This window comes from Plutella xylostella, chromosome 17 (genome assembly GCF_932276165.1).
Source record: "Plutella xylostella chromosome 17, ilPluXylo3.1, whole genome shotgun sequence".
NCBI lineage: Eukaryota > Metazoa > Arthropoda > Insecta > Lepidoptera > Plutellidae > Plutella > Plutella xylostella.
Window position 1 is genome coordinate 11,174,488 of NC_063997.1, and position 72,089 is coordinate 11,246,576.

Consider the following 72,089-nt stretch of genomic DNA (forward strand, 5'->3'; position numbering starts at 1 on the left):
TCTGTTTCACAAATTCTGTCAATATTAATGGGTGTCAGTTTTTTTTTACTTTTTAAATTGTCTCTGACACATTACTTTTTTTTAAAGTGTGTTGAACTCGCTCTACGGTTTAACTTTTTGCGATACGATTTTAAAAAAGAAATGTTTACTTTAGGATTTTTATATTAAATTTATTGTCATAAAACATATTATGTTATTTATATTTCTGCGACAAAAATATCGCGCTACAAAAATTCATACGCGTAGGGCGTAAAGGCCGAACGAAACAGGTGTCATTTGCTATTCCAGGAAATTATCACATTTTAATTACAATTCGTCCCAAAAAGAACCATTAAAAGTTTCAATTTTTTGTGAAGGCTGAGTGGGCCAGATGTCGCTGAACATATTAAAAAGTTAAAAATGAATGCTCTAAGTTTGGGTCCAACTGCTGAAAGACTGGCTCGAGCCGAAGTTCAATATTCATCGCAGTTGTAAACAAGGACCCTTAAATTCTTTTGCTTGAATTATAACCTGCTAAATATTCATTTTCTTTTACGAGATTTTTCCTTAATGTTTTTCGCGTCTCTTGAGCTTTTTAGGATTTATGTTTAAGTAGGAAGTTTGGAACCTCATTAGGTATCATTATAAGGAAGTTACTCTTATCACCTACTTAAAAAAAAAAAAAAAATTAAAATTTGAACTGTTTATTTCATAAAAAAGGTTAATTGGATAAATTAGTAATTCCCGGGTTTAATCTTTACATATTTGAGATTTTTATCCCTGGGAAGGTTGCCCTCATTTACATAACTATGTGGTTATAATTAAGTGCCTTATCAATACAAACATAGTACAATTATCATTCTGGATGTGAATTATCTGCACGTACATCCCCTTCTTTCTTATATCTGTCATATATATATAGTAACGTTTAAGTAAACTTCGAACTTGCTTTGGATTTGCATCTCTTACATTATTTATTAAAGTTTTTGGTAGTGAGTTTAATATATGGGGTAGGCTGTACGTCCAAATTCTTCTTCCGTATTCGTTATTACAATTAGGTATATTGAATCTTCTAACCATACGAGGATAATTTCTTTGATCTGTATCATAAAACCTATTTTATTTAGGTCACATGGGCTTACATTGAATTTGTTTCGGTATTTGGTAAAAAAAACACCCCAAAAAAGGTCTACCTAAAAAATTCACCTAAACTATTGTGTAGCAATAACAAAATCTACTAACTATAAGGATATTATACACTCACGGGCAATGAAAAGGTTCCACTGAGAAAAGCACCAAATTACTCCTAAACGGAAATTCTGAACTACATGAACATTGAACATTGAAACATTTAACAGAGCATCAAGATATAGGTACCAACTAAAAAAAGGTAACATTTTGTTCAAAGTTTAAATAAAATGTTTGAAAAAATTGGGGGTGTTTAGTGAGTGTAGACTGTCGTTTATTTTTGAAAGTAGCTTCCGTTCATCGCATAGAGGTCCGTTAAACTATTGGGTAACAGGGGTCACTCCAGCATATACGAATAAGTGTTGGTGCGCTACAGAGGTCAGCTAACCTTTCCGCACTGGTGGAGTTGCAGCAACTAGTCTACTTACATTTGGAACCTTATTATTATTCATGATTTATTAATAAACTTAGTACCTATTATAATTATGTCTTATTATTAAGACGACCGAATGGCGTAGTGGTTAGTGACCCTGACTACTGAGCCGATGGTCCCGGGTTCGATTCCCGGCTGGGGCAGATGTTTGTTTAAACACAGATATTTGTTCTCGGGTCTTGGATGTGCCCGTAAAATGGCAATAGGCCCGCCCCCTATTACATTGGGACTAACATAACACTCTGGCGAAAAGTGGGTGCAGCAATGCACCTCTGCCTACCCCGCAAGGGAGTACATTAGTACAAGGCGTGAGTGCGTGTTATTTTTTTTTTCTTATTATTTAAATGTATAATTTTATAGAATGTACTTGCATATGTTTATATCTATTTATATACATACTTAGCTTATTTAAACATATATACACTCGCGTTCGTGACTGAGGTCATCATATTAAGGGCCAGCTGAAAACCAGCGCTGTGACTGTGGCCAATGCCACAGCACATGCTGATCTGGTGCCGTTTTGACGCTCTGGACAGCAACCTTGTTTGTTTGTTTGTACTGTATTGTATTATTTTCTGTACTTACTTATTTTGTTGTTTTATTTTTTTTCTTTTTGTTGTTCCGTCTCAGTGTGTCAAATAAATGTTTCTTTCTTTACATTATTATTATTTCCAGGTTGCAATCATGGCTGATATATTTACTCTAATCATGGGTGTTGGTGACCACTATGTATATGTATGGGAGAGCCGTGTCCCAGAAGTAGGGACGCAATGGGTTGTGACGACTAGAAGTTGGACCATCTATCAAAATAATTAAATTAAGATGATTACACAGTTACGGTAGTCAAATGAGCTAGCAATAGCAGTAACTAACAACATCAGCTAGATCGATATGACGTCAGTTAAAATTAACGACTTTCTATAAACGATAAGTCGTTCTAAAGGTTAACATCATAATTATTGCTAGTAAAACGGATCTGTGCCAAAAAGGCTACGGCTAGTATAGAAAAAAACCATTAACATTGTAAAATGTAATTAAATGCTACATTATTTAAAGATTATACTGGCACTAAGTATTCAGCATTACTTATCCGCTATGTTTTTACCTACTTAAAATAAGGCAGATGGATTTAAAAAATGAAATAATTTTGAACCTTCAGAAGTTACACGAAAAACCACTTTACGTGCCGCTGTCGATGTCGGCTTAGATAATTTCGCTGTTGGATTTAAAATCTTTATTACTTATCACACTCATCACCTCAAGTAAAGTACACTCGAGATATAAAGTAAATGGCAGCCATTAAAGCGTGTTCAAGTGTACAGTGGGGTAAAAGTAAAATGTTAATGCCATTAGTAATTTTACTCACATCGTCTCGTAGCCGACAGCCTCCGGAGCGGCGCCAACCGCAATTTGCGTTAAAAAAATAACGGCTGTTTTTTTACGGGAAACCCAACACTTCAGTTTTATATCATTTAAATGACAAATACTTTTACTGTCTTGTTCTTGCAGAGCTATTGAGTCGAGGCTAATTGACGGCGACTTGTTGGGATTGATTTGATTTGAGTTGGAATTTTACATAAATTAATTAAGAAACCCGAAGCATTTCCGTTTCAAAGTTATTTTAATTAAGCAACAAAGTATTTAGTATTTTACGAACTTTTATTGTATATTTTCATTCAATGTAAGCAACACTGAAAAAAGTCATGAATAACTTACACGTAAAAGCAATTTAAACAAAACGTAACAAAAGTTCAAACTTTAACGGACACTTTACCAGTCACTGCACTTTGAAAAATCCATCCAATCAAAACGTAAAAAACCGTGTTTCAACTGCGAATTAGAAAACAAACAAAAAGCAATCGGCGTGAAAATCAAAAACCGAACGGTGTCAATTAGCCAACATACGACGTCGGAAAATTCAAAAAAGGAAGAGTTCGAAGTTCGAAAGTTGTTCGACCGTTGGGCGGCGACGCGCGCTCGGGAGCGATCCTCGCTTGTGACTAACCTCCGCGGCGTCTCTATGCCGCCGCTACGAACATCGGTCCTGCCAGTCGGGGACCTCAGGAATGAAACCTCGTCTCCACTTGCCAATATTTACCAAACCTTCTAATGAGAACTTGTTTGCGATCCGACAAAAATAGTTCTGTGATTTGTTTAACGTGTTGATTCTGTTTGCTGTGGGTACATGCAGACATGGGCGTGACGCGCGCTGATTGGCTAATGATGACAGACGGTTATGGCGCCAGTTTACGTTTACCGCCGCACTTTCCACGTTTTATTTACGTAGCTGATTTCAAAGTTGCTGTGTAAGAAAAGTTACGGGAAAAAAACTTTTCTTTTCTTTTCCTGCGTATGTTCAAAGCTCCAGGACTAAAGAGAGTTGTATTAACTTGTTGATTCAAATGAATGTAAGATGCCACGTATCGAGTGCCAAGCGTAGGTAGGAATCGTTTCAGCCGGGGAACGAAATTCACAAATTGCACTGGAATTGATAAGACTAATTTGTTATAATTTGGTTAAATTACCGATCTATTGTCCATACTATGGAATTTTTTATTGAATGATGAGCTTTCATCGACCTCTCTTTTATTCTAAACGTTTCTCAACATGTATTTTAATAAATAATAAGTGGTCTAACAAGACAAAATTTTATAACTTAATGACAACTTTGTTTGTTCAATATAGATACATATACCTAGGTACACTTTATTCTAATTACTGTATCTTCATCCAACTTGCTATGTCGTGAATCCAAAGGTACCAGGGTCCAAAAAGCGTAGTCATTTTTTGGTAAGCAAATTAAGGTGGGTTCTACATAGAAAACTCATAATATACTTTTTTTGCCTTTGAGTCTTAAAAAATCACGTGTTGCTAATTTATAAAAGTGCAGTAAGAAAGACGCCGTCACCATCACTTCAGCCGTTCACTTTAATACGTGTTATATGAGTCACTGTGATGGATCACCGGCGATATTGCTTCTCGGCCTTAGATTAACAATATACCAACAAGATGGAGTGTTAAATACAAAAAAATACAAAAAAAACTGTTTACATTTTGTTTACTGACAAACCATTTTTATTTCAACCTGATGATAACCATTGTATTTATTTATTTATTTATTGGCACGTCAACAGCACACACTACAAACATTGAATTAAAAGTAAGTTTATAATAATGTAGGTCCGAAGTGTGCACACATAACAGACATGCACAGCATTTACAAATAACGTATTAAATTAAATTACAATTAAATTACAAAATATAGGCAAAAAACATGCAATATTAATTAAGATATAAAATTTATACAATAAAATGAAATAAAACTTTATATACAAATAAAAAATAATAATTAATTAGTGTACCAATAAATATAGTCACAAACTACTACTGCTAATTCAAAATAGGAGCTCAGTGATAGAACAGTGGTGTTAAGTGTAAAGTCTTTTCATTTGCACTGACGTTTCATCTTGTTCATATATTGTTAATCTAATGTCTCAGCCTTCCAATATGCACCTTCACGTTACAAGGGCCATTCTACTCGGTGGCCTCTAAGTCTGGGTGTTAAGGGCGAGATTAATTGTGCTCAGATTTATTGATTCGGAATGATTGACACATTGTTAATTGCGTAAACGTGACTAAGAAAACTCTAGGTACAAGAGTGATTACATGTTTCTCTTATTTCTGTTTAAGTACTGCTTAACTTGAAATTCGCTAAGCTTAAAGCTCATTCTATATTTACATTATAATTTCATATGTTAAAAAATTGAGCTTTTTTTAAGATAATCCAAACTATATTACCAGAGAACACCAGAGTATCCATACCTATCCTCTTAAAATAAATATTGCGTCTTTGCTGTAAAAATCTTTATAGTTATTATCAATTTAAGAGCGGACCTGATGACAAGTGGCCTACGTGCCTGGGATGGAAGATATAATAGATATCACGGTTATTTACCGGCTAAAGGTAAGCGTCTACCTATCGGTATAATACGTATCGGATCAAACGGATCTTCATATATCTATGGAGAGACGGCGGCGGCGGCGTCGGTAATGCCGGTGAAGTGGACGCACTTGTGTGAATTTCTATACAAAGAATATTGAATGCGATGCGTCCGTTGCGTGCGATGCTGAAAGGTGTACGCTTAGCTTCACGTCGCCCGATCGCTTCATCGGCCATTACGTAACCGGTTATTAAGTTAGATAAAAACTTTACGATATTCGTAAAGTTTCCTCAAAAGGAAATTACGTTTGAGAAGAATCTCCCATGTACCTACGAGAATATAAAGAACTCCACGAACATTGTTTTCTTTTGTGTTTTTAACACAAAGTGAACCGGAATATTGGTCTTATTACGTAGGTATACTTATTGTAGATACCTACCTCATCTCTCACAGTATAAGTAACATAAAAATGTCCTTACCTAAATGCGATTGCACGAGCTTCGAAGTTATGGAAGTAGTTATAGAATTTAGGCTTATACTAAATGTATGTACGGTGGCCTGCGCCTAAAAGTATACAGGCGGAGTTTTTAAAATAGCGATCCCTGCTTGAGCAGCATGTGAGCTTGAGATCGCTATATTATAAAAACTCCGCCTGTATACTTTTAGGCGCAGGCCACCGTACACTTTCTAAAATTAAAGATGTATAGTCAGGTGGATTTAGTGCGAAAAGCATTTCCTACATGCTGACCTGACTACAATATGTACTTAGACGAAATTATGTAATAATATTAATATATTTTTTGGATATGTTTTGTTTGTTTTTATTTAAGCCGATGACGGCGTTTGCGTCCTACTCATCATCACTTTAATTCTAAAAGCTTTACCCCCGAATCATAGATTTTTTCCACTTTAAAATAGGTTTACAATTACGTTATAATATACGAATTTTTATATATATATTTGTAAATACTTTTTGCTGTACTATCATAACACAAACTAGCAGACCATTACTGCATTTGCATAGCTTTAAGCTTAAAAAAACAAACTCAAACAAAAAAACCTATTAAAATATACAATAATGAAGAAATTTTTAAAGAATTAGACAGTTACGATTGGAATCAACTATTACATGAGACTTGTCCTTTAATAATGTACACAAAAATAAATAAAATTTTTAACGACGCATATTCAAACAACAGTAAATATATCGCACCTGAGATGCAATCGGGTAGATTAGCCTGCCCTTGGGCTACAGCTGAACTTAAAAACATGATAGCACATAAGGATAACTTATTTAGACGATGGAAAAGTAATCAGAGTAACGCGGTTCATAGAGTAGAATATAATCGATATAGAAATAAAACAAATAAAGCTATTTGTCAAGCTAAAAATGCATACAATAAAAAACTGATTATTGAAGCGGGAAGAGATACAAAAAAAATATGGGGTTATATAAACAACTGGCTAGGCAGAGAAAAAAAATCTATTGATGATACTATACTTAAGTATTTGGGAAAACAATTTGATGTTCCTACTATTTGCGAAAAATTTTCAGAAACTTTTTGCAACGAAATCGAAAAGATTAAACATAAATGTAATATTTGTTTTCTAGAAAGAAACTCTTATGCGCAAGAACAAAATAAATCGATGCGGTTTCAAAAGGTAACTAGCAGTTCAGTTGAATTAGTAATTAACAGACTTAATGAAAAAAAATCGGCGGGTATTGATAATATTAGAATGAGAGATATAAAACTAATTAAAGATAAATTTAGTCCAATTTTAGCACACTTTATCAATCTATCAGTTTATTCACAAGCGTATCCAGATCCGCTCAAACTGTCCATTATTCGACCTTTGTTCAAAGGAGGCAGTCACTATAATACTGGTGACTACAGGCCAATTGCAGTATTGCCATCTTTAAACAAAATTGTAGAAAGAACTATCGTAAATCAAGTTTCAAAATTCTTGAATAGTCACAATGTCATTACACCAGCGCAGTTTGGTTTTCAACAAGGTAAAAATACAGAGAAACTACTGTCAAAATTTGCTAACAATATAAATAATTATCTCAATGAACAAAAAGTAGTTGCAGTGTTGTTTATTGATTTTAGAAAAGCATTCGATACTTTAGACCATAGCACACTGTTAAATGCCCTTAACGAAAGCGGTATCCGTGGCCCTTTACTAGGTTGGTTTGCTGATTACCTTAACAATAGGTCCTTAACCGTTAAAGTTGGAGAATTTAAGAGCACTAATAGACATTGTAAATACGGAGTAGCTCAGGGATCGGTAACTGGTCCGGTCTGCTACATATTACATGTAAACAGCATGATATCAGTCATAAAAGAATGCAAAAAATACATGTTCGCAGATGATACATGCCTTATGTATGCTGGTAAAGATGCTATTAGTATTGAAAAACACTTGCAAGACGATTTCGATAATGTGACTAAATGGGCTCATGACAACGGAATTATATTGAACACAGAAAAAACAAAGCTATTACTTATAAAATCTAGTTACCGGAAACAAGATGTAACTGAGATAAAAATAAAAGGTCATTCCTATGAATGTCTACATTCGAATATGTTATCCTGTTCTTGTTTGGAAATAGAAAATGTGGTGAAATTCAGATACTTAGGACTGATTGTGGATAATAGGTTCTGTTGGAAATATCATATTATTAGTATTTGTGATAAACTAAAAGTACTACTTAGCAAATTTAAAAGTTTAAGTTATTGTACACCTACATCTACAATGTATATGTTGTACAACAGTCTTGTGGAGTCAATATTATCTTACGGGCTAGAATGCTACGGGCTTACTTTTAAAACAAACATAAATAAAATAAAAGAATTGCAAATTAGATTTATAAAGGTAATTGTAAACAAAAAAATAAAAAAACAATTAGATAAAGATTATAGCAAAATACTTGAAAAGAGTAGTCTATTACCAATAGATAAAAAATGTTTAATGTTACTAGCAGTAAATGAGCATTGCAACGATGAGTATAAAATAAAAGCCATAAACAAATACAATACCAGGAAAAATGCTTTAGGTCACTTTGTTATTCCCAAGGTATCAAACTTTTATGGGAAAAGAACAAAAGAGTGGATTATTCCGAAGATTTTTAATTGTATCCCAAAAGATATAACACATTTCCACGGTCCAAAGATAGCATTAAGAAATATGATTAAAGACTATTTGTTAAGCAACGAAATTATTATTTAAGTTCGTATTTGTAAATTAGATACTATATAATACTAGTTACTACTACTATGTAAATACCTACTAATTGTTAAATAATAGTAAACTCATGATGGTCCTGCCGACCAAACGTACATCAAGTTGTGTGCGCGAGTGCGACCGGTCTCGGGCCGTATTCGCCGCGCTAGCGAACTAGTTTTTATTATGTACCCACCATTTTGTTAAAATTTTCATTATGTTAGTTTAATGTTTGTACCTATATTTAAGTATGAGAGCATGGTCTGCCACTAAACTGTTATAACAGTTTGGCAGAATATTTATATTTCTTGTAATAGAATAAGTTTTAGAGAAATAAATGTTTTACAACAACAACAACAACAACAAAACATTAAACACTGTTTAACAAAATAAATGTTCAAAACTGTTTGTGTTTCATGTGTTTCGAAGTCATTTGTGAACGTTATCTGAAAAATACTGTCTACGAATTTGGGGTTTATTGTATAGCTATGCAATACTAAGGGTAGAAACAAAATAATAATAATAGAAGAGTCAAAGCCAACGATGATGGTTCAACATGGCTGGAGGGCGGCCGCAGACATATCCTGCAAAATGACATTTGATTCCAATCGGAGCCGAGAAAATGATACATTCACGTGTTCCCCTCTATTTATTTTATGACCATTTTCTTTCGTATGTCGGGAAATTGTTTGTGTACACCATTTACTTTTGCTCTGTTCTATACGGCGGCGGGCTGCAAATATGGAATCAAAATAAAATGTATTGTTTTTTGGGGAGACTACAACTGTACAAGTTTCCTTTGTGAGTAACATGGATGAAATACCGCCGGAAATTTCTAAACCTGGGTAGGCACGTACAGAGAGTGGCAAAAGTGTTCCAAATTGTGACTCAGGGGGTCATTCTAAAAATGTTTTATTTGCGAATTTCAAAAATTGTAGAACAAATTGAGTTACCTTCTTTCGGCATACTATAACAATTTGTGACAACCTATATACGTATGTAGGTTTACGTACAGCCTGTAATTTAATAATATCATACTTATAAAATGATGTGGGCGATTTCATGAAGGTACTATTTTTAAAACCGAGTATTTCTGATAAAAATATGATTAGGTTTCGCTAAACCGCCAATCCAGCGGGTCGCACAAACTTCATTAATCCAGTGATTCGGTTACATCACAAGTTTATCATTTAATTAAATCAGAGCATACACGCGAGGTAATATCATGCCTTCAAGTTATTTTGTTTCATTAGGCCCCTTCAGAGCGCGTCAAATATGAAAATTCCTACTGTGATTATGTTTAATACGTAGCTAGATGTTCATTTAGTTGTAGAAATAACGTAAGATTGTCTGCCTGAAATTCATCTTCCCTATTACCTGCTTTCATATTTAAAACTGGGATTTCAACATTTATGCTACTGTAGAATAAAGCAAAAATAAATTGCGAGGTAGTAATAGAGCGGCCCCGCACTAGTTCAAGAAAAAGTTCCAGTGACAAAAGCACCAAATTACTCCTAAACGGAAAAGGCTAGATTATAATGACACCGCCTGCAATATTAAAGAACGTTAGAAAATTAGAATATTACCAACAAAATGTTTAAAAAAAAGTGGTTATTTAGTGTCGACATTTTGTAAGTGGAATTTTTTCATTTCTCTCAAGTACCTACCTATACATATAAACATATAATATAATCCATTGTGAACTAAGACTGGCTATTTATCAATCGAAGTTATTAGTAACTACTTACCGTCCAAAGCTTTCAAATAATCGCTGATTAAGTAAACGATTGACGTCACTAACCCCGAAATAGCCGCCATTACAGCGCCATGTCGGTGGCAGCGGCGGAAAGTGACAGCTGTTATCTAAATGCACATTAGGAGCTCTCAACACGTTGCCCGTGCCCGGATGTCCCGGATTAGTACAGATTGTTCGATGACGGCGACTGAACCGACAGGTGAGTGTCTGGTACAGTCAAGGATATGATATAATTAATAATCTTGATACAATTTTTTTAAATCTTATTCTTGTGGAAGTACTAGAGTATTTGTGACCGTGGCGAAGGGATTAAAGTGCCAGATTAGTGACTGGCCAAGGTGCATGTATTATACGCTAGCAAGCAATGAAAAAGTTTCATTCACAAAATGTGAGCACAAAATGGCCCAATAAAAAAAAATTCACCTTTGCACACCATATTTACGTTTTAAGTTGGTAATTATTCTAATACGCTACTGGTAAACGTACTTCAATATTGCAGGCGGCGTTATAAAAAAAACCGTTTAAGATTAAAGTTGCGCATTGTCACTGTAACCTTTGCAATGGTTGCGAGTGTACCTATAAGGTACAGTGAAGTACAGTTGCAATGAAAATGTCACGTGGAGACTCCTTTCATGGATACCATATTCATTATCATCAAAATCATGAACATGAAATCGTTTAGCCTTCAGAGAATATTGATTATTTTTTTCAGTTTGACTTAATGATTTTTGACTGTAGATTAATATTATTATTAAACACTAGCTGTTCCCGCGCGCTTCGCTTCGCCTTAAAAAGTTTTCCCGTGGGAATTCCGGGATAGAAAGAAGCCTATGTTCTTTCCCAGGGTCTAGACCGTATGTATACCAAATTTCATTCAAATCCGTTCAGTAGTTTTGGCGTGAAAGAGTAACAGACAGACAGACAGACAGACAGACACAGTTACTTTCGCATTTATAATATTAGTTAGGAAGTTAGGATTTAGGATTTATTTCCAGAATATACAACCAGGAGTTTTTTTAAAACTTAATAACTTGATTCCTGCCGTACTTTTTTCACCACAATACTACAATAAAATGTAGAAATAGGCTTTTAAAATACAACGATTGACACATAGGCTGCAGGTGAAAAATATCAAACAGTCTTGGACCTTAAGCACTCCCTTCTAAGATAGACGTTCGCTTATCAAAACAAGTGTAGAAACGTTCTTTCGGAATTTTAACCCAGCTGAAAAGGCGGGCTAATGTTCCCTGAAATATGCAAGGCCTAGCTTCCCGGGTGTTGTTCGAATGAAGCCTACAGTTTGTGTAGCCTGTCAGCTGAAAGACTCAATCCGTCTGCTTTAACTACTCGGCAAACGGAGCCAAACTATCGTTTACAATAGGGTTTATTCCCCTTTTATTCAAACTTTTACAGTTATACCTAGTTTCAGCTAAGGAAATTCCTGTGACAGATAACAATTTTCCGAATTACGCAGAAATAGGTACGGTCAGGTGCAGAGAAACCTGACCCCCCTCTCATAGTAACAATGCTTCTGAGTGGGGTCAGGTTTCTCTGCCCCTTACTGTACTATTGCGAAATCTGTGCCAATCTTGCCATTTCGTTGGATACGACTCACACAATAAGTTGATAGACAAAAACTATAGACTTTAATTATGGGATGTCTATAAAACCGTGAAACTCAAAACTTGCCCATAACGTCACAGGAGTCATGTTAGCTGGAACGTGATATAGGTACTACTTGGTTCAATGAAAATGAAAGCAACATTTCACCTCATAGAGTTTTTTAAAGATAAGTCTAGCAAAAATATAATAAATTGGCTTTTTAATTTGAGAAGAATCGGAACCCTTTTTGTTATTCGTAGCTTGTTAAGGGTCTGCAATAGGGAATCGAGGGTAGGCATTGTCATAGAATTATGTAGTAAATGATGCTCTACAGCCTTGAAAAAAATCACACAGGTAGTTGAAGAGTCTAGCTAGGTGCTGAATCATTCGAATTTAAGTAAATGATTATGGATTACTGTAAATTAATTTCAGAATATCAAGAAAAACCAGTCAATCACACTCCCGTATTGTAACAACTGTGTCGTAATTATAAAGAATTTTCATATGATTTTTATCATATTATAAAGTTAAAGGCTTGGACTAGGCGCTAAATACCTTGTTTTTTAATAAACACACACTTATTTTGTGTAAATTAATCCCAAACTTGAGCAATTTTTTTCCCTCAAATCTTCATACAAATATCTATGGCGGCTTTCTGTGTTATAAAATCATAAACACAAGTGACGTTTGACTCAGTTGGCCGCTGGCCTCCAAAGAAGGGTCACGTCGGTTTAGGCAGCATTGACAGCTCGCGATCTTATCGTGTACAGATACAAAATCACTGCACATTGGTTGTCATTGCACTTTTTCAACTTTTATGACACCAACATAATTTGATTTGAAATTGAGGAAGCATAATTCTTCCAGTATATTCAATACATTAAATTAAATTAGATAGTGTGCAATATTCTCGTGATATTACAGTCTCGTAAAGGTCTGATGAGGAGCAGGAATATAGCGAATGGATCTAAGTGATACGCACGAACATTAGGTTAGGGATCAAAAATACAGTCTCTTGGTGCTGGTTGAGGTATGGTCTCGTGAGGATCTGATGAGGGCAGTAACACGGTGGTGGCTCAATTTTATTTCAAAGATGTTAATAGCTAAAAGCATCGAGTTTGGGCTATTAAGTATGTTTTTCAGAGAGAGAGAAAGAGATTTTGTTTTTCCTCTGGATGTGTTAGGTTTACTGGGTTTACTAAGTTCATTCTGTTAATGGCATCAAGTTGTTATGTGTTCATAAGTAATAATTATTTATTAACAAAATGCTGTTGATTCTCCACAAAAATATAAAAATAAAAATAAAATAAATAAAAATAAATTCGTAACGTAAAATGGTCAATGACGGAATTTCTTCTATAGACAGTAGCCACAAAAAAAACAAACGATAGATGGCGTGATTTGAAGATAAAGATACATTTTTTCGACACATAGACAGCAACAACAAAAAAAATACAGATTTAAAGAAAAGAAACACACAAAACAACAAAGAAAAAAAAAGGATACACATCAAAATAACTGGAAAAAATATAAGCCCCAATTTACTTGTGTGGGACAGGGAGTACCATAATATTTTTTTTGGGGTACTCCCCATCTATGCGAAATATAAGCTTGATATCTTTACCCGTTTCTGAGAAAAAGGGCGGTGACAGACAGTCAGTCAGACAGACGGACAACAAAGAGATCCTATAACGGTTGCTTTTTTTCTTTTGACGTTCGAAACCAAAAAAAAATATTATGCTGCCAAAAAATGTACTTACAGGTATTGAAAAAGCGGTATATAAACAAATTATACCAGCAGAGGGTTCACCATTTAGCCGAATGTTACTTAAAAAACGGCCTTGAGTGGCGGTGAAGTTGGTCCCCGCCTGCGATACTTTCCATTAACATTGGGACTCGTTTTCATGTTTTTAGCGTACAGTCAGGTTTTTAGTTTTTTATAATTGTATTTTTTTATTTGTAACTTTTTAGTTGTTTTTATTTTATGAAATTTTACGTCGGTAGGTAGTTCATGATCATTTTTTATTTCAATAATTTTGGTGTTGTTATTTAAATACCTTCAATATGCATATTTTTGTAATGTGAAAATCAAGTCCTTTCATTTGATACCTTACACGGCAAAGTTGAATTATTATTTTTTCGATCATCACGTTATGTCCTCAAGAGGGCGCTATGTACATTTTAATGGAACGTCACATAGCCTATAGCCATCGCGCCATCAATACGCTTCTAACAATACCTCATACATCAAAATCTATCAAGCCGTTTAGGCTACAGGAGGGAACAAAGAAACAGACAAACATACATATATTCGGCAGTCGGGTAAAAAGGAGTAAGACAGGGGGTCATTCTGGACTTTTGCTCTACAAGTTTTGGAAATTAACAAAAAAAAACCTTTTTCATAGAAACTTTGTTGGACATGTGACTTTTTACCATGGAAAACGAATATTTTTTTTCGCGAATTTGCAAATCTCGTAGAACAAAAGCTGTTCAGAATGACCCCTTGAGTCATCCCCTTTTGGCTTAGTATAGCCCTTTTGCGACACTATGTATTTACTTTGCTTTGTCGTCGGGGTTCAGTTGGCTGGAGGATGCCCGAAACTTATTATCTACACTTTAATACTTTTAGTTACCTTTCTACAAGTAAATACCACATTTGTTTGAGAAAGCTAATCGGGTTCCGAGTATAGAGTAAAGTGGCACCCCTATTAATTTCTACTCTTTCCTGGTGCCTACCAGTGTAAGTAAGAATTATACTTACTTACCCTAAAATCACCCAAAATGTACTTGAACATAATTGTCAATAAAGTTGGCGAGTAAAAGTTTATCGACCCACTGTGCAAACTTACATGTGTGCGTGTCACTGCGTGTGCTGTGTGAAGAGCATTGAAAACCCAAAATTGGCGCGGCACGTCACCCTGTACGGGCCCTTAAATTAATGAAGTGAATCATATTTCAATTCAGTCAGCCGCCATAACCCACGCTGATAAACAAATAATACATTGTGGGCGTATTGACCACCGAACGTTGTAGTTAGTGACTCTGACTGCCATAAGGTCCCGGGTTTGATTCCGGGCCGGGGCAGTATTTTTTCTCGGGTCTTGGGTATTCATATTACGTATGTATAATACTGTATGTATCTATGTAGATATCAGCTGTCCGATACCCATATTACAGGATCTGCCTAGTTTGGGGTCGGATAGCCGTATGCGTGAAGTCCCCACAATGCCCCTGTGCGGTCATGGGACAACACTTAGTGGACTGTATTTAATAGGGTGGCTAGGTGACTTCGGCCAAGGGTATGAGGAAAACAGTGCTACAACCAGAGGTAAAGAGAAGTGTCTCCACTAACCTGAGAACCACGCACAATCACGGATAGCAGGCAGCTCCCAGCACAGCATGCGCCACGTGCACACACCGTATGGTGGTATAAGATGCAGTTGCAGCACATATATTATGCTCACACTTAGTTTTTAAACAGCTAGCTAGCTTCACAGTACACAAATTATGAAGGAAGAAACGTTCTTCAGAAGTTAAGATCAGATATAGGAGTTCCGCGCGCCACGTGCAAAGGTTGACCGCTCGCATTCGAAACTGGTCGCGACATCGCACATGTTATTATTATAATTTAAAAAAATGCAAAAGTTACGAATTATTTTCTTACTATCGTTTGTGTGACTAGACAACTTACCTTTGACAAGTAGCCAGAACCGCTGGACGAGGAAGGCCGAGGACAGAGTGTTGTGGCGCTCCTTCGAAGAGACCTCAGTCCAGCAGTGGACGATTCCGAGCTGATGATGATGATGTTTGTGTTTTCAATTTGTTGAGGTTGTAAAATTTAAGCATATTTACCTTTCAACAGAAATCCTGTGCTACAGTTACTGTTCCGAGAACAGAGATGTTTTGAAAACACACGCGCGCCGCGCCACAACTCATCGACAATCAATTTCTAATTAAAGAACCGAGCGTGAAGCACACTTGAGCACCTCGTAGTACCTAGGCTGGGTACACTTGAATTTAAGTATACAGTTGGCGCATTATTGATCAGGTTATCTGATTTTCTGATTGTTCTGAATCCTTAGTTGGAAACTTGCAGACGAATGTCGGAATTCGCACGCAGATTTTTCTACACTACGTGTGGCAATGGCAATACTTATTACTTAATAACAACTGAATCACTTCCTTTCCGCTTCTCTTTTTCCCCTGAATAGTACGACAAAAACACAGTATCAAAAGTGCATTTGTAAATGAAAGATACATCAGAAAGTTTCAATTGGTGCAGCCGCGCTAAGCAACTTCATGTTAATTAAGTTTGCCAACTGTACCCGCTACTGCTGGGGGTTACTCTATCAAACAACGAACAAACGAGCGCCCGATACCCATAGCGTAGTAAGTTTCCTTCACCGTATCATTACGTACTTAAATTTCTAAAGAATTCATTGGTCCCCATGAAGCCTTATACCGTAAGAGCCGATACCGTATCTTAAGTGAGTTGTACACATTTAAAAACGGCGATATGGCTCATCTACCTGTCACGCGAGTACAAATGTACAGCGAAAAGAGTTTTCGTAAACTAGAGTGACTCCCTGCTGCTCCGGACAAAACCCAACTAAAGCAATTAGCGCAAAAAATGCCTCCACGCTTTTTGAAATTTTTAACTACCTACAGATACAGGGTGGATTTATATCAGTGATTGTGCCGGAGGCAAACTCCACATTACCTGATATGTCGGTACTAATGTACAACTTACGCTACGTCTACACGCTTTCGGGTAAGGAAAGTGCGTTGATGCAACCATTTATTTTGTTTATAACATAATAGGTCGATTTCCGTTACAAAATAATAACGTACTTACCAAATTTTTGGTTATCTGGTCTAGCAGGGAATCAAACCTAGTCTAGCCTTTACACACATATAAAAAAATATTTAGCAAGTTTAATTTCTAAACATCTAAAGTAATATTTAACTTAAGTATTCCTTTCACCTAAGATCCACGCTATTTCATTTTCCACCTAAACTTTATTCCCGCTCCGCACCAGTGTTGTCAGACGAAAACATTCCTTTTATTCAGACCGCGTTCCAAACTTTAAAAGCAAGGCTCAAAGGAAAGAGTATCCAAATCAAATTATCGGATATCTGGGCGGAGACAGAAGCTGGAAAACAGTTGAAAATCAAGCATTCATCAGCCGGCTGACCTCGGCCTCAGGAAATGAAGAAGTGACGCCCCGATTCAGGGATCCGCTGAAACGCACGAACTTTGGTTTATTTATTTATCTAACCAGTTGAATCCCGTGAAATCAGACACGATAAAAGTCTATTGTGTATCGTGCGATATCGCGATTTTAGGATGCAAAATGTTAATATCATATGTTAATATTCCAAGGGTTGTGAATACCTACTTAAAATTACGTAAAGGTAGCAAGGCCGATAATAGAGGTAGGTTCCTTCGTATAGCAAAAATTGGTTAGGTACATAAACCGTATCTTAAGTGAGTTGTACACATTTAAAAACGGCGATATGGCTCATCTACCTGTCACGCGAGTACAAATGTACAGCGAAAAGAGTTTTCGTAAACTAGAGTGACTCCCTGCTGCTCCGGACAAAACCCAACTAAAGCAATTAGCGCAAAAAATGCCTCCACGCTTTTTGAAATTTTTAATATTTGTAAATATTACATTTGCAATTTACATAGATTTCGACATGACAAGGAGTCAGTTGTAACCACGTTGTAACTTTATATGACACAATTAAATTGGGACCAATTCGGGTAGCGTCAAAAGTACATCGGTAATTATGGCAATTTGATGCTGCGATAGCGTGAAAATGCGTGAATAGAACGAATGAATAACTGACCGGAACTGGTTCGTGCGGTTGGTGTTCTGTGTGAAATATTTGGAATTGCAAAAATCACTTTGCAATTAAATTGGTTTGATTTGCTGGACCTAGTATCATCATTATCAGCCCGTTTATTTAAAACTTATAGTGTACTGTATATGTCGCAAGCATCTGGTTGAATCTCCTTTTTGGTTGAATTACTAGCGCGTTCATTGGATATACAATTATACATACCAACTGTAGCCATCATCATCACCACGTACCTACTCATAAATACACAATGTGTCAATGTAATTTAACATTTATAAATACTACTATCTCCGAAACAGTGCTACAAGTAATAGGCATAAACAAGCTGTAAGGTCTACGCCACTCTCATAAACATAACGTGTTTATTGAATCGGGAATCAAATTCGGACTATTTCCCATTAGCCACCTCGCGCCGAGCCTGTAGCAGCGCAGCTTTCACCACCTTTGTGTGAAAACCTACGCTATAATATACCTTATTGCGTCTTTAATAGAGACGAATGGCACCAAAACAGATTGCTGCTATATTTATGTGGTTAGCCACATTTGCAGTTAGCAATAAATCTTTTAGCAGTCGCCATTTCAAATGGCACTATAGCGCGATGTTTTGACATTGTCGTAAATCGAAACATATTGTCTTGGCGTCGGATTGGTAAATGGACTAGGCTACATAAACAAGGAAGCGCGTAATGCTTTCGTGATTGGTTGGATTGTAGAGGAAATATTGATGTACTTACCTACCTACTATACTGTGTTGGCGAAATATCCTTAATTAATAAAGGTGCTGTTGTAATACTTAGTATTAACTATTAACTTTTTTAAACCGTGAAAAGCAGATTATCGCCGGCTACCAATTGCACCCTATACTAAGCGTCCACGTTTCGGCACCGTACGCCCTTACCTTTAGCCTGCTGTGGAATGTGGTCACACTTTTCTAGATTATACGTACATCTATAATAATAAAAAGAGTATCTCCAAACCCGAGCTACATCCAATAGATATTTCAATAATTTATACGACCACGTGCCTGCTATTAGTTTCTGACGGTCCACACCGCGTGTCCATTCGTAACCAAAACAAACAAAACGCATTTACTTAGGTACCACAAACATACGTATGTAACATGTGTGGGATCGTCCCTGAAGCCTTATTTGCAACCATAAAAGTGATAATGGCAGTCATTAGTAGAATCGTCTGCCAATTAGGTACTATACAGAAAGAAAGCGGGAAACTTGTAAACGCCTACTTTTCCATGCTTTGCCGGACCAGCAGGGAAAAAATAGCCATAGTAAGCGCTTATAAGTTTTCATCTGTATTTCTGTATATATGTCGCAGTCATCTGGTTTAATCTCCTGTTTGATTGAACCGCTAGCCCGTTCATTGGATGACGCTATTCAGTTGTATGACTAAAGAACAACTCGTCAAGTGGTTGACTGTAACGTCCAACGTCTTGACTGAACGTTATTCAGCGAAGTCGTAAAAATGGATATAGTATAGCAACTTTGTAATGTCTGGTTGGGATGAACATGACCAGACAAGAGTCAACAAAAAGATTATGTTACAAAGCTCTCATCTCACAAATTAACTTAACAATAACAATAAACGTACCTTGATATCGTTGTTCATAATTATACAGTTTCAGCACATTTTTTTCTTTGAAACTATCCGCCGGCTGTGTAATAATAGGTAAATCCATGTTGTCACACTATTTTAACATAAATAACGCACTTTAAAGCTAATTTATTTGCTAAAAATAATAATACAAGTGCTTTTTGTGTCAGCTGTTCGCTGTTAGACGCCATATTTGTTTTATTCACCACCTGACTGATTTTAAGTCAGCTAACTAGTTGGACGTTTTGTGACGCTTGTACAATCAACGTTCGGCCTAGTCATACAACTGAATAGCGCCATCCAATGAACGGGCTAGCGGTTCAATCAAACAGGAGATTCAACCAGATGCCTGCGACATATACATACGGCCTTATGATGACATTATCTGGGAATGGAATTTTATGGTTGGCTATTCACCGGAATTTGTTTGATATAATGTCATCATGGTAACGTTTGAAATTAATATGAACCTAAAAACCATACATGTTCGTATTGATAAAAATCCATGGAAGTAGTACGTAATAAGTTTAGTACATATTACTTCCATGTAAAAATCTCATAACATAAATTATAATAAAAGAGCATAACTAATCAATGAAAGAGTGGCGTTTAAAGTAGGTGTTTTAATCCAGACTTAAATAAAATTTAAACGTACGGGAAATGGCATTGGAAAATCAAATAGCGGATTAAATAATTTTAGGGTCAGACTGCACTGGATTCAAATTTGATTACTGCAGCATCCGGCATTTGTTCAGAACTAGATCACTGAGTTACCCTGGAACAAACCAATTGCCTCAGTTCATTTTGTAGGAATAAACCAAACAATAAACCTTACTTATTTAAATACAAAGCAGCGTAAAGTAAGGTTTTTTTTTTTAAATTTGTTACATGTGAGAAATAAAACGTTTTAGGTAGGCACCTAACTAAGTATATTTTATTGTTTTCACACATTTTTTTTTCTTGAGAGTCACCTTTGACTGCCCCTTCGGGGATCACAGTCGTGTCAAAAAAAGGAGGAGGTTCTCAATTCGTCGGGATTTTTTTTATGTATGTTCACTGATTACTCCGCCGTTTATGAACCGATTTTAAAAATTCTTTTTTTGTTGTATTGGGTTGAGCTTCCAGGTGGTCCCATTTTTTTTCATAATTTTATCTCACCCCTAAGGGTGAGTAGAGGGGTAAAAACAGGGTATGAATTTCCATTTTGGACACATATTAACTGATTCTAGTAAAATTAAGAACGTAAATATAGTTCTTATAACAAAAAAATATGATGGTGACCTTGAGCTGATCTGATGATGGAAACGGAAGGCAGTCAAGGGAACTCCTCAACGGTATATAGCAACTACCTCGTGTTTAGGCTTGAATGATTCGTATTGATTAGTAGGACTTTTTGGTATCATTTGCATCTTATTTTTGATTAAAAATTATTGCAAATAAACTAAAAACTATAAAATAAAATAATAATTAAACAAATTAAAAAACCGACTTCAAAAAACCACTAAAATGTAAGAAATAATTTAAGGTTAACACAAATTATATGTGACAGTACAAATATACCTAAGCAGGAACTGTTCTTTTTTGAAGTTGGTGCCATATTTCTTCAGATTACTTTGTCACTGCACCAACATCAAAAAAGAACAGTTCCTGCTTAGGTATATTTGTACTGTCACATATAATTTGTGTAAACCTTAAATTATTTCTTACATTTTAGTGGTTTTTTGAAGTCGGTTTTTTTATTTTTTTATGGTTGAATTACTAGCGCGTTCATTGGATATACAATATTATACATACCAACTGTAGCCATCATCATCACCACGTACCTACTCATAAATACACAATGTGTCAATGTACCGTTAGCTTAGCTACCATTACGGATCACTCTCCTGTAATTCTCTGCCTTGATCACTCAAGTTTAAAACGGAATAAAAATCAAATCGTATCCCGCACAAATTATCCCGCTGTTTTAAAAGACATTGAAAATAAAAACTTTTCCCTAATATACTCAATGAGTGATGTAAATGAGGCAACTGATACTTTGATTAATATTATTAAATCGGTAATCGACACACATACGATTTCAACTATAATTCCATGTCGCCAAAGAATCATAAAACCATGGATTACAATAGGATTGTTGAGATGTATCCATAATAGAGACAACATGCACAAAACTTTAAAAAAACAACCCGATAATCTGGTACTTAAAATAACATATAAACGCTACCGCAATTTTTGTAACATCCTCCTCCGTAAGCTTAAATGTAACTATGAGAAGTCAGAATTTGATAAAGCCCGTAATAACCCAAAAAAACCCTGGGAAGTAATTAAAAAAGTCACGGATATCTCACGTACCAGATCATCTCCTTCAGAATTATTAAATATATCTCATAATGCCAGCCTCTCAGTTAACGAGGTAAACAGATATTTCGCTAATATAGGGAAAGATTTAGCTGATAAGATAGCCCCTAACCCTAACTATGTACCGCCATCTGTAGGTAGCAACCCCGTTTCGCCATCTAACTCTCTTACCCTTCTTGAAGTGAATGCTGAAGACATTCGCGCTATCATCTTGAACTTGCGTAGCGATGCAGCCGCTGGATGGGATGGGATTTCCTCCAAATTTTTAAAGTCCGCAGAACATACCTTGACCCCAATAATAACATTTATCTGTAACTTAGCAATCAGGACGGGTAAATTTCCTAGAGCGCTAAAAAAAGCAATGGTTCTTCCTATACACAAGAGTGGAGACAGAATGTTGGTGAATAATTACAGACCTATATCTATATTGCCCTCACTTTCTAAAATCCTAGAAAGAGTGATCAATACTGCTCTAGTCAGTTTCCTTGAAAACAATTCCCTTCTGTCTAAAAATCAATTTGGTTTCAGAAAGAGTCTTTCGACGGAAGATGCAGTATTATCACTTACTGACTTTCTAGTTCAAAAAATTGACGACAAGTATAAGTGTCTTGGTATCTTCCTTGACTTATCCAAGGCTTTCGACACGGTGTCTGTCCCACTATTGATAAAAAAACTAGAAAAGTTTGGTGTCAGGGGCATTGCCCTGGATCTTCTAATTGATTACCTAACCGATAGAACCCAATTTATAAAAATTGACTCTCATATCAGTGATACACTTTCTGTTAACTATGGCGTGCCCCAGGGTAGCATCCTGGGTCCAACCCTCTTCCTCATCTATGTTAATGAGCTCTGCAATATAACAGCAAATCAATCCAGCATCTTCGCCTATGCTGATGACACGGCAATTATCGCTTATGGACGGACCTGGGAGGAAACCATTGCAATTGCAGAAAGTGTTCTTTCTCTGGTTATGACGTGGCTCACAAATAACCTTTTGACTTTAAATATACTAAAAACTAAATATTTAACATTTGCGATTAGACCATGCGACCACCCTCAAGAATTAAGTATTCATGCTCACACATGTCAGAATCCGCCGGTGCAGTGCTCCTGTCTTGCCTTAAGTAGGGTAAAATCAATAAAATATTTGGGTGTCGTTCTAGATTGCTGTCTCAACTGGTATGAACATCTTAATTATCTAATGAACAGAACCAGGAAACTAATATTCATCTTTAAAAAACTCAGAAATTCTGCTGACAATGAAACTTTAAGAATGGCCTACACGGCACTCTGTGAGTCGATCCTTACTTACTGTATCCCTGCCTGGGGAGGTTCATCGAAGACTACTTTTATAGATCTGGAAAGGTCGCAGAGAGCAGTGCTCAAAGTTTTATTTCGAAAACCTTTCCGGTATCCTACAAAACAATTATACAGCGAACTCTCCCTTCTAACCGTTAGACAGCTATATATTCTTCGTGCTACTCTCCGTAGACATGCCTCTGCTCCAACGCGAACTAAGGACGCTGCTCGAAGAAGACCTAAACCTCCCTTCCACAACTTTGATGTGCGTACAACATTTGCTAAAAAACAATTCAGCTACCAAAGCTCTAAACTATATAACTATATTAATAACTCCCTCGATCTTATATCTTCCACTAAGTACAAATGTAAAAATAAATTAAAAATCTGGCTCTTAACCTTAGACTACGATAGCACTGAATCCATAATAAAATAACTTATATTTTGCCACTTTTCCGTAAATCAACTATATAATCATTTCATTCATTCTTTCGTAATCAAATCACAAACACAACATCTAATACAAATGTACACACACGCAAAACACACACACACACACACAAACACACACACGCACACACTTACACACACACACACCCACACTCAAACAGACACAAGCATTCAATCCAATCGAGATGTACAAATAGAAATACCTATGTTATTTGTATTAACTACTATAGTAATACTCTAGCTTTGTAAATTGTTAAACTTAAACTAAAATCTTTTGCTTAATTAGATTTTCAAAGATAAAAACCCTAAACAATGTTATTTTGATAAGTTACTTACTACTTTGTGTCTCCACACCGCATGTCCCGCCATTCGTAACCAAAACAAAAAAAACGCATTTACTTAGGTACTACAAACATATGTATGTGGGTTCGTCCCTGAAGCCTTATTTGCAACCATAAAAGTGATAATGGCAGTCATTAGTAGAATCGTGTGCCAATTAGGTACTATACAGAAAGAAAGCGGCAAACTTGTAAACGCCTACTTTACGAACCAGCAGGGAAAAAATAGCCATAGTAAGCGCTTATAAGTTTTCATCTGTATTTCTGTATATATATACGGCCTGAGTATGCGAAAGCGCTCATGACTTTTTAAAATCCGGGAAATGCTCCGTGAGTGAGCGCTTCCGCATAATCAGGTTACCGGTACAGGTAGATACAGGGAACCCGATTCTCTATGTAAGCACGCTTATGATGACATTATCAGGGAATGGAATTTTATGGTAGGCTATTCACCGGAATTTGTTTGATATGATGTCATGGTAACGTTTGAAATTAATAAAAACCTAAAAACCATCCGCCACAGAGAGCCCCATAGAGAGATGCAAGACACATCAAGGGAACTCAAGTCCGTCAATAACACACCAACTATAGCTACATGATTGTATTGATAAAAATCCATGGAAGTAATAAGTATAAGTACTTACAAACTTCCATGTAAAAAATCTCACAACATAAATTATAATAAAAGAGCTTATATGTAATCAATGAAAGAGTTTGAAGTAGGTGCGTTTGAAGTAGGTGGTGCAATCCAGACTTAAATAAAATTTAAACGTACGGGAAATTGCATTGGAAAATCAAATAGCGTAGGTATTAAATAATTTTCGGGTCAGACTGCACTGGATTTAAATTTGATTACTGCAGCATCCGGCATTTGTGCAGAACTAGATCACTGAGTTACCCTGGAACAAACCAATTGCCTCAGTTCATTTTGTAGGAATAAACCTTATTTATTTAAATACAATAAGGCAGTGTGTATGTGTAGCAAGGTTTTTTTAAATTTTTTTACCTACCTTTTAAATTGTTACATGTGAGAAATGAAATGCTTTAGGTAGGTACCTAAGTATATTTAATTTTTTTCACACATTAGGTTATTTTTTTTTTCTTGAGACTGCCCTTTCGGGGATCACAGTCGTGAGCATTATGTATGTATGAATTTTTATTTTATTTTAGTATTCCTAATATGTTATAGTTGCGTTTATGAAATGAAATCATTCTTGAAATACCAATTAGAAATACCAAGAGTCAATCATTAATATATTTTATTATAACAAGATAATATTATGTACATTTTGAAGGCGTATACAGAGTAGAAGAATAATTTGCGGACACCCATCACCATTAATAAATAAATTTATATCGGGTGAATAAACCAAATCTCTGTTCTTTTGAGGGCCCGTTTCACAATATCTGTATAATCACCATGCCCTGTGGGATAATAGACATGCTATCACTGTTGAAAACACAATCACGAGTGACAGCACGTCTTTTACCGCACAAGTAGCATCCAGACATTGTGAAACAGGGCCTTGGTGTTTAATGTAGAAATACTTTAAACGGTTCAATTCGGTATCAGCAAGTCATCCCTACTAGAAGTCCTGGCAGGGTCTCCGTATGGGCGTGTCTTCCTTGCAGTGGTAGTCCGTGGTGGATGTCAGCGCCTCCTCGGGGTGGCGCCGCTGGTACCACACCATGCACACCAGGCAGAACAGGCACAGGATTACAAAGAATGCCAACATGAAGAGGAAATATAGCTGAAACAAGGTTCTGCAGTTAGACAAAAAAAAAAACGTTAGATTAGTTAATAAGTAGTAGGTTGTTTCAGTGGACGAGATTGTCTTGAGGCATCAGACCGATTCCGAGGTGAATGATGGCAATTCTACGAAAACACGCATAGAGTCGAATTTTAATCTAGATTTTCATGTTTTCAATAAAATTTCAATTCGTGGCTTTAGAATCAACGTTAATAAACACACCATCACGCCTTTGGAGTAAAGTCACTCTGAGAGGGGCCAGGTTCAGATGACCCTGACTCTAAAACTAAATAACGGAAGGCAAAGGTGTATTGTTATTAGGTACCTACATACTTTTTGTCACTGTTGTAGAACCAATTTGATTTGTAATTAGGTAAGTACTTTACCATTTGTAAAGCTCTCAATATTCATCGCTCACCTATTTTCAAGTTCTACCCAAGTGCTATGGGAAAATTGTGATATTTTATTCCAACTCCACTGTGGTAGATGGAAAATGGCCTATAAAATTCTGAAATTTCACTCTAATGCATAATATGTACACGATATACAAATCCACCACGAAAGCCTCTACAATCTCTACACACATTAAAGGAGAGCAAATATTAAATCACTCGTAAACACATTAATAGTATCTGATATCGTATTCGGCATGACCCATTGAGCACGGGGCAAATAATCGCTCAAATAGTTGCGGCGCGTACCCTTCGGAAAATCACGGGTCAAAATTATTATTGTTTGATGCTTTTAATGTTTTGGTTCATACCCTCGGGGAGTTCCCCGAAGTGTTGTTTGTGTTGGAGTCTGTGGTAGGACATGGGTTATTAGCAGAATCGGTACTGATGGCCTACGATATTCTTTGAAACGCCATTATACTACTAACTGAAATATTTGAGTCGCGGCTAACCACTGCCGATATTATCATTTTCCGCATGATCTATTCATAATAATTATTTGTTTATAAATAACGACAAAAACTAACCAGTATCAATATGAATGAGTATACTTAATTAATTCTCAGAGCAAATCCGAGATAGGGTAGCATCATAAAACGTACTCGATCTCAAACTCAGGACTTAGGCCCATTATCTCTAAGGACCCGCACAATAATCCATCTACAGGTCGGCCTAAGCTCAGCTTACAAGCAAACTAATTTACTTTATCTCTATAATTATGCCTCGTTATTGTCTAGTCTGGTAAATTAATTATCTTATAGCGAAATGAGTGACCGTGTTACGCGAATAAATTGAATTGATCAGTGTCTTTTTAGTTTGGTAGTGTTATACCGTAGCGAGGGTGACATCACCTCGGGATGAGCGGCCGGCCGCACATGCGCTTTGCAAAGTAAACAAAAGCTAATCTTGAGACTTTTGTTATTCGATTGTAATATTAACGACATGAAAATTATAAATTTTAACGTCGATTGAATTAATGATCAATGATTTTTTTGTTTTATTTGTAAATTTCAATGTAGAAACAAAAACATTGTACTGAACTAATTAATTTTAATCAACTTAAAGAGAGCAAACGTGCATGGTATACTCCATATCTACTTACTACAACTATATGTATTTTTAATCTTCATCAAACGTTCGTAACGAATCTACAACTTACTAAAATGGGCTTCTAGCAAACCAAACACGACAAAAAAGTTTAAAAAAAACTTACCCCAAAATAGTAAAAAAGCGTTTCGTAGGCCGTCATGGCTGAGCCCGTATGAATCTAAGAAGTCACTGAAAGATTTTTGCGGCATTTTGCCAACTCGAGTCTCGCCCCATTGTGCTGTCCTATCGATTCCTAGCCTATGGTGTGTGGGATGTTGTCTGCCTGATGTTGCAAGTATAACTGTGACTGATCGGCGGGAAGGGTTAAATGGGGGGAGAGTTCTGACGTCACAGCTGTGGTGAGCTAATGGGACATTAAATTAAATAAATTGCAGTGATGTTTGTTTGAGGCGTAGTGATTGTAAGTAGCATTGTGTCTGACAGAATTTGGGTCTTACTTTTCAAACTGATTTTTTACTGTAAGTTTTGTTAACATGTCATAGATGAATCCACTGTCTTCTGGGCACGGTACCCAACTACAAATTGTTAGGAAACATGTTGGACCAAAATACACGTTGCAACATCGCTTATGTTAATTTCGGGAATTTTGTAACTGTTCCCGGAATTTTCATCCAGTTGTTTCGAGTTTTGGAGGGAAATATGCAAAAATGGAGGGCGTGTACAACTGCATGCAATGTGAGGCCACATATATATTGGGGTAGCAATCAGTGTGCGCGAACAAAACTCTTTTAAAAGGAGAAATATACAGATTCCTGTGCGCCAGTGTGTTAGTTATAATGCCAATTGCACCAAACTTCTCTTGTAGGTACAGTACAATACAATTGCAATACGCTAGATTGGCCTCACTAAGTTTCTCCGTTCTTATCTTTATTTCTAGTATTTATTATAGCATAAAAACCTGTGTTTACGTTATGGATAAAAAATACAGAGTATACTTGTTTTATTATAAAATGAATAAATATCCCAATAAACATAATTATTACGTATTTACACTTCCAAATTCAGCAATACACGTAAAAATGACTTTTTAGCGTAGTCAAAAGTGTATCTCTCAGTAGTGTGCGTCTCCCGCCTCTCCCTTTGATTTCCCGGCGGCTCCCCCCCCCCTCCCCCTTGCCTTAATAACCGCTATCAATTGCCGAAGTCACCGAGTTGCAATTTGTATCGACCTCGGAGACTGCAGTTTCTCCGCAAACGACTTCTCTACGAAATTATCGTTTTAAACTTTGCCAGTGCCAGCTCTTAGCGCTTTTGCTGGAGTAAATTCCTGAGAGGTTTACATCGCCCTTGCAAGCAAATACAGAATTATAGCAGTCCTTTTAAGAGTCATAGAACGTTTGGGAGTATTTCAATCGTTAATTTGTAGACTTTCAGAAAGTCCGAAATTATTATTCTAGAAATAAATGCTACTTTAACAAAATGTTAATTGGAGAGGACCTGAAATCTATTCTTGCTTGATAAATAACTAAGAAGTTTAGAGAAGCAGTAATAATAGCAGTCGTGGTTAGTGGAGCAGCTCTCTAAAATTTATCATGAAGCTAGAGTTCCAGCCACCATATTTCATATTTCTAATTTAACGGTAATAATAATACTAATTGTTTATGTGTAACTCGACGCCGCGACGTCTTGGCCTCGCCTCGTGTCATATTGTAAACATTGTTCTGTGTGAATGGAACTCCCGGATGTAGTCGAAGAATAATAGCAAATTCACTTATTGTTCTCGCCTCTCCATAGTCTCTATTGTCCCGAGCTCGTGACATTTAGAAGGCTGAGCATTACCGTTTACACGAAACACCGGCTTTCTGATTTGCTCTTGGTGTTTTCCTTCACAATTTTATCCATAGGTATAGTAGCTGCTTCCCACGATCTCAGCTTCACTTTGAAAAGTTATGGCGTGGGAATTCCCGGATAGATATTAACCAATCCAGGGTGCCAGCTTCCTACATAACAAAGTGCATTAAATTTTCTCAGGTCCTGTGAAAGCGTAAAAAGAAATGCCCATCCATACTTACAGACTTTGGCGTTTACAATACGAGCAATGAAAACGTTTCAGTGATAATTGCAAGAAATTGCTCTTAAAAGGAAAAGGATTGCTTAATGTCGCCCCCTGCAATATTGAATAGAATAGAGTAGAATAGAATAGAATACTACTTTATTGACTAAACAGAACACAAATAACAATTTATAATACAGTGAATACAACGCAATAGGCGGCCTTATCGCTAAAAGCGATCTCTTCCAGGCAACCTTTGGGTGGAGGAGAGACTAAAAGAATAAATGAGGAAGGTGTACAAATGATGTAGTAAACATTCAGTTTTAATAATAAATACTTAAATACATACATACATAATATACTCAAAGATAGAGGAAATAGTTACAAAGATTATATAATATAGAGGTACTAAAGCAAGATGGAGGAAAGATAATGTTCTTTTACCTGTTTTTTGAATGCTATATCTGTCTTCTTCTTGAAGTACATAAGTAATTGCGTGTGAGCATTTTATAAGTGGAACCTTATCATTGCTCGCGACTATATTAGTTGTATAACATTGTACAACAATACCTACTGAAGTTACAAGGCATCAAAGACACGTGAACAATTATATGACCTATATAGACCGAAAACTTTGGGTGTATCGTAAATACTTCAGAAACCTATTACAACTCCTAAGCAGGATAATAACATTGAAATGCTGACAAAAGTTCCTGCCCGCACTCTTACCCTTTTGTCCAATGAGACGTAATAAATACGGTATTATTGCCATCTCAATACTTTGAGGCGAATCAAACTTTATTCTAAGTTATTGAGGTGTATTTGAAGATATTACAGGCCATTGAGGGTTCAAGTTATGAAGAGGCTTTAAGATTGTCTGTCCATTTCTTCGATAAACTGGCTCGGAAAATGTATAGAGCGTTGAAAATAATACTAAAATAAAAAAAACATTCTCTTGTTCGACTCATGTTCCAAAATAACATTGAACAGAGTAAGTTCTCTATTATCCAAAGTGTTATTGTTTTTGCGAAAATAAGTAAGTAGGTCAGGACCGTAGAAAAATCTTCTATGATTCTATTTTAATGACCAGCCGTCGTTGTAACTGAGGTAACAGACGTAGTGGCTTTGAAAAGAGCGCAATAGCCACATCCCTAGATGTCGAAGGCCTGTCTCACTCAGCCTGTATCTAGCAACCACTCCCTGGGGACCTGTCGAACAAAGGCGTGTTCCTGAAATACACACGTACTGCCGCGCGGTACTCGGTAGGTGTTTGGCATGCCACTGCTAACCTACTCTGTATTTCATTTAACTTAACTACATCATCACGACCCATCACGTCCCCACTGCTGAGGCACGGTTCTCCTTCCAATGAAGGAAGGGTTTTTTAGGCCTAGTCAATTCCGCACGCTTGTATAAAGTTGCAGTTGCAGTACTCATAGTATTTGGTTTACTCTTTTTCTACGTATGCTGCGTACAGACCGGCCCAACGAACGCCCAACGAACGCTCAACGATGGATATTTATCATACATAATACAGGGCAGATTGCAGCAACGACGGACAACGAAACCTGATTGTTGGCGTTCGTTTGGCCGGTCTGTACCCAACTTTAGAACAAAACTTCGATGGTGGTAGTAGGTCTCGAGATTCTTAATGGTAAAGTTGAGAGTATCGACCGATGACTTGCCTATTTGCAAGTTGATTGTAATTGAGTTTGGAACTACTCACAGATCGGAATTAGCCGCGGCCATACCCGAGGATAATGGAAACTGTACTTAAGTAACTACTTAAGTGAGACTTAACTTGCCATTTCTCAAGTTTGGTTTTAATTCGAGTGGAGTAGTAAGTACTCGGTAACAATCTTGAACTTACTTAATTATTATGTTTGCTCTTTGTATCTACAGGATGTTTACATAAGATATAGGTAATATAGGTAAAATAATATATTTATAAGAGTACAGTAAGGGTTAATTCAGAATAAATTCTGAGTAGCTTCCACGACTATTGATAATTAACGTAAAAGTGTTTTGCTATTCCATACAAACTTAATACCTTTATACCTTTTAGGAGATTTAGATTTGATGGATACTTGTTCATTAGAAGTCAAATATTAATTGCATACCAATACTATTATTCTGATATACATAATATGTTAGTACACCCGAGTCCGATCTGTTCAATGATGTTAGTACCACATTAAAATTAAATAATTACAATAAATGTTCTAAAGCTACTTTCAAATCCCATATAATCCAAATGCTTGTAGATGATGCTGTTCAAGAGTGAATGATTTGTCAGAGCCGAGATATCCTACCTTTAACTATTTTATTATTATTATATATTAACTATTTTTATAAAGTATATACCTATTACTAAGTATATTATTAATATTACTTACAAAGTTTATATTTTTGTACAATATATGGATAAGCCTTTCTCCAAGTATGTTGCAGTTCTACGATTTCCTCCCACAGTTTTGCATAACACCATCCTTTCTTATGAGTACTAACTATGACACCTTTTGTAGATTACCTTTGCATATCATAATTTAGATACCTATATAATTTTCTCTTCAATTATTGTCTATTAACTAATTTTATCTGAGCGCAGCCTTTGGCAAAAACACACTAATGTCACTCAATTACTTATGTAGCATATAATATAAAATTAGATTAAGTAGTAAGTGTGCAGGTACCCGACCGTGATAATGTTTATTATTTTACATTACCTGTGTATCCTATCATTGGCCTTACTGTGTGCATATATTAAAAATTATGTTATTTAAGTTACGCTGTTGGATTCGTAAATAAATAAAATAAAAATAAAAATAAATGTCACAGTAGATAAATGACAAATTATAATAAAATTATTATTAGGAGGTGTCGTAGCAATGTTCGTAGCACACTTAGCAACTCTCGTAGCATTTAACCTTCGTAGCTTGTTCGTAGCAGCGTAGCAATATGAGATAATGCTTTTGTCATAAATAAATAATACCTGTAAATGTTTTCTGTTCGATGACAAGAATGTTTTTGTCTTAGTACTTATCAATGTTATTGCACTAACTGAAAGGTTAATGGTGAAATATGCCTTATAATTATGTATACTTACTTAATGTATTTCATTCACGCTTTGGACCAGGCTGAACTACTGTGCACTTTTAGGAGTAAAGTAATATTGTTCGTGATATTTATTAACTGCTTCGACATAAGAACCTGATTAAGTGTATGGGCGAGTAGAAAAATATGGACGTCATAATATTTTTATTTTTATTTGAAACTTACGAGTTAATACTGAAAACTGCTAGCTGTGTTACGATGAGTATAAAAATAAAAATAAAATTTTGATAATATTTTAACTCCTAATATCACAAGTTTCATATCACAAAATCACCGTTTGAAAGAATCGGCCTAAAAATTTTCATGAAAAGGCAATGTTAATTTTACAGAACAAAAAATAATAAAAAAACTACCAACTACTAAGTATTTCAAAATATTTCTAGTCAATATTAAAAAATTAAAATAAACTTTTTGGTTTCTACAACAAACATAAATAAATTGCCTTCTATTGTTGTCTTTCTGAATCGGGGTCTTCTTCCCCAAATATTTTTTCACAGTTAGTTTCATCTTCACCTTTAGCAGTTTCAGTATTATCTTCTAACGCTTCGTTCAACACTTCATCATTTACAGGTTCATCTAGTGTTTCCGCAGCGGAATCTGAAATAGGTTCAACATCTTCATTCACATTACTATCCTCATTTCTGTCGAATTCTTCGGAAATTTCGGTGTCTATGTTACTTTCTAATGTTTCTAAATTTTCTGAAGCTTCATTTTCATTTTTGCTATCCACATTATCAACATTTTCGGTATCCTCAGTTTCATCCTTGCTTTCTATTGTATCAATATTTTCTGAAAGTTCAGATTCAAGTTTGCTTTCCACACTATCTACATTTTCAGATATGTCTTCATCGTCTTTTGAAATGTCTTCATTGTTTTCATTTTCGTGTATTTCATCAATGATTTTCCCTTCATCTTTTGAAATATTTTGAGTGTTTTCATCTTCATTATTTTTATTTGCATTTGTTTCATTATTAATTTTCCCTTCTTCTTTTGAAATATTTTCACTGTCTTCGTCCTTCGAATTATCAACATCGTTTTCTACTAAATCAGTCTCACTTTTACCTACATTTTCATTTTTAAGATCATTTGTTTCCATAGGAATCGTCTCATTTACACTTTCTTGAGGGTTTTGGTGGGGTTTTACGTCATTAGGAATAGCGCTACTTGAATTATCAGCGTTCTTTTCATCCACAGGAGGCTTTGTATCTGTTTCATTTGTATTTGGGTTAACATTCTTATCTTCTATTTCAGGATCCGCATCTCCATTGGCTGCATTTTGGAGCGTGCTGTCCAGAGATATATCCTCCTGGACTATATGACCATGGTTAGGTGGCTGGAGGAACTTGTCTCTGAAAAGTCACTTTCAAGATGAGAACCAGGAATTATTTCTTAAAGCGATTTACAAAATATAAAAAAACAGTGAAAGATGAACTCTTACTTGTGGCCATCTTCGTATTTGCTGGGGACCATGAAGCAGTTGGACTCGCGGTAGATGACGCGCCGCTTGCTCACCCACGGCCACTGCAGGCTCCAGTACGAGCTCTGCAATATTCAATTGTTTATGATGAGCCATCAAATTAAATTCATTCGAAATAATTGAATGAATATTATACTGTAGCATCAAAAACTAAACCACGTTTGCGTTGTTCAAAAATTATTTCACATGATTTTATTTATTTATTTATGAAATGATTAAATTATAAGAAGATCGTTAAGTACATGTTGTCAGTAAGAGAGCGCGCGCGCGATTTTTTTTTTTTTAAATTTCATGATATTTAGTTATGGAATATCGATTGTAATGATCTACTGATAATTATAAGAAAACAAATAACATTTAAAAATACTTACAACTTTAGCATGAACATGTCGCTTTCTCTCTCTTTCGGCTTCTTTCCGTCTCTCTTCCTCACTGTCGTAGCCGTCGTTGTCCTAAAACCAATTACATTCAATTTACATTCATTCGAGGCCAATGAAACCGGCAGTTAATAACAATAAACAGCGGCTAAAACTGTGAGAAAACAATTGACGAAAACGAAATGGCAAAACACTAGCCCGCATCGGACGAATCCAATTAAGGTAGTGCAATTTAAAAATGCAAATTAAATGCCTTCGCAGAATGGAATGAAGGAAGAGTCATTGGAGTACGTGTCCTGTACAGGGTGATAGATGCGCTCATTATGACACAGGGTGCTCTGATTGAGCGGCGCCCGCCATTAGTCTTAATGCCTCCTTTAATCTTACTCTTTGACTGATATTACTTATAGATATAATTATAATGATTAATTTTAATATAGATAAAATGTATACATTTAATAACATAGAAATAATGTATACATTTTATCTATATTAAAATTAATCATTATAATTATATCTATAAGTACATATATAACACGCTCTTCATTTTATGGAGTGTTTGTGCAGTCTCTAAGGAAATGCAATATTTGAAACACATACTTAGTATTAGGTGCACATATTTACAGTAATAAATAATCGACATATATTTATTATCAGTTTCAGCACAGTAATAGAGGGATAATTGTAAAGACTTCGTGATTTAAAAGTAATCATTATACTAACATGCATTTTGAACTTCACATAATTTTTCATCAAACGTATGAAAAACTATCTTAGGCCCGGGTCTCCTATTACGCGCCGTAAATCGCGTCCAGCGTCACGCCGTAGGCCGCGTCACGATGCTCACTACATCTACGCGCCAACGTCGGCGTGTGAGGGAGACCGCATCAGTACATTTCTATAGTGAGCATCGTGACGCGGCCTACGGCGTGACGCCGGAAGCGACCTGCGGCGTAAATAGGAGGCCTTAGCCGGAAAATAGAAAAGTCTCTGTTTATCGCCCTATTACAGGTGAACCGACAATAAGTAATGACTGTAGAAATGAGTTCTAGGCTTCATCTAATGACACTTTCATAGCATCATGCCACTCACTAGGGGATCTTCGTAGCAGAAGTAAGCATCTTCAATATCTTCAGGGCTGTATGAAAAAATATGTTAATTTATAATTTAAACTTGATTGTTACCTATTTAAATCATTTTACCCCTAAAGTCTGACCTTGTTGTGGGAAATCTGTTTGAAAACTGTTGTGGGATTGGCGACTGACTAATCTATGACTCTGATGGATCGTATCAGAAATGAGGTTATCCGTCAGAGGACTAAGGTTACCGACATAGCTGTCAAAATATGCAAGCTGAAGTGGCAGTGGGCTGGTCATATCTGCCGAAGAACCGATAACCGTTGGGGTAGACGAGTTCTCGAGTGAAGACCACGAACAGGCAAACGCAGCGTGGGACGCCCTCCTGCCCGCTGGACTGACGACCTTAGGCGGGTGGCGGGTAGTGGTTGGATGAGGAAGGCCGAGGACCGAGTGTTGTGGCGCTCCTTGGGAGAGGCCTATGTCCAGCAGTGGATGATTATTGGCTGATGATGATGACATTTCAAATTGTACAGTGTACAGTCATTCCCATAAATACGTCAGTAACACACTTTTAAGTTAGCTTTTCATGATCTATGTAGAGTAATTTTGCTAACACACTATTCTTGCTTTTTTCATCACAAGTAACTATGAATAATGTTCAATTTTCATGAAGCTTTATATAATATCCAAAACTATTTCCCATTTTATTATTAACACATAATAAAGTCAAAATAAAATGCTTTCTATTCATCGTAAAATCATATTTTTCTGTTGAAAGATTTTTTTTACAAACTACTCTGACTTCTTATTTGCCACCCACCAGCCCACCACCACGGTCCCTCAACATCATTGTGACAAGCTGACAAGATACAGGCGTGTACTCACGCGGTGACAGCGAGCCGCAGATGCACCCCACTCTCGATGATGATCTCGTGCGCCTCCTGTATGGTGAGCGTGGACGTGTCGATGTCGTTGATGCGCTTCAGCCGGTCGCCGGCGCGGATGCCCGCCTTGTCCGCGCGGCTGTCCGGCTTCACCTGGAACGGAGGGTGAGCTGAATGAATTAACTGTAGGATTGCCACTATTGAATATTAGCTAATAGCTGTTCCCGCGAGTTTCGCTTCGCCTTAAAAGGTGTTCCCGTGGGAATTCCGGGATAAAAAGTAGCCTATGTTCTTTCTCAGGATCTAGACCATAAATGTATACCAAATTTCATTCAAATCCGTTCAGTAGTTTTGGCGTGAAAGAGTAACAGACAGACAGACAGACACAGTTACTTTCGCATTTATAATATTAGTTAGGATTAAAAATCCTAGTAAAATGTGGGCTAGTAGCAAGGGGCGCATTTAAGAGGTGACAAAAGTTCTCAGTCGCGCTCGCTCTTGAGGCTGCGTGATGTGAGTGAGCGCGATGAAAAACTTTTGTCACGTCTTCATTGCGCCCCGTGCAAGCCCTTCTGATGTAAATTGTATGTTGGATCTGACCATAGAACAACGGACTCGAGTGTTCAGATGTTTGCAGGCGATCGACGCTGCTATTACGAGTATATCGGTGGTGCTTCGGAAAATTTTGAATAAAGTTTGATGATACTGCGTGTTTGGCCGAAATCGGCAAGTTTTTTATACATACTCAATTTATAAACAAAAGTATTGTATACTTATTTCAGTATGAAAACCGGTTTACAGGTTCGTGGGCTACACAGTGACAACCCTTTAGACTTATAACACCTCTCTTTTTACTTCGGGATTTAAAACAGCTATCAGTTATGCTAAGTATACCTATGTATAATGAGAACAGTACGCCAACCGAAGTTAGCGGCATAATCTCGCAACAAGGACTACACCGGTGGCAGTAAACTAACTCCCAACAACAGCTCAAATTTGGTTTCACTGCATTACAAGTGGAATGGACTGTGCGACTAGTTATTTGAATATCTCGGCGTCTGCATCGGAAAGTTATTGTTCGCTACACTGTCGACTGGTAACTTTGCATTTGAAACCGTATTGCTGGAATTACTGTTGATTTAGAATTTGAATGAATAGATGCAGGTAGTTTAACTACATAACTGCATTGTTATGAATAATATACACGGTAAATATAGCGAGAAATACAAACAGCTATACTGTTCATAGGAACTAGGTCAATCAATCAGCATCTGTACTGTGTAGCGCTGTGCAACTATGTTCAAAGTTCATTTGAACAAGTGACAAAATTGCCAATTTTTCGTCTGAAATGTATCCAGCCACCGGGAGTGGTAATGATCTTTATATTCAGTCAGTTTATTAGTAAAAATTCCGTCCTAGAAGATAACATAAGCGAACGATTTTTGCAACAAAGATGGAACTAGTCACTGCATATTAATAACTTTCTGGGCTTAATCCGGCGCCATCTTTTGCTTTATCTTCGCTTTTGTTGGGCAGATGGAAGAAGTAGTGGCTCCACAACAAAACAGAATGGACGTGAGTGGCCAGCATAGATCAGATGTTAGCGAAAAATAAAAAATAGTATGCGATACGTCAGAAGTAGAAATTTACTTACATAAGTAACCCTCAACGGCGTATTATAAAACGAGCCGCCAGCAAGATCAAACCCCCAGATGGAGTCCTCAAAGCTGACCCTCTCGTGGATGCCCTCGTTCTTGGACTCCCAGCTGGGCTTGTTGAGCTCCCCGGACAGCAGCGCGGCCTCGGCTGCCGTCAGCTTGGAGTGCCGCATGGAGATCTTCTCCTTCGGCTTCGCGGCCGACGCTTCGGACGGCATCTTGCTGTAGAATTAAAAAGGATAGCATGAACTACAGAAATCGAGTGATCAAGGGTATTGATTTTTGCCAAAAATCGTGTTTAGTGCATTTAAACACTGTTTTTTATTTTATTGTTTCACTTTTGGTTGGAATTCTGGCTTATTGGTTTATTTATCAAATAAATTATTTTCTTTATGCAATTGGTACGCATATTAAAAAGAGATTGAGCTGTGGTTAGCCCAGCAGTGCTTCGAAGCTCCGCTTTTCTTAGGCTGTGCTATGCTCCGGTTATATTAGTGTAATAATAATATAGTATATGGTACCCTCATCCGGCCGTCTGACACCAAAGTAGACCGAGTCTGTAAAATATTGTAGATTCGTAATAAATAATATATAACAGCCTAGTATACTGGACTTATAGACCACATGCAGACACCGGGCCAAAACTTTTTCTGTGGGCAGAATCTAACCGGCGCCCCGTGCCCCTGAAACAGTTTCGATGCCTAATGTAATTTATTGCCAATCTTTACTTTTACTACATGGTTTTCTGAGGGTGCAAAAAGTCTGTAGGTTTAATTGCCGATGTAGACAGAGCAGATATTTATTTAATCGGAGACCGACTGAAATGGCAATAAGAAAGAAAGTAAAGGAAAAAATACATTTATTTTAATAACAGCGCCCCCAGCTACATTGAGGCTAACATAATATGGCCAGAAAGTGGGTAAAGAAAAACCTTTAAGAGCTTACAGGCTTTAGTTGTGCGTTGTGCGATGTCATGTTCCTACGTACTAGATGTTTCTGTATAAGCCACACAGCTTCTGTGTAAACACAGCTTTTCTGTCCAAAACCATTTCTATGAAATCAAAGCTAATAGAGTGAGACAACGTTAACTTTCAACAAGTAAAAGAGAGATTTTGATTTTTAGTTGACGCCATCGCCAGTGGTATTAAATTTATTTCAGCTCATGTGGTTCCGTTTTTCAAGCTCCGATATAATATCAACTACAAAATGTACAAATGGAAAATAAAAAATACTTCAAACGAATTTTCACGAAATTCAAATATTTTCTTCTTTTTAATATATCTTTGTTTCCTTTTCCTGCCCTTCTCACTTTCATTTCCGGTCGGGGGACGCATATTATACCAATTTCCTTTTTTCTTATTTATTATCATATCTTTGTGAGCTGTACACCCATTGTTATATTTTCTTAACTTAACCAAAGTAGTATGGAAACCAGTATGGATGAACTTATCAATAAAAGTAAAAGAAACACATTTGAATAAGTCGTCATAGTACCTACATTTTTATAAGTGGAACAAAAAATGTGAGTAAGTTTGATTCATATTGTAAGTGTTTTGCTTTTGTTACTTTTTTGGAGGACGTATGCATGTTTTATAGCTGAAGATGAAAAGGGAACAACAAGACTTGTTTTCCCGTGATTAAATCGACCGTTCACTTCTTTGTTATTTTGTTTATCATTCTGTTCGCTGTTTTCCGAAGTGGATACGCATTTTCATGGGCATTTGTTTGAGTATAACAAAAATTACTTTCATTACATAATAAATTAAATTAAAATAGCCTATTGATAAATGCGTCTTCCATTATGGTTGAATAACATAATTATATATATTATTTAAGTGTATAGCGATACTGTCAAAGGCTTGGATAATTGCTAAACGGTGCGTTTTATAGTTGCTACCGTCGCGTCGCTCGCTCCACGTACAAACATGCAATATTATGATGTTTGCAATCAGTGCCGCTATACGTTTGTAATTAATGTACAAAACTAACAGATACCTTTTCATTAATCATGACATGGAATTCAGAAAATTAATATAATTCACCAAAAACAAACATCGTTCATGTCTACGGTATAATTTATTTTAGTTTAGAACAGCTGGACCTAGATCTGTTCTAGTGCATTATTTATTTATTTTCAGTTGTTACATGATCAGGATTGTTCTTAGTCATACTCCGTGTTTTGTCTGGAAAAATTTAAAAACAAAACGTAGTTCTTATATACTTAGCTATATTTTATTTATCAAGTGCTTATATCTAAAAAAATAGGAAAATTTGAGTATAACATGACTATGTCATCAATGGGTTTAAACGAGACAGTAGGTATATTTTTCAACATTCGTTCTCTGAAAGTACCTAGATCTGATTTTCCTGAAAAGAGGCATGAAAAAAGCACTTTACATGCCCGGGAAAAAATTCTTTCTGGTATCTAAAATGCGATGAATGATGATGAATTTCATGCTAAACCGATTTTACTTGTAATGCTAGTAAGGGAATCTTTTTGTTCTTGATTTACACAATTTTCGTTTTATTTTATTATTTTATGTAATGAAAAGGATAGTGTTGACCACGGACTAAACAACCGGCTTTCACCCCTTGGGTAACAATGTTTATAAAACATGACGTTATTATGTTGTAGGTGTGCTCGTTTCAACATTTTCACGAGCTTTCATATTTTATGTACATAAAGGATTAATTCCCAAAAGCCAATACTTATTAACCATTTTCGCATGAAACAGAAATACTGCGACAGGGTGATTGATCGAAATGTAAGTTAATAAAAATTTAAAACCAATCTAGCAACTTGTCGCATCAAGTAGCAGGACTTTTTTTTTTTTTTTTTTTTTTTTTCACACACGGCCATCCGACCCCAAGCTAGGCAGAACCTGTGTTATGGGTGTCGGACAGCTGATATATCTACACAAATACATAGATAGATAGATACTAAATATAAATATCAACACCCAAGACCCGAGTACAAATATCTGTCTTTAAACAAATATCTGCCCCAGCCGGGAATCGAACCCGGGACCTTCGGCTCAGTAATCAGGGTCACTAACCACTACGCCATTCGGTCGTCAAAGACTGGACGTGGCGCGGCCATGAGTGCAGGCTCCGAGCGATCAAACGAGTTTTTTTTTTCTTTCTTTTAAGATTTTCTTTTTATTGTTTTTAGGTAACGTAGATACATATCACACTAAGTACACTCACGTGCAAAGAAACAGTTCCACTTCCGAAAGTCAGACACCAAATGGGCCCAATTTTTTTTTAAATAGTCGGTACTTTTGACAAAATATTTAACTTTTTTGTTGGTAATATACTGACGCACCGTTAAATGTAATTAAAGATTGCAAAAGGCGTCATTGAGTTAGTTTTTTTCGTTAAAGAGTAGGTAATTTGGGGATTTTTTAAATGGAACTTTTTCATTGCCCGTGAGTTAGTTATGGAGAAACGGCGTCGGCAATGCCGATGAAGTTCTATTGCACTTGTGTGAATTTCTATACAAAGAAAACTGAATTCGTTGCATCCTTTGCGTACGATTACCTTAAAAGTTCGTTCATTGATACATGCCTACATTCCGTTAAGTTGAAAGCACACGCACGGTCGCACGTCCACAAACATAACTTCTCCTAGTTTAAAAGTTGCAAGTTAAGTTTAGAATGTATATGTCACTATATAGCCCGTCACAGACTTAGCTATAATATATATTAATATTTTTATAGCTAGGCATATTAATATATATTTTCTATACATTTTCGCAGTGACCGCACACTCAGCTATAATATATATTTCTGTGAAGTCACCAATTGTACGGTATATTAATATATATTATACCTAGGTCTGTGACGGGCTTATTGCTTAGAAAATCTTCAACCTATTTTCATAGATGGCCGCTGGCGTTCGTGGCAACATTCGGAGTTCCATTTTTTTATCATAAATCAATAAAGTATTTGCCAGACAAGAATTTTCAATTAGCAATTTCACTTTTGCGTATTAAAATTTCCAATCTTTTTCAATTTATATTCAGCTTAGACGATTCAACGGGTCAAGTCTCCACAATTATGCTCGGCGGTAGTCGTTAATTCTGTTCTTCTTAGTAGTTACACCAATCGATGCCTTGTCTTGTCTTGTCATGCGTTTTTGAACACTAAAATAGGGGTAGCAATAACAGCTCCGACTAAAATACTAAACGAGCTTTTAGCCTTGCCGAAAGTACTAATTTACCTACAAAGTAGGTGGTGGACGTTAATTTATTCGGTGAAATTGTTTTTTATAGTTGCGAGTCACGAGTCACTTATGTACGTCCCCACTGCTGGGACACGAGTCTCCTTCCAATGAAGGAAGGGTTTAGGCCTAGTCCACCACGCTTTTATAGTCGCAACAATTATTATTCTCCGAAACACCACATTAATCCTAATAAAAAAATAACTTAAATGGATGAAATTGAACGGTGAACGTAATGAATAAATAAGTGAGGAGTAGAGAGTACTGAATGGTCGTTTAGCCACGCTCGCTCACGGACGGGTGGGCACGCCACCGTCCGCGGCCAGGGGTCACTCTATACTAAGAAAAAAAATGAATATCTATGTAAGAGTAGGAACATAGGTATTGACTATGGTCTGTTCCTTTTATAAACTCTCTGGTAAATATGGCGTTTAGCAACAAAGATTGTTCTTTCGATTCTTGGGTATTAAATAAAATAAATAACGTTGTTACAAGTGCATCCGGCGGTTTTATTTTTATCCCACATCTATGCAAAATAACAGCTTTATACCTTTGCGAACTGTGAACCATGCGTGTGCAATGCACACGAGGTGTTGGAAGCTTGCAGATATGTAAAACGTATCGTTGAAAATAATATATTAAATTTATGTACCCATGTATACAGAAAGTGTTACAGAAAGAGCCCCCCTTATCCGAACGGAGAGTAGTTTGTAAAAATTGATGTTCATCCGAAAATTTTATATTTATACGATGAATAAAAATATTTGACCTTGACTTTATACAATAATAATTACTAACACAAAATTAAGAATTAAAGTACTACCGGTATACCAGGGTTTATATGTGAATATATTTGGCATACCTACTGTATTTTTGTAAGTATGTTACAATAATAACATCCCAGATAAAATTGTACATGCAAATCTTATTTTGTTTACCGAGTAAGGATTTCAGCAATCGTCGAAGTTTTTGCATAAACACGCCAAAAAAGTGCGACATTTTTTATCCACTCGACGACGTTTATCGTATAACTCTTAATTTGTTTTGTTTGGGTCGGATTTGAAGTTATTTGAGAGTTTTACGGTTTTTAGCGAATAAGAATATTTTTATAGCTTACACTTTCTTTTGTCAAGATTTTTTGAGGTCATTTACATAAGATGTACATACGATGTACATGTATTAGATGTATCTGCTCTGATTGTATGTTTTTCTTGTCTTAACATTGAGAAAATTACCTTATATATAATATTATTAATAAACAGTAATAATCTTTATTTCAAATAAAGTTTAACGAGAAAATATAGGTAAGTACTTAAGTAAATTTTAACATACCTCTGTGGTGTTTGGCCTTTTTGATAAAAGATTGTTTATAGTTTGTTGATATGTTTAGGTAGTCTATTACCGAATAGAGGAATGGTGAACAGCAAACTCGTATATTATTTCCCAAAATATCACATTGGCGACAAATAAGAGCTCACGCAGTGTAATAATAATAGGTTAGTGCATTTTACGTGAGCTGAAAGTAAATACAAGCGCAAATGTGTGGTAACCAAAATTTTGACCAGAACCGTCGAGTCGTGTGGCGAAGATTGAAAAGCCGGTTTGTTTAGTTCTGCTCAGCGAACGACAACCGAGCGAGGCCACCGATGCAGCAGGCCTTAAGAGGAGAGCTGTGCTGCCGACGGAGTTGGTCGAAATCACCGGGTCGTAGAGGGCTTGGCCTTCCCAAAGAAGCTGACAATGCGGAGTAAAAGGCTCTAATGGCATTGCCAGAGAGGGGACTGGCTGAGTGGGCGACTCGAGTGCGGAGTTTGGCGCAGTAGGAGAAGGAGCGGAGAGTGAGCGGGCCTGATGGAACACAATGACTCCTGGCACAGAAGTACAGCTGTAGAGGGGGAGGAGGGCGGAGAGGATGCTGCTCCTCAGCCGCCAGGAGGGACAGTGGACAGCCAGTGCATAGAGATTTTGAATTGTTTATTCTTTGATATTTATGTTTATTCAATGTATTGACTTTGTAATGGTTTATTGAGTTTTATGTTATATTATTTTATAAATAGTAGGGGAGGTATGTGGTGTTTGGCCTTTTTGATAAAAGATTGTTTATAGTTTGTTGATATGTTTAGGTAGTCTATTACCGAATAGAGGAATGGTGAACAGCAAACTCGTATATTATGTAGTCTGAGCCTATCTGAAACCTAGTTAAACATTGTGAGATATGGCGTTTCGACTTTCTCCGTGTTCGGCATCATAAGGGTCACAGTGACAGTTAAATAAAGTCAATTTTTCTCTCCACCTTTAGTTTGCAAGGTGCGGGTGCCTATATAAATAGAGTGAGTCGCCCGCGCGCCTCAGTTGGTTTTTGATTTTTGAAGTGAACACTTCGGCAAAATGGCTCAATGTAGCCACGGTTCTCGTCGGCTTCGCTCCGAACGGGGAAAAATATAATATTGAATTTGCGGAGTCCTCGCTGCCGGGAGCAGCGTGATGCGGACCAGGCGGCGCGGGGCGCGGCCACCGCGACACGTGGCGTCGGGGAGCGGGACCTGCCGGCTGCTGCGCACGCAGCCATTGCTGAGGATTTCGCAACGAAGGTTTGAGTTGATAAGCCGTGAGTAAAATGCTATTATTTACTGCTTTTAAAAGCTCAGCCACTGGTCATAATGCTCCGGCGCTTGGGGTTTTTATCCCACGCAGTAGGGTCCGATTCAATAGTCGTGGTGATGATTGATCACATATTCCGGTCCTACTAGTGGCGCTTGAGCTAGATACTTACATTAATGACCGCTTTAAGTAAAGCATATGTTAATTTTATACAGGAAAAAATAATAAAAATATATTTTTCTACCCTCAATTTCTAATATTTTTAGAAAACAGTTGATAAAAACTTTGCTATTACAATAATGCACTTGATTATAGCTTATGTAAGGCTTTACAAACAGGAGCTTTCCAGGACCGTCATAGGATTTTTTACAGGAAGCACGTGGCTCCGAGTTTCAGTATGTTGGGACATTGTGGCATGTGCGGCAAGTAATGTGATCCGCCGGTACCTACCCGCTGAAGGGTAGGCAGGCCGATTCGGTGAAATTGAAGTTTCGTGTAACCTGCACCCGGCCCTGTGCTTCCGCGCTGGCCGCCGTCTCGTGCCACCTGCATCGCAGCGTACACCCGGCCCGGCGCTCCTGCCCTGGCCACCGGTTCGTGCCACCTGCATCGCAGCATACACCCGGCCCTGTGCTCCTGCGCTAGCCGCCGTCTCGTGCCACCTGCATCGCAGCGTACACCCGGTCCTGGCCCTGGCCACCGGTTTGTGGTACCTGCATCGCTGCATAGACCCAGCCATGCACTCCTGCCCTGGCGGCTGTACACCAGGTCCTGGCCCTGGCCACCGTTTTGTGCCACCTGCATCGCAGCGTACACCCGGTCCTGGCCCTGGCCACCGGTTTGTGCTACCTGCATCGCTGCATAGACCCAGCTATGCACTCCTGCCCTGGCGGCTGTGTTGTCCCACCTGCATCGCTGCGCACACCTGGCACTCCTGTTCTGGTTGCCAGATCCAAACGCCCCCTGTCTGGGAAGAGATTTTATGCTCAGCGGAACCGCCTGCACTATTGCTAGCACGGTCATCATCATCATCAGCCATCATTATGAGTGACTTATTTAGAAGGTATCGAGTAACGTGCGCTATTCATCAGTGATTTTCGCATATGCAGACGAACGTTTACTGCCAAGGTTGGTCATGTTAGCCATACAAGGGCACACCAACGAAGCCTGAGTAACCACCTGCAGTCGCCGTAGCCGCATCGGCATGGATGACGACAAATCGGGTAACGTGCACCGCTTCTAAAAGTGTTATAGCACTTCAATTTGATGCCTCCGCTGAGGTAGGGTATTCTATTAAAGCAGCTTTCTTCTGAACTACCCAAAGTGACCTGCAGACTGCTCCTGGGGATAGTTGTGCAATCAATTTTTTATTTCGATGTCTCTGCTGAAGAAACTGTCTAATGCAGCTTTTGTTCTAAACTGCCTAAAGATCATTGGACTGCTCATGGGAATGGTGACGCACGGTAAGTACAGGAGCGTTACTCTATACTGATGAGAAACGAACGAACGAGAGCTGTCGTGCAATCGGCACGTTTAATACCTACATACAAACAGATAGAGCGGCTCGCGCCGCAGTGCACTGAAAGTTCGTTTTTCGTCATATAAAGTGACCCCCCCCAGACACTATCTTAAGTGTCATGACACATCGGCAGATTCCAGCTTTGAGTCTTTTCTTTTCTCGGCTGTGAGCAAAGTGAATCCCACCGGCGAGTGTTCAACCTAAAAGCACTGAGCTAATTCCTGATTTCGTGAAAGTCGCTGTTGCTATACCATACCGCTTCACAAGTTACCGAATTTATTATGATCCTACTGTCGGGTGATCATGATCGGAGTGTCATCGCGGTTTCTGAGTGGCACCATATTAGCTGTCTTCCTTATGTCCCAGTGGATTGTGAGTGTATCCGAGCTCTTTGTTGAAAAATGCGTGAACCTCCTACGCAGCAGCTGTCTACTAGTTGTGTATCGAATAAATCGAGTAACGGTGCTCTTGCACGAGACGACTACCTTTTGGTAAAATTATAACTTCCACTATTCTGGGAACATGCATATACCTACTGTGTACTGTGTATCACATCACGTGTAGCCGCAGCCCTACTCAATGTACGGGGCTAGATAATAAACAATGGCAGTCGTCATTAAATTTCTATAAATTTCGAAGGTCATCATTTGGAGCACAATCCAAAGGGTGAAAGTACCTATTCATGCCTAAACGGCTTCTCTAATGAAAATGTATTTTTAATTCGATTCTGGCGCAAACGTTTCATAACTATTTTTCAACACTGTATCTGCTGAAACTACTTAGACTGACTGGTTAAGATGCAGACGTGCCGTTTTCACAATTCCATTTTGAGTAATCCTCAACTGTTTTATGGATCTTTCAGTTAGTTACGTAACTAGTTACCAAGTAAAAAATTACTTGTGTCAGGCTCGTACTCGCATCTCATTTAGGAGCTCCCTGGCCTCTAGCTGAAGGCTAGAACTCGTATATATATCTACCAAGCTAGTACAGAGCTATAACCGGGCAGCGGTGACGTGGTAGCTGCTTGATTTATTAGAGTTTGCTGAAAACTTTCTAAATAAGTAATAATTATTAGTCATAATATTAACTCTTCGCAGTTCTTTCAGAATGCAATACCAGGTCGCTGGAGTAGGTAACCTTCCTTAGCTGGACAACAACAACAAGAAGCCTTTTTGTTTTAATGAATGTCACAGTTATTCGCTGTTCCACTCTCATATCGATGTCCAAGGAATTTTTCTTGGGTATAGCTAACTACCTAAGTTTACCTACAGATAGCCGCAAGCTATCTGCTGTTGGCGAACTGTCAGTTCTCAGGCTCGAGGTGGCTCGTCCAACTGTCCATGTTCCCGCCACCGTGATTGTTGCTTCCACAGATTAGAGAGTCTATGTTGGCTGTCGTTGCATCAGGTCTGATCAGGTACAACTAACATCTTTACGTACCATCTTTATTTAATCGAGCTATTTTGTTTTATCTAGGTTGACTTAATGGTTTTAAAATCGAACCTACAACAATGTAAGTAGGTACCTACCTACGTACCTTTGAAGTTGCAACAAGGCGAAGCCTTAAGGTTTTGGCCGAGACCTGCCCTTAGTGTTGACGAACATACCTAAAGGTGACCTTGTTAATGTTTTTCATATGAAGTACTGAACATTTTACTTATCCTGGTGGCATGACTGATCATTTACTTACCCAGTTAAGACATGTTAGCCGGGTTTCATTTATCAACTATTATAATTGTTATTGTTGTATTAATCAATCTTTATTAATTGATGTCATCTACCAAGGAATGCTGCCAGAGCTCATAATATTCACACATGATGATACAGAATGATAGTAGCCCACAAAATCGGTGCAAAGGCTTATAAAATAACTTTCCTTCCTAGTAGGACTGCACAGGAACTCGTTAACCGCCGAGTTAGTTAGAATACAAAATTAGACTGTGAATGTAGTGACCTGCATCATGTTTTGAAAAACTGAATACTTAGTTATCCGCCAGTGTCACAGCCTTCATCTAATCTTTTCCAGTAGCTGATGAGGCTGAGATATTTAGTAAAATTATCTTCCCTTCAAGCACCACTCCTCGTTCCAAGGACTAGATGCCGCGCCAGGTGTTGCAGGCCGTGTCGTCGTACAGGGCTGACTGAGCAGGTCCTCGAGGCTCCACGGTCGGCTGCTGCATTTCTGAGGTCAGTCCAGAATTACATACCCTCGTCAGCATGTGCTGACCTGAGCCCCAGCGGCCTGGATCGATATTCTACATTTTACAGCTTTTAAATATTGTTGCAAAGTATTTCACTGGTTCCATCCATTCGGCTAGTGTATGTTAAAAATATTTCCTTGACAATAACAAGATTTTGATCAATAATTACTTATAAGTATTGCTTTCGAAGAGGCACTGTGTGTATCCATATGTATAAATACCTACCTATATTTAGGTATATACCTTCCATAACTTTCTGACAAGTCAGGAATAATAAGGAAGTACTTAAGTCTTATGTATACTTATACCTTTCTTTTTAGTATATCTATTACCTAGAAATCTATGCATTATAAATTTATAGATTCAAATATTTATCTACTTATACACTCATCAGTAGCTTATGGGTCACAGTTGGTTTTCTCTCCACCATGCGATAATAAACACATCTCACAATGTTTAACTAGGTTTCAGATAGGCTCAGACTACATAATAGACGCATTTTTCCTGAAATAAAAATGACATATTGTGTATCTAGCCTATCTGAAACCTAGTCATTTCTGCATGGTGATATTACAACTGAGGCGCGCGGGCGACTCACTCTATTTATATAGGCACCCGCACCTTGCAAACTAAAGGTGGAGAGAAAAATTGACTTTATTTAACTGTCACTGTGACCCTTATGATGCCGAACACGGAGAAAGTCGAAACGCCATATCTCACAATGTTTAACTAGGTTTCAGATAGGCTAGATACATAATATGTCATTTTTATTTCAGGAAAAATGCGTCTATTATTTCCCTAAATATCACAACCTCACACAAGGACAAATTCTGAGTTCGAAAGAAAAATATAAAGTATAAGTACCTATATTATATCAGTAACTATACGAGAAATTCCAAATTAATTAATTCCATAAAATTGTTCTACTTCGTTATTACCCATGGTCTAATTCACTGATACCTTATTTGAATTGCAAATATTAGCGAGCTTTGTACCTAATTTCAAATTACATCTGGCACAAAATTAAAGGGATTTATTTACTTTTGATTATTTTTATAATACATAATTGAAAGCAGTGGAAAATATGAACTGTTTAAATATTAGGTTTTTCACTTTAAAAACCTAAACGTATGTAGATATTTAGAAATGGTTGTTTTATTTGTAGTCTATGAATGTAGTCTGCCTTGTAGAAGAAGAAATTTGTCTAAGAAGTTCCTAAAGCCAGTTTTTGCATCCGTAGCCAATTTTAAGCATTAGTCAAGTCACTTGTCAAGCATGATAGCAACATAATAAATTTTGTATTAACCAATGGTTCTTACCTATAATTCAATAAATAAAATAAATAAATATAACTAAGTTTCGAAAAACCGGCCCTAACTACCAGTTTCAATAACTCTATCTATCGATAGCTCACAGTTACTTTCATTTATGATTTTGACAGAATGCAAATTTTTAGCTGTCAAAACCGTATGATAGTAACTGTCAGCAATCGATAGATATAGTATTGAAACTTGCAGTTAGTCATATATGACAACCCATTCATTAGTTAATTCAATGTCGGTGCACGTCTGCTTTACTCTTTAGTATTAAGACGGGTATAGGTATATTTATAAAACTATTCATTTTCGTTTTCATACATAAAAATCTGTTCTACCAAATACTTTCTGATATCATCAGAACTTGCAAAACTTAGAAGAAAAATAAAAACACTATTTAATCAAACACTCACTAACCTTCTACCGCTATTAGATCCGTTACATTTATCACACTGAATTAAACTAACCCTTGGAACGAGCGCTGTGGACCCATAGACAATAGTTCCAAATCAAATACCGGCCGAAATCAATCGGTTCCGAATTCAAATGAGCCAATAGAGAACCCACCTTTATCTGTCGGACGCCGCGGCTCGGGCTATGCGGGCGAACTGCGAATTCAAAAATCGAACTTAGAAAACATTAAGAATACTGGCTTAATATATGAAATTTCGTTTTTATTTTTATGAAAGTCCCGACCTACTGTTCTTTAATAAGTAATTGTTCTAAGGAATGAAAAAATGCGGCTGCCGTTATGATTGGGGTTATAGTATGTTAGTTGAAATTATTTAATACATTAATTTATGCAAGTAAATGATAAAATAGTGAAACATGCTGTCAGATTACATGGCATATCAAAGAGAGCTTAGAGTCGCAACGCGTGTGTATAGAGCCCACGCCCCACCGAGTATACTAAATATTCCTTCTTTCTGCATACTAAATAGTCTGTAAACAAACCACTCTCATGTTAAATTATTCCTAAAACGTTATGTTTAGTTTCCGCCCGTTGATCCTTTAATCGCCACACACACACACGCACATAATATGTCAGTAAAGTAGTCACATACTCGTAGTACACAGGATGCTAATTAAATTATATATCCCCCATTTTAGGTTTATGTGAAAATTTAAATCTATTCTATGACACACTTTCGCAGAGCAATACCAGTTTTGCAACTAAAATATGTACACTCACGAGCAATGGACAGTTCCACTTAAAAAATGCGGACAGTAAATGTCCCCAATTTTTTTTAAACATGTAATTTATAATTTAATCCTATATAACTAATTGAGTTTTTAGTTGGTTTGATTCTGATGCGCCTTTAAATGTTATTCAATATTGCAGACAAATTCTTTAAGCTAGCTTTTTCCGTTTAGGAATAATTTCGTGATTTTCTCACTGTAACATTTTCGCTGCTCGTGAGTGTATATTAGGCCCGAATTCATAGAACTTACAAAAATTACACAGTACTCGACTTTTTATCTTACGAAACACTAGTTTGTGTGTTTCGCTCCGATTTCTTATTCTTCTAAAACCCTTTTCTATAGTTCTGTGAATAGGGGGGTTTTGAAGGACGGGTTTACTTGTTCGCATCCGAAAAAATATAATTAAGATTGCAACATAGGTACTCAAAGTTACATCCTTCTAGTAAAAACACACAAAAAACTTGCAAATAAAAACAAACCATCAACCGAAAGCCTTCAAACCGTCAAAAGCACATCCAGCGGCACTGCACAAAAATGAACATAACCAATTAAGAAAAGCACAAAATTACCTAACAAGAAATGAAAGATGGCGGCGTATGGTACCCGATTGCCCTCTGTCAATCGACTGTGAGATTGGCTATTGATTTAGCGCGACGTGGGCGGGCCCGCTATGTGTGCACTCCCGCGCACCCGGCCCACTTGCACCGAACTAACTACAGTTTATAGTTAACTGAGGTTTACACTTGCTGCCGCTAGAAGGGTTCGTTATCGACGTAGTTTAACGTCACTATATTGTGATTCGCGATAAATACGGTGCTGTGATTGGTGGGACGGGCATTAAACGACTTTATCGACGTCGATAACGAACCCGTGTAGCGGCCGCATAGCTTGGGGTTTGTCACTGCGGCAAAAGGATCATCTTGCCACATTAGGTTGTCAGTTGCTGACTACCGGGCGCGCAGGACGTATAGAAGGTATTTCCGGCACACACATTTTGAAGTATAAAGATATACCAACATTTTCTAGGGAAATTCCCGTTAAACGACTGTGAATTTACATACTTGCTCAGTATCTTGTTTTCACAGTGAATCAACTCTGGAATCGCGAAAATACACCATCCCTTCGATCCATACATTCTAATTGATACGACGTAGATAAGGAAGCAACAGTTTTTTTAATTATATATTAAGTTGTACAGTATGACGATGACCTACATCAAAATCCATCCTATTACGAGTTATAAGTATAAGTTGATTTAATCAAAGTTGAATTCTTAATGATATTTTTAACAACTTTAGAAATTTAAATAAAAAAGCCAAGTTAAATTTGCCAAATAAAATAAATTGAAGGGACAAACGGAAATCGGTCAAAAACAAAACCGGCCACGCAAAGTGAAAGAAATTCATTTTTAATTTTCTTTTCCTGTTTAACGAAACACAACAGCAGCGAGAGTAAACGTAGGAATCAGTTTGTAATAAATATAAATCGAGGAAATAATTGGATTATAAGGAAAAGCTTGTATTTTCTTTACATCGTATCGGTCCGTTTCATTTCATAATAATTAGTACGACGTGCTTTGTAACAAAGCGGTTAAATAGACCCACCTGGGCTATCATTCGATTAATACTTACATAAATTAAGAAAAGCAAAGGTAGGTAGTTAATACTTACAATAATTCAAACTACACAGCCCTTTCTTTTTATACATATTATTATGTGTTCGTTGGGGTGAGTGGTGCTAGACACCGAATAAAGGCGTTTTAGCTTTATCTTTATCTATTTAGAAGAAGCGAAATCTTCTTACCGGTTGTTGTTAGAGGTTACCCGATCAATTGCAAATTTCCTTTACTTTTGATCCAGCAAACTGGTTACGCAGCCTTACAAAATTCACTAACGACCGGATGGCGCAGCGGTTAGCAACGCTGACTCTTGTGCCGAAGGTCCCGGGTTCGATTCCCGGCCGGGGCAGATATTTGTTTAAACACAGATATTTGTTCAAATTTTCTTAGATGTGCCCGTAAAATGGCAATAGGCCTGCCCTCTATTACATTGGGATGGCCCCTTATTACAGTAATGCACCTCTACCTACCCGGCAAGGGAGTACATTAGTACAAGGTGTGAGTGTTTATATTTTTATTATATAAAATTCACCGAGCAATAGGAGTATAATTATCAACTACTACGCACCACTCCATCCTTTTTGCATTTTAATGCTTTTAACTATCGCACGTGTCCGAATACATGTTTTATTTGTTTTTAGAGAAGCCATTAGTTGACACACACGTGTGGGAAAATAAAATCGAATCAAATACTAGGCACGTTTTATTTGGCTAGTGTGAGCTCAAATATGGACACCTACGAGTATATTTTACACGTACAGTCTAGGGCAAAGAAAACTGACCCTCTCCGAGTAAGAACGTTAAGGGCCCGCACAGGGTGACGTGCCGCGCCAATTTTGGGTTTTCAATGCTCTTCACACAGCTCACGCAGTGACACGCACACATACAATGTAAGTTTGCACAGTGGGTCAAAAAACTTTTACTCGGCAACTTTATTGACAATTATGTTCAAGTACATTTTGGGTGATTTTAGGGTAAGTAAGTATAATTCTTACTTACACTGGTAGGCACCAGGAAAGAGTCGAAATTAATAGGGGTTCCACTTTACTCTATACTCGGAACCCGATTAGCTTTCTCAAACAAATGTGGTATTTACTTGTAGAAAGGTAACTACAAGTATTAAAGTGTAGATAATAAGTTTCGGGCATCCTCCAGCCAACTGAACCCCGACGACAAAGCAAAGTAAATACATAGTGTCACAAAAGGGCTATACTAAGCCAAAAGGGGATGACTCAAGGGCTCATTCTGAACAACTTTTGTTCTACGAGATTTGCAAATTCGCGAAAAAAAATATTCGTTTTCCATGGTAAAAAGTCACATGTCCAACAAAGTTTCTATGAAAAAGGTTTTTTTTTGTTAATTTCCAAAACTCGTAGAGCAAAAGTTCAGAATGACCCCCTGTCTTACTCCTTTTTACCCGACTGCCGAAGGAGGAGGGTAATGTTTTTTGATTGTATGTATGTATGTTTGTCTGTTTCTTTGTTCCCTCCTGTAGCCTAAACGGCTTGATAGATTTTGATGTATGAGGTATTGTTAGAAGCGTATTGATGGCGCGATGGTTATAGGCTATGTGACGTTCCATTAAAATGTACATAGCACCCTCTAGAGGACATAACGTGATGATCGAAAAAATAATAATTCAACTTTGCCGTGTAAGGTATCAAATGAAAAGGCTTGATTTTCGCATTACAAAAATATGCATATTGAAGGTATTTAAATAACAACACCAAAATTATTGAAATAAAAAATGATCATGAACTACTGACGTAAAATTTCATAAAATAAAAACAACTAAAAAGTTACAAATAAAAAAACTTGACCGCCACTCAAGGCCGTTTTCTAAGTAACATTCAGCTAAATGGTGAACCCTCTGCTGGTCCCCGCCTACGATACTTTCCATTAACATTGGGACTTGTTTTCATCTTTTTAGCGTGCAGTCGGGTTTTTTGTTTGTTTATAATTTGTTTAGTACTATATACCGCTTTTTCAATACCTGTAAGTACATTTTTTGGTAGCAGCATAATATTTTTACTTAATTTTAGGGTTTCGAACGTCAAAAGAAAAAAAGCAACCGTTATAGGATCTCTTTGTTGTCCGTCTGTCTGACTGACTGTCTGTCACCGCCCTTTTTCTCAGAAACGGGTAAAGATATTAAGCTGATATTTCGCATAGATGGGGAGTACCCCAAAAAAAATATTATGGTACTCCCTGTCCCACACAAGTAAATTGGAGCTTATATTTTTTCCAGTTATTTTGATGTGTACCTATCCTTTTTTTTCTTTGTTGTTTTGTATAAGTATGTGTTTCTTTTCTTTAAATCTGTATTTTTTTGTTGTTGCTGTCTATGTGTTTTGTTGTTGCTGTCTATGTGTCGAATAAATATCTTTATCTTCAAATCACGCGAATTCACGCCATCTATCGTTTGTTTTTTTTGTGGCTACTGTCTATAGAAGAAATTCCGTCACTGACAATTTTACGTTACGAATTTATTTTATTTTTATTTTTACATTTTCGTGGAGAACCAACAGCATTTTGTTAATAAATAATTATTACTTATGAACACATAACAACTTGATGCCATTAACAGAATGAACTTAGTAAACCCAGTAAACCTAGCACATCCAGAGGAAAAATAAAATCTCTTTCTCTCTCTCTGTAAAACATACTTAATAGCCCAAACTCAATGCTTTTAGCTATTAACATCTTTGAAATAAAATTGAGCCACCACCGTGTTACTGCCCTCATCAGATCCTCACGAGACCATACCTCAACCAGCACAAAGAGACTGTATTTTTGATCCCTAACCTAATGTTCGTGCGTATTGTCATCACTTAGATCCATTCGCTATATTCCTGCTCCTCATCAGACCTTTACGAGACTGTAATGTCACGAGAATATTGCACACTATCTAATTTAATTTAATGTATTGAATATACTGGAAGAATTATGCTTCCTCAATTTCAAATCAAATTATGTTGGTGTCATAAAAGTTGAAAAAGTGCAATGACAACCAATGTGCAGTGATTTTGTATCTGTACACGATAAGATCGCGAGCTGTCAGTGCTGCCTAAACCGACGTGACCCTTCTTTGGAGGCCAGCGGCCAACTGAGTCAAACGTCACTTGTGTTTATGATTTTATAACACAGAAAGCCGCCATAGATATTTGTATGAAGATTTGAGGGAAAAAAATTGCTCAAGATTGGGATTAATTTACACAAAATAAGTGTGTGTTTATTAAAAAACAAGGTATTTAGCGCCTAGTCCAAGCCTTTAACTTTATAATATGATAAAAATCATATGAAAATTCTTAATAATTACGAAACAGTTGTTACAATACGGGAGTGTGATTTTCTGGTTTTTCGTGATATTCTGAATTTTATTTACAGTTATCCATAATCATTTACTTAAATTCGAATCATTCAGCACCTAGCTAGACTCTTCGACTACCTGTGTGATTTTTTTCAAGGTTGTAGAGCATCGTTTACTACATAATTCTATGACAATGCCAACCCTCGATTCCCCCTTGCCGACCCTTAAGAGGTTAGGTTGTTTTGCTCTAGCTACCTTTATTTTATTTACCTTTACCTTAGTATGGAAACCTTACCTTTATTTTATTCACCCTATTATTATTTAGTATATAGGTGAAGAAATATTTTATCTATATCTTCCATGTACGGAGATGGTATTGCAATTTCGACTTGCCCAACTTTAGGTACATGTTAAATATTCTGGAGAGGTACTTGTTTTAACTTTCCCACAACAAAGAAACAAGAAGACGCTTAAAGTAAGATGCTCAACCGAGTATGGTTAACACCCCGTTTACAGCAGAACTTTCAGCCGTTACTTACCCAACTCTTTCAGGACAAGCTTTAAAAACTGAAATAATGTGCAAATTTTAAACTTGTCGTTAGCTTCACTATTTTGGGTCTTAGCCGTTTGTCCACCGCTGCCGACCCGTGGTATGCTCGTATGATAAACTAACCAATGCTAAAAAACCCCGATAATCAACACTATCGCAACACTGTCGCATAACTTCTGAACGGCTAAGCCGATTTTGATAAAGTGTTCTTTCCGGGGTAAGTACTCAATAAAAAGCAAATCTCTATTTTTTACGGGGATTAAAACAAGTTACATCGGTCTTAAACTTAAAAGGTAAACTAACCAATCATATCGTGTTTACTTCCAATCTTGGCATCTAGCTGCTAGAAACGTAATAAACGTTTAAGGCGGTATTGGTGATACTACTTGGGTTCATTCACTACAAAAATTCTACACTGTAGTTGACTTATGTGTATAAAAAAGTACTTTTTTTTTTCTGCGTTAAACTATTCTAGTGTTTAAGCCAATTGAATAAATTTTCCGGTGATATCCCGTCGGAAAGTCCCGGCCACCGGCAGTGGACAAATTGACCGTTTTCATGATTATAATCTTCGAGACTTTATTACTGTTCCGTTCAAATTGTGGACTTAACGAAGTGGGGCTTCGCTCTGGAATGGATTTTATTTAGGTGCTATCATCTTGGAACTGAACTTGATTCGAATACAATCTTTATGTTTATATTTTATACCGTCTCCAAAGTATGTCTGTTATTTCTTATCACCTACGTATACTGGACGATGCATGGTACAGCGATGACTAGTATAATATATCCTAGATTTTTAAGAGATAACAAAAGCGCTGTTTATCTGTACAAACGTAGGTAGCTCTCCTTTTCCCTCGCTTGATAATTCCACGAGAGCAATATTTTTTTATACTTTTAATCGATCGTGACATTAGCCATGTTCCTTTGTTTTTCTTTTTGTTATTAATTCATTAATTACGAAAATGTTTCTTCTTTCATTCCAGGTAGGTACTTACGGCCGGAGTCAGTAAGTAAAAAGTGTAAGTAAAATAGCTACACTAGATGCCCTAGGCCGCGCCAAGTCAGCAAGTTGCCGCGTCTACTTACACGCCTCTGCAGTTACAACTCTACAACAATGGCCGTTTCATTGTCGCTATACATGTTGTTACTTGGACGCTCATTGTGACGCTACATGTTGTTACTTGGACGCTCATTGTGACGCTACATGTTGTTACTTGGACGCTCATTGTGATGCTACATCTTGTTACTCGCCGCGGTCAGACAGCCGTCTCGCACCCGCTGGATAACTTCAACCAGCTGTTCTCAAACTTTTGGCAATGGACATTTTGATAGTAATTACCATAATCAACTAGTAATCTAAAGCGGATATAAGCCTCTCTCAAGGAGTATTTAACACTCTGGCGTCAGCCTTCATCCTAGAAAATATTAGATTATTTAGCCACTTGTTTGTGTTCTGTAAGTATATGTTTTATCTCTTGACACATGATGGTAATCGGTACAGTATCAGTTTCATTCAGCTTTTTAAGTAATACTTATCATCAGTAATCAAAAATTTTCAACTAACGCAAATAATATTAGTAATCAGAAAATGTAGTGTATGCTAGTAAACCCACATTATACAACTCCCACTTTCAGTACTCTCAGCTTAAACCGGAAGCTAACTTCTACCAGCCCGAGTTTAGACACCCCTGACTTAAACAATAGATTAGAGAAGACCAGCTTTAAGCGACGGAGTGAACAACTAAACTACATAGTTGCAAGAACTTATGCGCAGTAATGTGTCTGGACAGGAGGGTCACTCCATAATGACGAAAAACAAACGTTTAATACAACGAGAAAGAGTCGTGGCCCGCGAGGCAGCGCTCCAAAACTTTGTTTTTCGTCATGTACAGGGTGTTGCAAAAGGGTATACTAAGCCGAAACCTACATGTGCAGCATGGTATATCTAAGCCAGAAACTGAAATCAGAATTTTAAAAAAATTATACCCTTTTTGAAACACCCTGTAGAGTGACCCCTCAGGTTGGTGTAAGTAGCGCTAATGTTGCCAGCACATGCACTGTAATTACCTGTTGAAGTTTCTTGATAAAACCGACAATCTTAGCTGCTACATTCCGGTAGGTGTAAGGCCGGGGTCTCCTATTTACTCCGTAGGTCGCGTCAAGTGTCACCGCCGTATGCCGCGTCACGATTTTCACTACATCTACGCGCCAACGTCGGCGTGTGAGGGAGACCGCATCAGTACATTTCTATAGTGAGCATTGTGACGCGGCCTACGGCGTGACGCTGGACGCGCCCTTCGGCGTAAATAGGAGACCCCGGCCTAAAATGACGAGATTCGTAAATTACAACGTCAACGTTTTAGTAATAAGGCCGCCAATTGTACCATTTTTTTTTTCTATGTTTGTGAAACTATTTCTGTTTGTGTGCAATAAAGTGTATTTTATCTTTATCTTTTATCTTTAACGTCTTTTATAAAACTTGTTAAGTAAAGTGACAAAAAGCTGTATGAATTAGGGGTTTAACCTCGAGTGACTGTTTGTCTGTATCGATAAAATATTATTTTTGATTCATCTATCTTCAACCGATGAGTCTCAGGATCAAACTGATTGCGGTTTATGGGGTTTGCTCAAATGTTGCCTGCATAATGTATATGCACGATTGCACGTCCCATTTGCAGATGACTATGACATATACAATACAGGCTTTTGCAAAAATTTTGAATTTCTGATTTTATTTTCGGACTTAGATATACCATGCTGCACATGTAGGTTTCGGCTTAGTATACCCTTTTTGCAACACCCTGTATAAACTACCACCAACAATTGGTTTTCTAGCATACTAATAAATAGGCTCTTAAACATACACGAGTATAGTCTCATTAAATAAATATTACGAGCGCACGCGTCGGCTCTTTCTTATATTATATTACAATGGAATGATGCGAACGTCTTTACATAAACTCGCAATCACATTTACATTACGAGATATTACTCATGAGGATATGCTATAAATTTAAATGGAGAACTGTGAATACCAAATCCTCTGCGTGTGTTGGGATTCCTCAGTGTGTTAGCAGTATAATAGCTAAAGATTTCTTGTCGGTAAATCTTCGAACGCCGGCAGTTGATTGCACTGTACAGATATTATGAAGAAGAAATATTCAACTTACGAAAAGGATTTCATAGTATCATTTAATTACACTCCGGACAGCAACCCGTTGTGTTATTGTTTTGTATTTTTGTTTTTGTCTCATCTACAATTTTTTTGTTCTTGTTGTTTTGTAGGTATATGTATTTCTTTAAATCTGTATTTTTGTTTTTGGTGTTGTTGCTGTCTATGTGTGTCGAATAAACGTATTCTTTATCTTTAATGAAGAAAAAGTCTCAGGACGCTCTTTGCGAGAGACCTTAGTAGTAGCCTCCTAAACAGCCAGGTTTGATAGATTGTCGAAAACTATAAAAGTTTCAGTTTTCCCGCATACAAAGCGACGCCTTTAGCGGAAACTATCATGAAATTTTATCAAATAATGTGTGCAGGTGATAGTAACTTTTTTCGTTTACGTAAATTACAAAACCCGTACTAGAGGCCCAGGCGAAAAAATCGCGACGAGTTGACGTTTCTCCGCACTCAACCACTCGGCGATAATGTCGCTGTGTGCAGATACCTTCTATGAGAGTATCATCATCATCACGACCCCTCGCGTCCCTACTGCTAGGGCACGGGTCTACTTCCAATGAAGGAAGGGTCTTCGGCCTATTCCTAGTAATGAGAGTATAAGATTATTATATACAGGATGTTGCAAAAAGAATATAGGGGAGACCGGGGACAAAAGTAACAGTTTGTAGTTTCTGTCTGATTTCTCGTTATTAATAACATTTACGATAAAATAAATATAGTCACATAAAACTTTCGTCTATAGTCTACAAATATCCTTTATTACTATACTTAATGCATCCCGAATTTTAGCAATTTTAAAGCCTATAAAAAAAAGGGAAATCGTTACTTTCGACCCCATGGTCAGGGCGAAAGTAACAAGGCATGGGTCGAAAGTAACGACCCATAAATTCTGCCTAATGTTATAAATACGATTCAAAATAAAGAACAAAAAAATCAATCAAATTATTTAGTCAAGAAAACTTCTTAAAAAACTATCAAAACTAAAAAAAATATATAACTTATTGACAAAACTAAAAAAAAACTCCTTAAGATAAACTGTAAATGAGATGCATTATTTAAACTGACTAACTGATTAGAAGTTTTTTTATTTGTGCTATAATATACAATATTATGGCACAAATATCTAATCAAAACAACAAAAAATAAAAATTTACAATGTGACATGGCAAACTTACCAAAGTAACATGTTACTTTTGTCCTGCCGCGAGCTGTTACTTTTGTACCCATCCCCATTTTTGAAATATCAGGCGACATAACTTTAAAACAGCACGTGCTATTCGAAAACAATTTATATCATGCTACAGACAATCTTATAATGAATCAATGAGCAAATAGTCATATGGTTCTTGGCATCTTAATTCTACGTAAACACTAAAAGAATAAACACCAAAAAACTTACTTTTGGTGTGTAAAATCACGAAATGCTCACTAACACAAACTTGCACCGCGGCTTGGGCGCGGAAAATGATAGCATGCGTGGGGGGCAGTGCAAGCTGACAACCAGCGATCGCGAGCGACGTTTCGGCTATTGGGGAAGTCTACAGAGTCTTTGTTACTTTCGACCCGCTGTTACTTTTGTCCCCGGTCTCCCCTACTATTAAAAAAAAACATTCTCCATAGTAAAAAGTCACGTGACCAACAAAGTATCTAAGGGAAATGTTTTTTTTTTTTTGCAATTCCGATTTCAGTTTCGGGTTTCCATATACCATGCTGCACATGTAGGTTTCGGCTTAGTATACCCTTTTTGCAACATCCTGTATAGAAATACATGGCACGATGATAGACGGCCCCTAAGTCTCACTAAAACTCATGATCCTTTGGAGAGTATTTTCCTCATACATAGTCAAAGACTTTGCTGATATATTTTTTCATAGCAGAAGCAATGAAACCCAAATCAGCAACCAATTCTCTATACCGGCGTTTTCTAATCCCGATTTATCGGTTGGTGCAATCGGGCCTGACCACAAATATCATGAATGGGGGTGGCGAGTGAGTAGCAATAATTGGACCAAGGCGATGCATGCATATAGACATGATGACATTGACGCCCTACGGATCTAGATTACGGCTAGTTCTATAGCATTCTAGTGCTTAGCGTGAATGTGACAAACCCTAGTCCAGTGACCTAGTCGCTTGAAGGAGACCTAAGTATTAGTGCTGAATAATCTGTGTATTATATTTTGTGAATGTTAATAAATAATTGTTTAACGTAAGTAACGTATTGTTTGTTTTTATAATGCAAAAACTAATAAAAATATCTAAGTACATAAATAATTTGTTTTGTATAAATAGACTGCGATCCCACAGACAAACTGAATATTTATAAACAGTTTTGTGGGACGCGTGGGACACATTGCAAAACTACAATTAATATGTAAACTAAATAAATAAACAAGGAAGAATAATTTTGTTTGTCATTTTTTTTTAATAATTAAGTACCTACATGATATTAGGTTATATTGTTGTAATAACCGAACAAGGTTTAGACAGTATTTTACAGCGCTGAAGATATGTTTAACGTGTGTTTTAAAGGTAAGGTCGTTACTGAGTAAACAATACTTAGTTTTTCACCATGTTGAAAGTGTTGGTCAGTTAGCGTCAGCCGCTGGCCAACCAGTATGCGTCATACGAATAGGTAGGTATATAAAAGGTACATTTGATATAATAATATTGTTATTCGGTACTAAAGCAAGACCCACTCAAATACTACTCGTGTCTGTATTTTAACTAACACATAGGTACCTACTAACCATGCTCCAGCAGGCGGGATTATGTGTGTGTGTTCAATGAGTGTAGTCATAATTAAATCCAATGGAAATATTTTGCATCTGCACGGCTAAGTAATTTTTTTAATACATAGTCATAAATAGTTAAATAAATAATATATAAATAAAATAAATAACTATAATACATTTGATAAAGACAGTCGTTGATTTGGTTACAGTATTTACATATTTTAATACGGAACCAGAAAAGGAAATGTAGTAACTAAAAACCTACAAACATATTTTTTTACGAGCGACTCTGCGTAGCCAAATAACAAACACCTGATCAGGTGTATTTACTTTTACAAAATGACTAATTCATCTTGGAACGGAATCAAGACATGCGATAATCTTCTTAATCATTTCCGCTCGATAAATTTGATACGGTATCAATGAATTGGTATTTATGAATGGTGCAGCCACATAACTTCGTGTAAATATAATAATCAATAAATCATATGAGATACGTAGGTATCAGAGTAGTATATAAGCATTATTGTTCCAAAAATAAATCAGAATAGAATCTCTCTCGAGTCTTATCATACTCGTCGCTCTCACTGGCGATATCGCCATGATTTTATTGGACTATGGACTAAAATGTATTATGTCATAACTTGAAGATAAAACATTTTTATCCGACGATTTGTATTTTTAGTTCAAGAGGCTTTACTCAGGAGTTAGTAATACCAGCTCCCGTACATCCAGAATGTACCCGACAGCAGATCAATACAGAAGCTTCCGATACTATGCTCTGCAAGAGAAAACGCGGTCATTCCAGCGGACCCCGCTACGGCAACCAGGTGACCACGGGTGGGGCGTGGCTCAGCGGCCGAGCAGGTCCACCTACGAGGCACATAGCCCTGTGCTGGTGACGCATCACTCGAGCCACTGGCGACTGGAGCCCCCTAGAGCAGCTCACTTCACGACAACGAGACCAGCCGCTCCAATGCTCAGGAGTGCGCCTGCCGTCCCCACACGTTCCGACTCACTGCTGAAACTACGTTCGTCAAGGCATTCGGAATACCCTGGCACCTCCATGTACCCAGACACAGCAACAAGTCACCACGATGTCTTACGAGAAAACTATAAGGGCGACCGCACAATGACTCGCATATTGAATAAAATAGCGAAACTGGATTCGGAACTCTCTGCCATTACGCGCGACAATAGAGAGAACCAATGCTGCGAAGATCATTATGAGTTTAATCGCCCAAAGTCCCCATCTATTTTAAGGAATGTTATTAGACAATACAGCTGGACGGAAACCTACTGACGGGGCTGATGATATTAGAGCTGACAGTGGCTGGAACTCGGACCAAATCGAAGCAGCAATTCTTCAGCTACTACAGATGATGAGATATGAATCGCAAAAAAATTAACGACTTCCAATGTCTTCCAATGTCCAATGTACATGACAAACCACAATGTACACGCATCGTGTTGTGGTAATTGTAATAAATGAATAAAATGATACAAAAACCTATATACTGTGTCTCATTATACTCTTCAACGAAGAAACACCTCCGAAAGACACATAAAAAATTAAAACCATTGCCAAATTGATACCATACCAATGTAAGACTCAACCCAAGAAGCACCACAACCATTGACATTTAACAACGCTATACAACACAATATTCTGCCATAACCATCTCCTTCAGAAAATACACTCAAAGGAGTTGTCGTTTCATGATGCCTCGACTGGACAGGATTAAGTGTCCTGATCCATCGGTCCTCTTGCCTTGCAGCTCGCCAGGGAACCCCAATACGAAACTGCTGGCAAAGATGGACGGAGAAATGTTTTGTTTATGCAACGTCTACTATAATAGGTATTCGAAGTCTGTGCCAAGGAACGCAACAAGAATCATTTTCTAAACCATTCTAAACAAATGCTTCTTATATTGATTGTTATTATAATTATATGCATATAGGTAGTAGGTACTTAGTCCGTCATTCATTTTTTAACCATACTACACACATGTGCTATAATAAATATTATTGTAAACTCTGCTTAGATTTTTTTTAATAATAATAATAATAATCTAAGAATATCAGTCAGTAATCGAATCTGGCGCCTTCTGCACAGTAGGTACGATAACTACTAAGGCAAGCGGTCGTCTATAGCAAATCTTACTAGGTATAACTATTTTATACAGAACCATACAAGGAAGCGCTATAAATTTATTTTATTTCCTACATATTTTCTGCCAATAGCTCTACCGCTTAGGTTAGCCAAAAAAACAAACCCATCAATAAAAATTGTTTTCATACATCACGGAAGACACTTATCAGAGTAGTATATAAAGCAAATGTTTCTAAAAATAAATCAGATCAGAATTCATCTCGACTCTAGTGATAAGTACTCGTTGCGTCAACTCGGGTAAATTGGTGAACCCGACGTGATGTGATCCCGCTACGGACTACTATGTACCCTTATAAATAAAAATAATTTATACGACGATTATTTATTTGTTTATCAAAAGTTCAAGAGCGAACCAGCTGACAAACATCCAACATGTTCCCGACGTCGGCTGAAGACAAGGGCATACTCCACTACCCCCTGCAACACTACTCGAGCAGCCAGCTGCGAGCCAGCCAACACTACCGACCGTTGCCGAGGACGCGACTACGACAAACGGTCTATGACTACTACACTAGCAGTGTCTCCCACCACGCGACCAAATCCAGCTACTACCTAGCTGTTCGCCCTCCCAACTGGAGACTGAAGCTCCCCTCAACAACTGTGAGCATCTACTCGCCGAGAACCACCGCTACAACTTACAGGAGTACGTACGGAGATCGACCCTACATACTGCAGCAACTCCGAGACACTTCGACGAGGGGTCTGCCGCACCACAGCACCAGCCTGCCTGAAGACCCTCGAGTCTCTGCGCGCTTCAACTATGTTTCACCGCTTCGGACTAATATTGATAAATCCGACTGGATCATGGGAAGGCTGTCGAGAATGGAGTCGGACATAAATGATGTTAAGCGCGACAGCCGAGACTATCAATGTTATCTGGGAAATTATTATTTCAATCGTCCAGATTCACCGACAAGGTCTAGTTTAAGGGGGGATGTTTTCGTATATGGGACTTCGCCACTAAGGAAACGTTTTTATTAAAATTAACCAAATTATGATGTGCTTGTTTTATTATTAACTGCTATTAACCTTTGACTCACTGAGCAAATATTCCCGACTGACTGAGATCGACTCTCTGCTCAAGGAATTCTTCCCTACTCACTAAGAACAGAAAATAAATGGACCACCTGTTACTGGGCAGTGGTGTACCTCTTCAAGCCTCATCTTAACTCATAATCGTCGTCGTATTTTACGTAGATACTAGCCCATATTAGTTGCTGTTTGTGGCACTCTCAAATTTTTCTTCTATTAACACACACTCATTATTTCAATAATTACCTATGGCATGTGCGTGGGAGGCTAAACGAAATTATCTTTGCCCTTTAGTACCTATATTTTCTTAGTCACAGTATGAACTTATTCAGAAATAATTGAAAGAAACCTTAAAAAAAACGCTCTCACGAATGAGTCTTCAATTTTGCTTTCAAACTCATTACATTAAAACATAATTAAATTCTGAAAGCTCTTGTTAACTGGTTTCATAATACTTTTGATTAATTTTATAATTTGAAATGACAATAACGATGAGACATCCCGAGCCCCGACATTCAATGGCAGACTGAGGGCTTTCAAGGTCGTTAATTGAAATTTATTACAATTTTGTGCAGAGTACAAAATACTATAGCAAATTCTTCAACCTTAAATATTTAACGTGTATGGATCTTTGCTAGATTTTGAGTACATTGTGTACCTACTAACTTGCACGCGTTTTACAGGCAACTAATTACGTTTAACATTTTGGTGTAAGTCCGCCTGTTGTCCACTGAAAATCATTGGAACTGCTTTAATGAATACTTGACGAACCAATCACAAGAAAGCTTTCGGGTATAAACACCGGTACAGCCATTTCCATCCCCATATCGCACTCACTAATTAATAATTACACTATGCAAATGTTATACCATTAACATATACACGGCAAATTGACAATTTAGGTCCACAGAGGATATATAGGAGCTTCTCTTGTGATGCCACAGCTAAGGTTATATGGATTGCGTTCACGATTCTGAGCACGACCCAAAATAATCAAATATTATGTTGCACCCTTTAAATATTATTGAGACGGTAAAAGGTTCGAAACCATAATGTTCAGGCTCTTTATAAAACACATTATCGTAAAAGAAACCTTTGTAAAGATTATGTGTCAGTTTATAGCCTCTTCGCAGGGAGTTTAAAAGTACTTGAAGGCTTGTGCCTCTGGGGAAAGGGTAGCTCTTTATACTATAAATTCGTATAATATTATGTTGATGTTATCGGTATACCTAGATGTTTTTCTTTGTTTTTTCTAGTGCCAATTTTCAGGCGCGGATCCAGACCTCAAAATAGGTGATGGGCAAATCTAAAAAAGTTTTTTTGCCTCGCCTTTAGGGACAGATAGCTGATTTTTTGTATGTTGTTTTAAGTACTTATACTAAATTAAATTATTTAAATGTATGTATGAAATGCATCTCAAAAGCTCTCCGTATCAAAAAAACATTGTTAAATAATACAAAACTGTTGATAAATTTTCGGTTTTTGAAAATTTTTACCTATAAAACTCCGTGTTAGGGCAAAAGTTACTATACAATGTATACAATGTGTTGTTTTTCGAACCCGACAAACTTTAAGGGACGAGTAATTTCATCGAGAAAAATTCCACATATGTGGAGTAAAATCTCAATATTCTAGAAATGGCGGCCATTTTAAAGTTTTAGATAATTAGTTTTTTCTTCTTCTTCATAAAAATCATATCTCGAGATTTAAACGCCCTACGGACATAAAATAAAATGCTTTTATCCGCAAAAAGTCATCTCTATCCAATAAAAGTATCAACATAAAATAAGTTAAAATCACCTAATCTAGTTTTTTTGATAATAAAAAACAGCAAAAATTTTCATTTTACTTGAATTACTTTGAAAATAGCCCCGTTTGATGGTATTTTTATATGTATTATTTTAAAAGTATTTGAGTTAAGCTAAACAATGATACCAAAACCGTATCTCTACGTCGAGGCAATCAAGAATTATTGCAAGTTCAAAACACACCATTCCAAGGGAAAACTTTGTAAGGCGAACCGATGTTTAAGACAATTTCAGTATAATATTATGTAAATTTCAGTCATTATGATATCGCTGCATTTTTGATACTTATTATGTTGTTGGTGATCCTACATGATTCATGGCTGAAAAAACTTTTTTTTTAATCTTTGTTTTATCTGAAATAGCCATAGTAGAAAGTTATCTTATATATTGAAAAACATTCTAAGGAAGTAAGGGTCCCAAGATCAAAATTTAATTTCAGACCATGGATTACACCGGGTTTAATTAAATGTATTAAAAATAAGGATGCTCTACACGCAAAAGCTCGTAAATATCCAAAAAATGATATAGTGCAATTAACATACTTACGATACAGAAATTTCTGTAATAACCTGCTTCATAAACTTAAACACGAGTACGAGAGAAATGAACTAAATCAGAATAAAAATGATACAAAAAAACTTTGGAATACAATAAAAGATATTTGTCACGCACACAAGCCCAAGACTAATAGCACAACTCTTCTGTCAACATGTGATGATCCACAGGATTCTGCAAATCACTGTAACGCCTATTTTTCATCCATAGGTAGGTCTCTGGCGGGACACATCCTTAAAACAGCCGGAGAAAATGAGGCATCATTAACATCAAAGACCCATACGCACAGCTCCACGGCATCTTCTCTATTTCTGAACCCGACTGATGAGTCCGAATTAAGTTCTATTATTCAGAAACTCCAAGCAAATAGCGCTCCAGGTCTAGATAAAGTCAGCAATAGGCTGATTAAAAAGCTAAAGAGTCAGATATTGACCCCCCTCTTACACATTTGTAACTCTAGTTTGTCCGAGGGAGTTTTTCCGGAGGTATGGAAGATTGCGTCAGTTTCTCCGATACATAAGAACGGCCCAAAGAATGACCCCTCAAACTATCGTCCAATTTCCCTGCTCCCAACATTTTCTAAGATTCTGGAAAAGTTAGTCAATATTCGATTGGTACATTTTGTTGAAACTCACAACCTTTTATATATCAGACAGTATGGTTTCAGACGTGGCATGTCAACTGAGGATGCTGTTGGTGATATGGTTAAATCTATTTCCTCCCTTTTAGATAAGGGGAAAACATGCTTAGGTGTGTTCCTGGACTTAGCTAAAGCCTTCGACACTGTGTCTATTCCTATTCTCTTGAAAAAGATGGAAACTTTTGGAGTCAGGGGAATTGTCTTGAACTGGTTTCAAAGCTATTTAACAAAGAGAAGGCAGTGTACTAAGATTGGTCTTACTACTAGCTCCATCAAAGAGGTGACTTTTGGTGTGCCGCAGGGCAGTATTCTTGGGCCCACACTGTTTCTGATGTACCTGAACGACATATCATCCCTTTCACTAGACAAAGCCGAAGTATACTGCTATGCAGATGACACAGCCGTCATTTATCACGGAGATTCTTGGGACGATGTCTTTTGTGCGGCTGAAAAGGGTATGAGTGTTGTCGCTAAGTGGTTAGTTAGTAATCTCTTAACACTGAATGCCGATAAAACTAAATATATTTGTTTCCACAAAACCTTGGCATCAAAACCACCTATTTCTGCCAAGCTTAAAATTCACCAATGCGGAATACACCAGCGAGATATAGCCGCAACATGCCACTGTCCGGAAATAAGTAGAGCAAAGGATTTAAAATATTTGGGCGTCACACTGGACCAACATCTCTCATTCAAACAACATATACATGTTCTTTCTGGCAGAGTGAGAAAAGTAATAAATATAATGAGGCAACTTCGCAATTCAGCAGACACTCAACTTTTAAAAACTATTTACACAGCAATTTGTGAATCTGTACTCACTTATTGTATTTCTGTGTGGGGAGGAGCTGACAAGACTGCAATGATAGAAGTAGAAAGGGCACAGCGTTCTGTTATTAAAGTCATGTTAAAAAAGAAATACAGATACCCCACTAACAAACTGTACCTGGAGGCAGAGCTACTTAGTGTCCGAAGATTATTTCTGCTAAAAGTTGTTCCCAGAGTTCATAAAAAAATACTTAACTCAGCTGACTATCCAGAAATATCAAGGAAAAGAACTTACAAAGCTCCAGGTACACAAGTAAGAACGGAGTTCGCCCACAAATTTCCCGACTTTCTGCATCCCTTTGTCTATAATAAACTGAATAAACTATGTAACTTCCGCGATAATAATTGTAACGAGGTTAAAATAAAGACATACAAGTGTCTTCTAAAATTGTCCTACGAGCAGACAGAAGAAGTTTTAAAGACCACGTGTTAATATATATATATATATATATCTACTTATAATATTTATCTACTTGCTGTGTGTGTTAATTTTAGTTGTTTATAATTATTTTGTATTGCATGTTTAGATTAGGTACTTACTGACTGACTGACTGACACAAATACTGCCTAACTAGGTATTCTCAGCGAAAATGTCACACTGGTTAATGTTTTCAAACGGTACCCACGATACAAGCTTGCTTAGTGTGGGGCCATAGTAAATATTTTAAGTTTTAATATAAGATATTTGGTTAAAGTGTAAGGCAAAATGTACCTTTTATGTTTCACTTATGTTAATTTTTTATTTTGGATAATAAAATAATTTTTGAATCTTTTAATCAGACATAATTACCACATTTTTTACACAAATTCAGTTTTCTAGGTCTTCCTAATACAACATCCAAAATATTTGACATGTATGGATCAAAAATATTTTTAATTACCTACTTACATTTATTTTGAGACAAAAAATGCAGCTAGATCTTAAAGTTTTTTTAGATAACGTTCATGAAGTAAGTAAATGCAGGTAATGCATAATTATTTTTTTTTTAACGGAATTAAGTATCTATACATAAATTGTTAAATACCACAACAACTTTAGACAGCTGAATCCAAAGAACAATCATGAGTTATACAGGTTGATTGATTGGTAAGTCGATGTATTCCTTTAAATGGGTTGTAGACGAAGGCATTTCCATTCGTTTGAACCCCATTATCCGAAATTCAACCATTTCTGAGTTATTTAAGTTTAAAGTTTTTTTTTTGTTTTTGCCAAAATTTATGTTAGATCTTGTGATTTTTGAGAAATTTATGATACTCAGAAATGGTGGAATTTCGGATAATGCATTATGGGGTTTAATCAACTGGAAATGCCTTTCGTCTACAACCCAGTTAAAGGAATACATCGACTTTCCAATCACCCTGTATACTTAGACATAGCATTTTGTTACATATTAACTAAGTAGAGGCATTATTCGGCAAACCTTTTGCTTACTTAACTTAGGGGTTACAATTGAGAAAATCTAACAAAACTGATATTCTGGCCGTTATGCAAAAAAAACGATTTCTTTATTTTAAATAAAATTATCATAAAAACTACTTATTGGCTTATCGAGAACAAACTAGTCTCTTGTACGAGTATTATGTACTAATAAGTACGTAAATAGTGGCTTTGGCCGTAACCGTAACACAGACTCTTGGCATGACTGAAAATTTTATGCATTTTGAATTTTTTAACAACCATCCGGAGGGCTGGAAAAAATGATTTAGCATAACCCGAAATAATCACCACCAACATAAAAAACAATCACACCTCTTAGGTGATGAAATAACTAAATTATAAATATTAAATTCCCATGGTTTGATATGGGGCAAGACATTTAGGTGATGGGCATGCCCACCTTGCCCATATGGGTGGATCCGCGCCTGCCAATTTTATTGACATTTATTATATAAGTACTTACCATTCGACTGGGGAGTAGGTAGGTACTTGTAGTTTACTTACATCATTTTACAACGAATAGCAAATATTATTAAATTTTAATAAAGTACGTTTCATAAAATTTCTGTCCATTTCATATACTTAGAGAAGGGAACTGTATAAGTTAACTTTAATATCACAAAATCGGACCAAATTAATTCGCGCTAAAAGTAATTCCAAAAATGTATGTTTCATTGTTTTTATTTCTTATACCTATACCCGTACTCGTGATTCAACCTATACCGAGAAGTCGTACCTAAATAATTCTGATTCACAGCACAAGCCGCCCCCACGCACATCAAAGGGTGTTCCAAAATCAATTTGTTAAAAAAAGACTGACAACAGAATTCCGAACTGTCGATCCGTGGATGCGTTCCATTTTCAAATCACCGCGCGGGAATGCTGCGCGCGCGCATCCGCGTGCCCCGCCGCCTTAGATGAACAATATACGAACGAGATGGAGTGTCAGTGCAAAATAAACGTATCGACAAATAACACACCCCGCTTGTAATGTTCCATCGATGCCGAAACATTAACTATTTCGCAAATAATGAATTTAAACTACGACTGGATGTTCCGAGGGATTTGTTGCGCTTTGGAAGGGTTTTCCCGTGGGATTTTTGGAAAAGTTGTCTATTAAATCATTCAGGGTGTCGGCTAACTTCGTGCCAAGCTTCGTTGTACCGATTTCGGATCACAGAATAATCAAGATAATTATTCTGAGTGTAGGTGAGCCTTAA

At 37.0% G+C, this 72,089-nt stretch overlaps 1 protein-coding gene and 1 long non-coding RNA gene across 4 annotated transcripts; both read right to left on the bottom strand.

Moving 5' to 3' along the window:
• Nucleotides 1-25,287: 25,287 nt before the first annotated feature.
• LOC125489809 lies at nt 25,288-27,617 on the bottom strand. Its single transcript, XR_007267246.1, has 2 exons — nt 27,462-27,617; nt 25,288-25,796 (listed from the first exon to the last, which is right to left on the bottom strand). It is a non-coding gene; the product is annotated as an uncharacterized LOC125489809 (long non-coding RNA).
• A 4,981-nt stretch (nt 27,618-32,598) lies between these two features.
• Nucleotides 32,599-51,627, bottom strand: LOC105387213 (protein PFC0760c). Of its 3 annotated transcripts, none has more exons than XM_038108713.2 (8): nt 51,571-51,627; nt 50,366-50,406; nt 37,937-38,162; nt 36,284-36,435; nt 35,412-35,457; nt 34,314-34,394; nt 33,904-34,007; nt 32,599-33,814 (listed from the first exon to the last, which is right to left on the bottom strand). In XM_038108713.2, exons 3-8 carry the CDS (start codon nt 38,156-38,158, stop codon nt 32,911-32,913), a joined length of 1,509 nt encoding a protein of 502 aa, XP_037964641.2. In that variant the 5' UTR covers nt 38,159-38,162; nt 50,366-50,406; nt 51,571-51,627; the 3' UTR covers nt 32,599-32,910. The 3 variants fall into 3 exon arrangements, with proteins under 3 accessions (XP_037964641.2, XP_048483004.1, XP_048483005.1); XM_048627047.1 differs by having other exon boundaries at nt 51,481-51,594; XM_048627048.1 differs by lacking the exon at nt 50,366-50,406 and having other exon boundaries at nt 51,571-51,608.
• Nucleotides 51,628-72,089: the final 20,462 nt, after the last annotated feature.

Coding starts and splice junctions, on each gene's coding strand:
- LOC105387213 (XM_038108713.2), bottom strand. CDS start 38,158: ATGCCGTCCGAAGCGTCGGCCGCGAAGCCGAAGGAGAAGATCTCCATG. Junction 36,436..37,936: donor CGCCGTTGAGGGTTACTTAT/GTAAGTAAATTT, acceptor CCTCCGTTCCAG/GTGAAGCCGGACAGCCGCGC. Junction 34,008..34,313: donor GACATGTTCATGCTAAAGTT/GTAAGTATTTTT, acceptor TGAATATTGCAG/AGCTCGTACTGGAGCCTGCA.